The sequence below is a fragment of the Patagioenas fasciata genome, chromosome 5 (genome assembly GCF_037038585.1).
Source record: "Patagioenas fasciata isolate bPatFas1 chromosome 5, bPatFas1.hap1, whole genome shotgun sequence".
Classification (NCBI taxonomy): Eukaryota; Metazoa; Chordata; class Aves; order Columbiformes; family Columbidae; genus Patagioenas; species Patagioenas fasciata.
In genome coordinates, this window is record NC_092524.1 from 39,132,105 (window position 1) to 39,193,052 (window position 60,948).

Below are 60,948 nucleotides of genomic sequence, written 5' to 3' on the forward strand. Positions count from 1 at the left end.
GGAAATAATCCACTCATTGGGCGGCCAAACAAGGTGACTTTGAAGATATATCAGTCATTGGAGTGGTTCTGGTTTGTTTATTTTTAAATTGGCATATTATAGAACACACTGATTTAGAATCATAGAACAGTTGGGATTGGAAGGGACCTTCAAGGGTCATCTAGTCCACCCCCCCTGCAATGAGCAGGGACATCTTCAACCAGATCAGGTTGCTCAGAGCCCCATCCAGCCTGGCCTTGAATGTTTCCAGGAATGGGTCATCAACCACCTCTCTGAACAACCTGTGTCAGTGTTTACCAACCTCATTGTAAAAAAATTTCTTCCTCATGTCTAACTTGAATCTCTTCTCCTTTAGTTTAAAGCCACTACCACTTGTCCTGTCGTAACACACCCTTCTAAAAAGTCTGTCTGCATCCTTCTCATAGGTTCTTTTTAAGTACTGAAATGCTGCAATAAGGTGTCCCTGGAACCTTCTCTCTCCAGGCTGAACAACCCCAACTCTCTCAGCCTGTCCTCGCAGGAGAGGTGTTCCAGCTTTCTGATCATCTTGGTGGCCCAATAAATTCACAGCTTTCTGCGCAAGTACTCCCTGGTTAACTGCGCATATATTAACCTACATTCTATGGAATTTCATGGAGTACTACCCTCATTCCTGCCTGCTTGTAATTTGACATACGGAGTGAAGTTTGTGAAGTTGGAATGGCTTACAGACTACAGAGGACAGAATAACTCCTTGACATTTATTTTGTCCTCCAAAGCAGAACACCAAAAAACCCAAACAAATTAAAAAAAAAAAAAAAAGAAAAAATCACCACAACCAAAAGCCCATACCTTTAGAAAGATCCACCCAGACTAGAAATTACTTAATAAAATGTACGATGGTGAATGTGATGAAACATGAAAAACATGGTTAAAGCTCTGTATTATAAAACTGGTATCTTTCTACAGTCTTTTGGTCTTAGCACCCCACTGTTAGCTGTCTGAATTGAATGAAAATATGAAAGAAACAGCATGCAGTCAGATAAAAGCTCCTCCCAACATGTCCCAAAAAGAACAGGCTGATGATTTTTGGTTAGAAACTAACTATAACAGAGTTAAAGCATTCTCCCTACTCTTCACGTTTACTGTAATTTCAATACGAAAATGATGTTAAAATTTTGGTGTCCCGTTTTAATTGAAATGACAAAGATTAACCTATGGAGGTTTTTTCTTGGTTTTTGATTCTATAGGTAACAACCGTGGACAGATTCCAAGGTCAACAAAATGATTATATTCTCCTTTCACTAGTGCGTACCAAAGCTGTTGGCCACCTTAGGTATGTAAGAAGATTCTCTTGTAATGTCATTAAACTACATGTTTTCTGTATCCAAAAGATATTTATAGTACTTCATACAAAAGTGTGCAATTATTTAAATATGTAGTAGAAATGAAGTTTGCTATATATTGAATGAAGTTCAAACAGTTCCTTTTATAACTGTCTGGTACCTTCTTCACAACCACTTTATCCTTTAATAATGACTCTTACACTATAATTAGTTTATATTACTGCAGATAGGCTGAACTTGCTTTCACCCTAGTAGAATGACAGGAATGTAATGCTTGTTGAACAAATGTGGCTTAAATTTTCTCATAGATTCTTTCCTATAAGTCTGTTTTTAGCTTGTTTTGCATCAGAAGTGTTTAATTGCTACATAAATTGCATTATGATGTGTAGTTTAAAATGTTTGCACTTCAGTTTTGCGGTGAGGTGGAGGAAGCTTTGTCTAATCAACAGTAATTAGAAGAGTTATCAAACTTGTGTTTACTCATTCAGGGATATATAAGTGCTATTGCGACTTGTTCTCAATGTAAATATTTACCTGTTAAGACTAGGAAAATATTGGTACAGTGAACCCTCTTATATATAGTGGTTTTGGTAGTTATTGAAAGTGTATGGGGGAAAAAGAACTAAAAACAAAATAGTATTTTAACAGGTGATTTTATATTTCCTTTAATTCAGACTTCTGTATACTTCTAGTTATTGTAACTGTGTCATCTGTGATAGAGAACATGATTTGCTTTATTTCTTTTCTAAAGGGATGTCCGACGATTAGTTGTTGCAATGTCAAGAGCCAGGCTCGGGCTTTATATCTTTGCACGGGTATCACTGTTTCAGAACTGTTTTGAGCTAACTCCAGCTTTCAGCCAGCTCACAGCTCGACCACTTCACCTCCAGATCGTTCCCACAGAATGTTTCCCAACAACAAGACAGGTAGGAACAGCTGCTCTGAATTTTGTTACCTGTAAGGGGGAGTGTGTGTTCGGCCACTTTTTTTGAGTGGGCTGTAAGAGCTGGAACTGTCTTCTCTGCTAAATCAGTGACTCTTGGATAATTGTGTCCCTAGGGTTAACTTTTATCATTATCTGCACTTAGCTGTTTTTAACTGACTTTTCCACAAAACTTGGTTATCACTGTAATTGTGTCGTGCCTCCTTTTTCCTGATTTCTACCAGTGTAAGTGATTCCATATTTTTCTTTTGTGTTAAATAGGTAAGATTTTAGTATGTTACATACTTGTCTTGTAATGAAACAAAATAACATTATTTTTTCAAAAAAAAGCTACACGAAGCTAATAGCTTCTCATTAAAAGAGGTAAAATTACACTTGACTGAGTAATTCAAGACAACCAATTAAATTAAAAAAAAAGGGAGGCGGGGGAGGGATCCAGAATCACAAAAAAGTTTTCTTTCTGAGCTAGGTTAATATGTACAAAAACGTAATTTGTAATCCTGCACTTGATCTTTAGGGAAAGATTTGTATTAAGCATCTAAGCACAGGATACACACAGCAGGATGCTAAATGAAGAAATGGAGGAGCATATCTTCTCTGCTTCGTGGAGCTTTGAGAAGGGGTACCTATGTGAACCCAAAATTCAGTTACATATCTTTCCCTGACCTTGAGTGCTGTTGACAAGTTTGGAAGGGAGCCCTTCAGTTGAAACTTCCAAGTCCGCTGTGCATCAAAGAATGCAATGTGTGTGGTCAGTGGGTGAGAGCAAGAAGGAGCTGGAATTCAGTGGACAAGCAGGCTAAGTGCTAATTTGACTGTAAACTATTTGAGACTCGAATATGTTAAATGACTCAAGCCCAAAACATACTTTATGGAACAAGCATCAGAACCCAGCCTTTCCGTTTGAAATGTCATCATTGGGTTGCCGTATCATGATAAATCCAGTTCCCCGAAGTATAAGACCTACACTTTCTATCTTGCTAAATGATTCAGCTGTTTTTTTTTTCTTTAAAAAGCATTACTTAATTTCTTGGGGCTTTTGTTTTCTAATATAGTTAAATAATGGTTGCTTTGCTTTGTTTGCTGCATGTCTGCTTTTTTTCCCCTCCCTTAGAATGGAGAAAGACCATCTCACCAAATACATGTTATTAAGAACATGCCTCAAATGGCTAACTTTGTGTACAATATGTATATGCACATGATACAGAGCACACGCCACTATCAACAGGTAAGGACCTTCTGATTTTTGGAAGGTGTACGTTTAAAATGAAACTTTTAATAAGCAACATGAGATGCTGTTGAGGTTTGAGACTGTTGCTGTCATGTGTAAAATTCAGGAAGGTTTTATGACCGGAAGTGAGAATATTGAGGTCTTTAAAATCTTGCAGTAGCCAGAGATGGATCTTTTAGTAATTCGAGCCCCAATGTAAGGCCCCCAAACCAGCAGTAATTGGTGCTGAGTGCTAGTGCTCTGCCTGGACCCTAGAATTCATCATTAATACTAAAGAACTAGTCTGTGCAGTATTGAAGTAAACTTGTGTGTTATGTTTCAGGTAAGTGTAGCAAGTGGTATTATAGCACCACTGCATGGTGCAGTAATGTTTTGTATGTTTTGTAACAGAGGTTTTCATGGCAAGCCTGCAGTGTGTAGAAAGAACAGATCATGTCCTGGAACCATTTTAACCATGTTATCTCACTGCGTTATCCAGGCTGGTCACCAGCGGTAGCATTTTTATTCTGGAGCAATTTTCTTCATCACTAGTTCGGCACCAAGCAGAATAGCATGGGGATGAAAGCAGTTGTAGATGCTTTCTCACTTCTGTACCTTATTTTGTCAGGGTTTAACTCCTTAAGCAAAATTCAGAACCCAACAGAAACATCTTGACTTCGTATGTATTTCAGGCAGAGCTTTAAGGTAGTTTAGGTAGTATACTGAGCAGAAAGCTGCCTGTACTCAGTTTCCCTGCTGGTTTTTGCTCTTGTGAAGCATTTCCACAAGTGGAAAAAAATGATGTAAAAGGATGCTACTCACTCTGTATTAGCTGTGGGAAGAGAGTGTGAGCATAGCTTTGTATCCTTGGACAGATTAGTCCAAGGTACTTGTCTGTGAGATACAGGTTTTGTTCTTTAATGCAAGGATGTTTCTCTGTCACCTCCTCTTCCTTCCTTCTGCCATTAACTGTTTCATCTAATATGGAACAGTGTAATCAGTAGAGATCAGAACCCAAAACTTCTCCTTTAACTGAATGTCAGACTTTCAGAGAGAACGTTTTTCTCAGCAATACTTATCCAGTGAATCTTGGGATTTTTTTTTTCTTTTTCTGAGGGGCATCATTTCAACCAAATTTGACACATGTTGCCACCCAGAAAAAGTATTTGCCAAGAGGACAGGATACTTTCTCACTGTTTTGGAGGAAGTGTTCTAATTATCTGTCTACTGTAGAGAAAAGGGTATAGGGAAAGAGGAATGACACTACTAAAATCTCCTGTTTTGTTAGAAACCCATTCCTATAAGCACATGACAACACATGTTTTGGAGCCAGTTGGTCTAATATAGTAGGAGATCTCAATGATGCTGATTGTATGTGATGAAGACTCAGTGGGCTGTGCGGTTAGTAACATTCAGATGGAAGTGAATAGCCATGTGGAAACTGAGAAATGAATACATGTCCTGAAAAGCCAGTGATAGCATCTAAATTTTACCAAAAGATGGGTTTGCTTGACACCTTAATCAAATATGGCCCTGATGCTTCTGCTAATACCAGGTATTCTTTTTAGCATCCTAATCTTATCCATTAGTTACAAAACTGCTGTTTTCCTACTGTGGCAGAGAATCACATCGTCCTTGCAGGAAAAGCCAAAAAGTGAGCTGCAAATGAAAAAGTAGACATTAAATTTCTTTTACCCTATTTAGTACAACATGGTAGTTTGCCTTTTCTTTTACACTAGGCTAAACAGTAGTGGTCACAAAGCACAACATGCATCTAACTAAATCACAGAAGTCTGAATGTCTCATGCATCAAGAATATATTTTTGTAATTAAAGGATCTCTGATTTTGAAATATGCTTTTTCTGTGAATAGATGGTTTATAGAAGCCAGTAGGATAACTTCGAAGTCTATTAGAAATGCTTTTCGTATCTCTTCTGGTAATCATAATTGCTTCATAGATTTGCCTATGCTTGTCAGAAATTCGTGATATTAGTGTCATCTAATTGAAGATAAGACTTCACTATAATTAAATACTTAATTTATCATGTGAAGCAAGTTGCCTTTAAGCAAAACAAAACTAAACAGTCATCCATGGAAGGTTTATCAAGCTTTCATTTCACAATAATCCAAGGAAATACCCATCATGTCATTAAATAATGTCAGGCTGCAAGTAGTGTGAGTGTTTCTGCACAGCCTGGAGTTATGTAGCATTCATCCGTACTCTTCAGCTCACTGTATTCTTGGAATTTTTTTCCGGAGTCTGTAATATGGCTACCATTGATGCTTATAATGTTCTGCAAACTACCTTTTTGGTTGTGAGCAGAACATTTTTAATATACTAAATTACCTTTCCAGAAGCATTATGTGAAAAATAGCTGAGCATTGCTTTAACTGTTACTGGAACTTGCATTGTTCTATATTTGCAGCCATGGGTAGAACTTGTATAGATAACATTCACACAGTATTTTATAAGACGTTTCAAGGAGAAATTACTGGAATTAATTGCTAAAGACATGCCCGTTAAAGGCCTCAAAAAGCAGCTTAAACATATCTAGAGGTTTGAAATGGTAATAGTTGAGATTTCAGTAGGAATGTGCTGGTTGCTCCAAGTAGGGGTCTACCATAGCCCTATTACTTGTCTCTCTGTTTGGGATAATGGAATGTGTTTGATATCCTTGGATTGGAAGTTTTTAACACCCTCTCCAGGCAAAAAAATGTGTCTAATAAGACCGTCGTCTGAGCCAAGATCATCCCTAATTTTTTTATATAGTAGTTAAGTCCCTAGAAATTATTAGGTCTTCTAAATTTTAAGTCTTTGTTAACTTCTTATCTTTTGCAAAATCCTAAATAAAACAATTGAAGCTAAAATAGGAATAGATGCCCAAATAGATATATTCACTGTAAAAACTGAAAATACTTTCTTTTTAATCATCTAGCGTTTACTGCCCCCACCTGCAATGATTGAAGAACCAGAAACTACTCAAACTCAAGAGACTGAAATAGAAGGTGAAGTTCAAGGTATGCAGGAAGATACAGAACAAGAAGAAGAAAATAAGGCAGGGGAAGAAATTGTAAAGGAAGGAGAATTGAAAGTGGGCGAAGCAGATGAACATCGAACGATGCCAGAACACCCTGGAAGAGACAGTGATAGTGGAGACAGTGAACCTGAGAATGAGACTGAGAAGTGACCCATGTGATGTTTTATGTCTACATGCTTTGGAAAATAGGCAGGGAAGAAAGCAATTAGAAATATAATTGCTATTTTTACATTGACTTTCGAAAATGGTTGCTTGTGTAATGTGACCTGTTTCATGTATTTTTCACTGGATGCTTTGTGGACAAGCAAAATGTTTGGCAAACATTTTACTGAGTTCTTGTCAGTATCAATAATGTAATTTGTTTAGTGGCTTCAGATGATACATAATTTCTCTTTCATAAGTTGTTGAGTAAAGATGCTTTTTATACCACTTTTGAATATTTGACCTTTAATTCCAGCACAGAGTTATCCATTAAACTTCACTGAATAACTACATTCAGTATTGGTCAGACACCCTTCATAGTTCCATTTTGCAATGGAGAATTCCTTAAGCAGAGCTGTGCTCTTACACACTGAGATGATATTTTAGGCATAGGCTCAAGTTCAGTAAGATATTTAATTGTATGTCTGAGAGATGTGGATTACCATGGGACTTGGAAACGTTTTAAAGTTTTATTGAACTGGGCTATTAGCAGGTTTTCAGATTTTCACAAGGTCCAGGTACTTGTAGCAATTTCTTGTTGACTTCTGCTCCTGTTTTTAGTTGATGGTTATTTACAGAAGGAGATGCAGCTTTTCAGCAGCACTGTTTTTTAAATTAGTCTTTTCAGTAAATTTCTTTTCCTTTAAAAGAACACAGTAATTGCCTGGGACAAAGACACAGGAGGGAGAAAAATGAAACTAATTCCTTGAATGCAGGATTTGCAAAACATACAATATTGATATTAATGATATAATGTCTGAGTAGTTTTCTAGGGTAACTTCCAAGTGTGCATCTTTTATAAAGTGATCAGAGAAAGGTTTTTCCCTGGTTCTTTAAGAATACCTGCCAACTTGGCAAATTATTCATGGTTCAATGAGACTTAAGAATTTCCAAGTAGATTCTTAAACAAAGCCATAACCATAGGAACATTTTTTATTGCTGTCAAAGGGAAAATACTTGGTTTTCAAGTGTTGCAGTTGTGAAGCTGCCAAAAGGATTTCCTCACTAGTTTGACTAGAGAATAATTAACTTTAAAGCTTTTATTAATAGCATTGAAGTTCTTTTATTTTTCGTAATATTTTCGTAGTACAAGAAAAAAATGGTGTAAAATAAGCCAAGCTCCATGAAACATATCTATTGCATACTCGAGAGTCTGTGCTGAGATCTCATCTACCCCTCCCCCTGAAATCATTCTCCCCAGCCCCCCATCAGCTGGAGGGGAGCTCAGGAGTAACAAACCCTAATACTTGCTATGGGTACACAGTGTTCTCTTACATTTTTCATTTGCTGAACTTTTCTAAAACAAGAAAACTAATAATTTGAGCAAAGTGTGTGTTCTCTCATTGCTTGTTTTGATTGCAAGGGAGTATACTTATTACCAAATTGTCTGCCTTGGGAGAACAGATATCACAGTATTGAATGTTTGAGTGGTAAGTTTCATGCAGCAGCATTCACATGTTCATGTGGGTTCGAATAATACAGGGTCTTCAGGCCACAAGCAGCTAGCTCAGGGTTGTAATCTTTGTTTTCCAGCCTGTCTTCTATAAATATTTGAGTCTGACAATCATTTACGGTGCTTTAGTACTTTAGGAATTGGAAAAGGATTCTGGAGCTTTTATTCCAAACCAGCTAATTTAACTGACAGAGATTCTATCAGTAATTAGGACAGAATGCCTATTAGCAAGCACCCAAAGCTGAAAGGAGCTGTGAAGACCTTCAGGAGTTGTGCACAGTTTGGGATGAAGTCTTGCTGTCCATGTGTGACCACACCTGCCCACGTGATGCTGGGTTGTTTGTGGGCCCCAGATACGTGTGGCCACTTGTGGCTCAGTCCTCATGGAACAACAGCCAAGTGCAGAGTTGTCTGAGACTTTGGTATTGCCCGAAAATGGTGAGTGCAGTTGTAGTGAAGGTTATTTCTGGCAAAGGTGCAGAAACTTGAACTCTTTTGTTTTCAGGGACATGATAGTGTTAGGAGAATGTATTTTCAGAAGTCTGGAAAATCATGTTTTTCTTGTAGCAGTGGTGGGAAAGTCCTTGAGGCTTTGATTTGGAGTGCAAAATTAGGGGTTTGAAGCTTTTTTTCCGCAAAAGCTTTTCAGTTCTGTTTTTCATTTTTGGTGTAAAAGACAAAGTTCATTTCTCACCAATGTAGGTTTTATGTTCTACTTACATTTTCTTACAAGCAACAGTAAGTAGGAGAAATGAAGCAGTCTTAAAACTGTTATTTTGATCTACATGGTTTGTTTTCCAATGATGATATTTACTTAGGATTTAGCATCCCCTTTATTCTAGTGAACAGCATGATCCAGTTGTTAAACTAAATGTATTGAAATTTTTAAAAAGAGACATATACAAATCACTTTATTGTTCCAAAGCTGTATTATACAAAAACTCAACCAGACACCACCACGCACACTGCCCCCCCCCCCCCAATAACAAGAAAAAAACCCCACAATTACTAAGGACTTTTTGAGTGAAACCAAAGAACTATTAGTGGGTTTTCTTCATATTTATTAAGGGAATGCTTCCATGAATTGCTTAATTTTGCTCTGTTACACCAAGCCTGTAAAACAGCTTGGACACTACTTTCTGCATTTATTTAAATAGAGACTAGTTTAGAAACAGCTCCACCCTTGGACTCTAATATTGTGCTCATGTAAAATTGATACTGTAATTCAATGTACTGTTCATTTCTGTAGTGGCCAGAAAACCACAGGGAAAGAGCAATTTACTTAGGGTTCTGTCATCCATACATAGCTGAGTTAGAACTATATAAATACAGACGCCTTTCCATCTGTGACTGAAATAATGCAGTAAGTGCAGATTTAGGTCTGATCAGAAAAAACACTCTAGTGATGCTCTCCGAGCATGGCTTGCTTTTGCTTTGGTACGTATGGGACTTTGCAGTGGCTCGACAATGTGGCCAAGACTCTGGATATGTTAGGTCTAAAAAGTTCAGGACAATGCTTGCTAAGGGGAAGAGACAAGCTGGAGGTCTCAATAAATGGCTTACAATAATGAATATGTCCATAAGCTCCTAAAGATAGAACTGTTCCTTTTTCCTAGCCTGCCTTGCATTTGCTGTAACAGTGGGTACCAGATGCTGCTCTACATGTTGGATAAGATGGATTCTAGCTTCCTTCAAAAGGGAAACAAACATCTGGCCCTTTCTCGTCCCTCTTGCCATGGAACTCTGCAGTTTTCTGGGACAGAAAAGGATATGAATCTTGAAGAAAAGTATTCTTATGAGAAGTTTTCCTGACAGAATGGCTTTGCTGATGGGACAAAAGAGACCAGTTTTATTCTCCGAAATCACATAATTCTTTTTAAAAAGAAGACCTAGAGGCGATGTTGATGACATACTGGATAAACATGACATACAATTGTATTGAAACAAGAATTAGGTAACACTTGAAAACTTGTAGAACAAGCAGACAAAAGCAAACGTCCTGGCCAACAAATGAATCACAACCACAGCAGTCAAGAAGCTGTGAGTGCCATTAAGACATATGGTAGTGTCCTTTCCTTTGCCAAACATGGTCATCCTCGCAGTAGAAACAATCAATAGAAAATGAATGTTTTGGGGGCAGTTTTGGAGTCTGTTTTTATGTCCTTTAGTGCTTCCTTTGCTGAGTGGTTTCTCAAGTGCAGTTCTCTTACAGCCCTTTTCTCAGAGGATTGGTTGCTTGGCTACCTGTCGAAAAAAGCCCAATAACTATGTAATGTTTATGTGCTATAGCACTGATAAATACATTTTAAAAGAACGCTGTTTCCATTGCAAATTGCAAAAGACCTTTCTTAAAAGAATCAGCTAAGTATCCTCCGTAATCCATGTATTTTCCTAACTTTTGGGAGATTCCTGAGATAGTATTCAAAATTCCAAAATAAAATTCCCCTTTGCCAACACAGGCATCTCCAAAATTACTGCAGTGACGAGGATGCAAGAAAAGAGGGAGAAACAATACCTGCAATACTGCTCCCTCTCAGTTTGTAGATAGAAATATTTCAGCAGACTGACTAAATGCAAGTACTGTAATGAGAAAGTGATCTTTCCCCACTCTTGTGGTAGGTAACAAGGATAGATTATTTCTCTGGGCCTTGCTCTGGCATGGCTTTAGTCAGCTTAATCTAGCCCATATCAGTGATAATGTCATATGTTGCTATTTAGAAAAAACAGTATGTTTCATTTGGCTTCCATCACTCACCTTGAAAAAAGAGCAAGGACCTGGATTTTTGAATCAAGTAATAGCATCCCTTAAGTGTAGTGCAGAGAAACCTTTTGCTGTACTGTTATATCTGGAAAACAATATAAAGGTGAAGAAGAGTTATTGCAGCTACAGTTAAGAAACTTTCCAGATTTCAGGCATTATATTTCTGCTTGAGAAACAGTATCAGAGTAAACAGAGTATGTTTCTGTATGAGGCTTTTAAGAAAATGTAGACCCAAGCGAAAAGCTGAGCCAGCTGCTGTAAATTACATAGCTCATCTATAAATGTCAGTGAAAAAGCATATACAACTACACGTATTCATTCAATGAAACATTAGCATTTTATGATTCGAGAGAACAGCATAAAAGAATAAACTACAGACCCAAATAAGGGTCAGGAATATATCAATTCTGGCACCATTTGCAAGAGATAAAAAGAAGCCGCCTTTATTCCATTTATCAAGTGTGAATTCCTAAATTGTTGAAGCCCAGCATAAGGGAAGCCCTGCTATGCATCTAGAGACGCTTCAGCATCCTGCTGTGCTACTCTGACATCTCTTGTGTGTTAAGAGCGCTTATTTTTAGGTGGGACAGTCATTAGGGACATAACATATCTCAACTACTGTAAAGGAAGTAGTTCAGGGGAACAGGGAGAAGTGGATAGGGAGAAGCTCAGTACGGTGGCATGAAGATTCTGTTTCTGACCTTAATCCACACCAGTACAGACTTGCCCTATTTTTTTAGAGTGATTTTTGGCAGTAGCAGTCATGTCCTGTCGGGCAATACCATGTTTTCTAAAATAGGACAGACCACATGTTTTTGCATGCTGAGTCAGAGAGGGGAGAAAGCGCCATACCAGTAATCCTCTTGTGCTGGGGACACACACAGGAGCACTGAAGCAAGACTAACAGGAAATGAAAAAAAAAAGAAGCCAAATTACAGAAGAATTCTCTTGTTGTCTGTCACTGACCACCTCTGGAAACTTGAGCAGAATTAAACAAATAATTGCTGTGTTGCAATGTATGTAAAAATGACCTAACCTTGATTAGAACTCCTGTATATCTAAATGTTGCCTCTGTATGGCTCTAAATTAAAACCTAATAATGACCAAAGTTGAATATCCATAACTTTTGTTGTTACCAAACTGCTGTGTCTTGTTGATTTTGCCTGTTGGAAATATTCTTCAAGAAACTTCAAGTCTGCATTCCCTTTCTTATGCTTTACACATTGTTGTGCCCAAGTTTCATCTTAGTCTTATGTTTGTATCAGTTGTTCTTTATATACACATATACTTGTGTGTGTGTGTGTGTGTATGTATAACATCTAGCTATAAATAATGCCTCAATTTCATTTGTCTTTTTAAACAGCTATTCAAGAGATGAGAGTTTTGCTTATCAGAAGGGTATCCTTTGACTGATAAAAATCTTTACTGAAGCTGAAGTCTTTATTTGCAGTTGATAATAAGTTTTCCAAATCAATACTTTCCCCACAACATTAGTTTAGCTGAATGCTGCACTTCTTTTGTTTTTAAATATGTACCAAACAAAAGGAATTCAAGCACTTGGCTTTAGTAGTGCACTCTTCCCTTAAATGAATTGTGTATTGTCAGAAAGTCAAAACAAGTGATAGAAAGTAAAAGACAGTATTCAAAATTCCAGAAAAACACAACATTTCAGTGTTTATAAAATCTGATTATTTGGTCCAATTAGCACTGAAAGGAAATTTTAAAATTTGGAATTTCACACATAATGAGAACTCTAATATGTTTGGATGTTGAACCCTTCCTGCGGTACCATTTGTGTTCCAGTTTTGAAAACTGACTGACCTAGAAACAGAAATGAATGATTCACTATAACCTTCATGTAGTACAAGCTATTAAAATTGTCCTCAGCGCCCTGCTTTCCTGTCCTGGTACAAGATGTGGGAAAAGCTTTCCTTGTTCAGACTGACCATGTTTCGGGCACCTGCTAGTTTTACTCAAAGCTGAGAAATGTTTCTGAGTAATTCGTTATTTTTGTGGACTCCATTCTTTATCTTATTTGATCTTTAATAGAACTGCAAAAAGAAAAAAAAGCCACTAACATATTTTTGCATCACACTTTCACCACATGTCTAATGGATCTTGGTCTTCTGTGTGGTGCTTCTTACACTAAAATTCTACTTTGTTTCCCTGAATCGCTCCACTTTTTGAAGAGAGAACCTTCACAGTAACTTTAGGACGCTGACTTTGACTGTAACCCGTCAAGAAACTCCTACTTCTTAGAATAACTGTTCACTGTGGGAGTTCATATCTTTGGGAAGAGAATTAAAACCTTCCAATGGAACACGTAGTAAGGAGACAAACTAGTAATAAAGCAGTATCTGTGTGCAGGCAGGTTGGCCATTACCAGATATAAAGATGATTGCTGTGTGTCAGGATTTCTGTTCTGGAGGCTGGAAATTACCTGTCTGAGAATGAAGTCACTATTTGACTCACTGAGCTTGCTCTCCACACTTTCTTTCACGTTATCCCAATAATTCAAGCAAGAAAGTTTAGGTAACCAACAGCCCACTTAGAGCATTTATAAGTGATGTCTGGGCTTGGAATTTCTCAAATGCTGACTTCAGAGTAGCACCATTTGAAAAGACTTAGCAGACAACAGTGAGTCTGTGAGAGTGTTGAAGGGACCCAAAGCTAAAAGCCATGACAAGAATCTTGGAATCACAGGTTGCTGTTGGATTCACTTGTCATGGATGTCCTTACCCTTTATTTAATCTCCTTTGATCAAATAGTTTCCCAGTTGGCACCTGTCTCCACCTTAGGCTGCCTGTCTCCTTTGAAAAGGCAGGGGACTGTCTGGTGTTCATTATTCTTCTCATGCCTGCAGAAAAAATGTTCTTCCTCAGGTCAAGCAGAAAAGCCTGGGTAGAAACATTCCCCTACCCTCCACCTTCTGACATGGGTTCACTGTCTCAGTTTGCTGGTAGCAGGACCTCTTTCCCCTGACTTGGTAACTGTTAGCTGGCTGAGTTTTGCTGCTTTCTGCTGCAGCCTTTTGCAATTTGGACATGGTCGCATGGCTTACACAGTTGAGGGGAATTTGCTTACATTTTGGACTGGATATAGTATGCCTGTGAAGGATGTAACATGAAAAAAATTAATGTCCTCATGACTCAAAATTTGTATTAGGGTAATTGGCCTAAATTGTAAAACTGCCAGTAACCTAATTTGCTGCTGCCTGACTCTGAATTTAGGCCGCATACATCAAGGTCTCTCATGAGCCACACAGCTCTTTGGCAGGAGTTATGTGCAGATTTTCAGGTTACAGTTTTAGATTTTGATGTTTACATACTGTTGTAGTCACAGAAGTTGTGGTTTGTGTGTGTTTGGTGGGTTTTGGTTGGACTTTGTTGTTGTTGTTTGTTTGTTTTCCAGATCTAGCTGTAGGCTGTATAGATATCAATAGATGGGAAAAAAAGAAACCAAAACCAACAAAAACCAAACAACAAAACCACACACACACAAAAAAAAAAACCTCCACACAACAAAACAGTGAGTCTTGCAGCATCCTTTTCAAATCAGCAATCTAGGAAATAAGGAACAATTATCCAGAACAATCTTTTTGGCAAGTCTGAGAAAATACTTGAATGTATTTATAGTGCTTCCATTAAATTTTGTGCGCCACCAACATTTCAGATACCCTAGTAAAATCCGTTTGAAGCAGGGAAGTCATTCAGTAGAACAACAAAGGCTATACTTTCTTGTCTTGTTTTAGCTTGAAGCCAGATTTAGGACTTCTTGAATATATTGGCAACTGAGATGTTTGAAGACAGTTTTAAATAGCTATTTAACTAGTTTGTTTATGAAAGGCAATCAGAAATCGAGCATTAATTTGCAGTATTATTTCAGTGAGTACATATTCAGAGTGAAGATTAGCCTGTTTATTTTCTAATGGAAGAAAAACATAACCATCTGCAACTGAATTTTAAGCGCTTGCACAGCAAAGACGAGACTGAAGATATGGTACAAATGTTTTGCTAGTCCTGTGTGGTTTCTTTATTTAAATTAGTTCTTCTGTTTAATTTGACTGGGTGTTGAAAATTTCATCTGTCAAGCTGTCAGGCTTGCCAGCAGCGTTATGACTGTGAATATCATGACATCCATATATTTCAATTTTCAACCATAATATTTGTTTTGCAACTTCAGTGCTGAAAAAAAATTATGAAAAAAAACCCTACACCTTTTCATATACACTGTGAAAATACATGGACAAAAGTCAGACTTAATTTTGACATAATTCAGATCACCATGTATTTACACTGGTTATGTTTTGTTAAACTAAATGGTCAAATTATTTTGTGGCTAAGACTTTCTTTGAGATATCTAGATAACAAGAAAGTTACTTATAATATCTTACAGCATTTCATTCTGATGTGATTAAATACAGCCTAAGTGGATTTTACCAGAGTTTTCTGAAGCATAAACGTAGTTTAATTATAAAAAGCTGCCTATACAATAGCAATTGTAAACTTTCTTTAAAAAAATACCAAATGTGGTAACAGAAATACACACTGAAAATACCTTGGAAATATTAGAATATTCTTGATATTTAACAAAAAGATGGAAAAGACAAAATGAAGGGAATCAGAGGACCTGAGAAATATCTGAAGTGATAACTGATACAAACAGAAACCTTCCCATAGGGATTTTGGGACTTGTTTTCTTCCCCGTTTGGTTCTTTGTTCTTTCTATTGTACTTCTATTCCAAAATGGACTCTTTTCTACAGGGCACAGTGGGGTTTTCTGTAAGATCACTGCAAAACTTTTTTAGCCTTACTTATTTCTCTGTCCCTGACATGAAAGGAAGGGGGGGACTCATTTTTAATATCTCTAGGATATGCCAGGTCTCTCCTCCAAAAGTTCTCACTAATCAAAACATGATGTGCACGTGTATTAGTGTAATATTTTAAATGAGATTGGCTAAAGAAATGGGACTGTTTAGGCTGCCTACAGATCCAAAGTTACTGTTATTTTTTGTGATGTTGTTTACCCTTTCCTAAATTCAAATAAGTGCCAGCTACCATGTTGTTCATCTATTTTATTAGTATCTGAATTAAATAAATCTGTTTAATTCAATAATACCATGCCACCCACAATGATTGCTCATTAGGCTGAGTAATACTGCACATAGTAAATGTTTACTTTTTAATTTTAAAATAATTTCCTGAGCAGTTAGTAATTTTACCATGAAATCTCAGTTATGAATTATTAAAAAGGAAACACTGGGAAATATTCAAATGCTTTGGGTATGATCAGTTTATTTTTTGGTTTATTTAGCTGCTGGATATTTTATATGACTAGCAGAAAATGCCAGATTGTGGTTTGGATTATGTAGCATTTTCATACATATAAACATATCTGCAGTTTTCCAGACTGCTGAAAGAATGAACAAGGCAGAAATAAAATGCTCTGACAGCTCACAACACATCTCAGTCATTGGGGAGGTAACTGTTAATAGCCTTGGTGGATAATAGGCTTGATGGATCTGTTAAATAAAGCTCCTGGTCTCAAAGCTCAGCACAGAGAGTATGTGATAATGAGAAGACCAGCAGATATGTAAACTCAATTAACCTGGTACTAGTTGTGCGCAACCTGTTTCTCATTAAGCCAGAGAATGCACAATGGAAGGTCTCCTTCTTAGGTTGCCTGTTGACAACCTGAGTAGTTCTGCAGCTGTGGTCCAGTCATAGTCTGCAACTTGGGGTTTTCTTAACACATTGCATGCCAAACGTATTATATTCCAAACATTAAAATTGTGTTCTTCATCTATAGCCATATTTTCTCAAGCGTTGAAGGAACGTTGCAACTTATCTCTGTAAAGCTCTGTTAAAACTTTGCATCTTAGTCATTTTTCTCTAGAAAATTGCTCATTAAAGCAAATCTGATATTTTCCTTCCCTCCTTAGAAAGTTTCCCAGGAGGCATATGTGACTTGATAATTGTTACATTAGACGTTTGTTAAACATAGGAAACAGATTTTTCTTCACTGAAAATGTCATCCTCCCCCTAAAATGAGATTTACAAACAGAAGAGAGTTTTATCCATATAGCTCGAGACACACTTGCAGTCAAATTTAACCCTTCTTTCCCATGTCTTTGGGTTTCAGATGGCAGACTGCAACTGCGAGGAATATTTTGACTCATTGTGCTGGTGTTTCTTGACTGGCCCATAGGTGTAGCCTTGTATGCTCTCTATGGATTCCTTTCTCCTCTCACTGCTTTAATAGGACTAGATGAATTAAGCGAAGTGTTGCTGTGTGGGGAGGCAGCATGCTCAGAATGCGTGCAACGGCAAGCACTGTGTTAAGCGGCGAAGACAGCCCTGCTTTGGAAAAGCATTCAGCTGTATGCTGCTGGATTTCACAGTTTGTTAATTTTTCAGTTCCAAACAAACTTTTCTTACTTTTTAATGGTGTACATTTCTCTTGAGTGTCTAAGAAACCTTAACAATCCATAGGTTTGTCTTCTAAAATATCTGATAAGCGTTGTAGCTATTGCTTTGAAAATGAGTAATGAGACCATTTACTTGGAGCAGGTAGCTATGTACACTTCTCTCAGGTTTTGAGTGCAGTGTCAAAATCTAATGAAAAAGTTTAAGATACTACTTAAAAGGTGGAATGCACCTACTTGAGAAAAGTGGATACTGAATTGGAAATTTACTTCTGTGACTATTTTAATTTACAACGTACTTTATTCAGCATTAAGAAAAGCAATATTCTGATCTGATGTCTTTACAGTGTGTATTTTTTCCTCTGTAATAGACATTAGAAATCCTGTGCCTTACCGTCTCATTTTGTGCTAATTTCCTGTGAAGAACAGCTTTCAATGGAACAGCTTTGCTTATGTGGGTTCACTATACTGATTTCAAGTATATTGAATTAATAAACAATTTCTTTAAACACCCTCTTTGAAATGTCTCCTACTTTGTCCTTTGTTTGACATATTTTATATTTTTGTGGTCCATTGAACACTAAGCTTTGTACAACCATTTATGTGTCATACTTTGGATTTCTAAACATTTTAGTAAGTAACATGACTTGGTCTCTGGAGATTGGACTTGGTATTTTAATAGACCTCATCTATCTTGCCAAAACTGTAACCATTTCATCAGAAATTTTTCATGTAAAAGTCTCCCACAGGATGGATATTTTAGAAAGTTTAACCCAAAATTACTTTGCCATTTTTGAAAGCAAAGCTGGGGAAAAGTATATATATATATTATGAAAAAAAAAAAAGTACAGCCATTTTGTTGAGAGGTTCTAATCACCCCAGTATTTACACATTTGAAATTTGACACAGGGAAGTGTAGAGGTGATGGATAACTTTTTTTGCTGGTTTCAGGAAAAACTGACGAAATTCAACTGCTTCATAAACTCTTAGAAAAGCCATGTGTATGTGTTGAGCAGCTGAAATCTCTGAAGAATGTATCTTCTCTGACTGTATTCAGCTGTGCTCATCTGTTGCATGAGACTGGGCTATGTCCACACCATTCCTGTGGAACGGGTGAGCATGCAATATTTGCCCATTCATACACAGGGAACCCGATGTTTCTCCTTGTGTCCTTCGGCTGGGTGGGGTCAGACATCAGAACGCAGAAGAAGGAGTTTTGCCTTTATTTGCAGTAGTCTTTCCTGACTTAACTGTAGAAGGTAAAACAAAGTTAACTGTAAATGTTCGGGTTCAGAGACGGGGCAATTAGAGCTGGCCACTATTTTAAGCAGAGACATAGATTTCTGGAAGAGGACTGAAAGTAGGAGACTAGAGAAGCCAGACAAGATTATGTTGAGGAGCTGGACTTGAACACGAGTAGGTAAGGACAAGGTTGTGGAGGTGAAGAGATGCTGGAAGAGTTGGAGGATAATAACACACCCTGGAATTGTACTTTTCTCCAACACAGTTGTAGAAACCTGTGACTCCTGTGACAGTGATATCAGTGAATGTAAAGGCACAAGCCTTGTTGGGGAGAGTGGCATTATGATGTCATATGATGTCAATTCTGAATTCCAGCTTTCTTTTTTTAACCTACTCAAAACCTTTGTGCAAAGGCAGTTCAGTGAAAGTATGTCATGCTTGCAAAGTAAAGCACCAAAAGTCGGGGATGGTCCTCTTAAAGCTACTAATTAAATAGAAATTAAATTACTGTACATGTCTTCTTCAGCAGGGGTCTTGGCATCATTCTGGCTACTAGAGACATGTGCTCTGGATGTGATGCTTTGGATGTTAATATCATGAAATCTATTTCAGATCTTCTCATATGTGGATATTAATGTATGGTCTTGTTTTGCAGGACCCTTGGGAAACTCTGTGGTAAAGAAGGGTACAGCAAAGTCCCTGAGGAAATCAGCCAGTGCATCTTGGCTAGCCTACAGCTTGGAGAACAAGCTCCAAGGACAGTTTACAGAATTTATATGCAACAGTTTCTTGATTAAGTACTGAAAGGGAAGAACAGGTACAGAAGCAGCCCCAAAACACCTCACATTTTCTTTTTTGAGTAAGCACCTCATCATTAAGCTACAGCAAGAGATTCAGTCTTGTGTATATCTAGCCATAATTGTTCTTGCAATAGCTCCTGCCTAGAATGGGCTGTAACATGGTTCTGGGAAGTGTGGATATGTATTTCTACCACAGTAAGAACACAAGAGGATCACATAGGCTGCTTACCTGTAAGCTACTATAATTAAAAAGCCATTATAAAATAAAGTTGCCCATAATAACAGGTTGCCCAGAGAGGTGATAGATGCCCCACCCCTCAAAACATTCAAGGCCAGGTTGGATGGGGCTCTGAGCAACCTGATCTAGTTGAAGATGTCCCTGCTCATTGCAGGGGGGTTGGACTAGATGAGCTTTGAAAGTCCCTTCCAACCCAAACTATTCTATGATTCTATAACTGAAATATATTTTGTTTCTTTCAATGAGAGTAGCAAGGGGCTTGAGCCCGTAGAAGGTCATTTCAGAATGTGAATCTAGACTGGTAAGAAAGAGCATCTAAGCTTCGGAGACAAATGGTATTTCAGAAAGACCCTTGTCCTGATTTAGGCTCAACCATCAAGCATCATCTTATGCTGAATTAGGTGATGATACATAGGAGAAGATTAATATTTTAGAGGATAGGATCAGAGAAAATACCATGCTGACTGAGGTGATTTTCTGGGAGTTTTTGCTGATTCTGTTCCCTGAAACCTTTAACTTCCCTTGTGTATTAACACTGAACTCAGGAGCTGTGAATTCTAGGGCAGAGCAGGCAGATAAAACTTAGGCATTAAACATTCATCTAACATGCATGTTAATATATAAGGTTGAAATATGAAATTTAGATTGACCATGGTATGTGTTCTGAATATGGAAAGTGAGAGAAATGAAGGCACCCGAACTCAGGCCATTCAAACTCCTGAATATTCATAAGCAATAACCTCCTGTTTAGCTTTATTGAACTTTTACTTGTAGATGTATCTACCCAACATTCACCTTTGTAACATTCTTTCCCCTGACTCCAGTTTCTATGGTCCTATGTAGAACCAGGATCTTGTCTTCCTTTAGTTTTCCTCTTAGAGTACACCTATCCCACATGACTTTTCCCCAAGTTAAATAATGAACGTGCTTGTGACATCATATTAGTTACTTTAGCAGCAGTGACATTTTGATACCCACCTGCATTTTCATAGCAGTTCCAGATGCAGGAGGCAAACCAAGAATTCAAGTAAAGCTGTTGTGATTTTCAGCCCACTAGTTTTTCTATGCTCATTTGAATTTCAAGATTGTCTTCTTTCTTTTCATTTGAATACTGCAGAGATATTTTTCCTAAAGGCAAAGCCTTCAGAATTTCCTTTCCTTGTTGTTAATAATGTAACTCAGAATCTCACTCCTCTGTGGCTAAAGGTGGGTGCAACTTTGCTGAAACCAGAACTTTCTATGGCTTTCAAGCAGATCAGATCAGCTAGGAGAATCTGGCTGAGTAAAGCAGTTTCTTCATCATGACAACTATTTGATCTTGCTATAGTCATCTATAAAACTGCATGCCCTAAACTAGCAGCTGGAATAGGGTGATAAGTGGAAAATTTGAGGAGTACTGGACTGATGCTTAAAACACTGGAGTGGTACTTCTAAGATCAATTTTTCTTTTTCAGAACAATCAACAACTTCTTGTTTATCATTATGTTGGTTAATCTGTACCTCATTGCCTTATGTATAAAAACTTCACAGGAATTCTGAGAGTTTAAAATTCACTAATAAATATGAGCAACCTAGTTATACCAAACTTGGAAGGCCTGTGTTTTGAGCTAGAAATCTACTGACTTTAGGATAGCAGTAGGTTGTTAGCTAGCACAAGACTGTAATTACAGTGCATATTCCAGCTTTTTCTCTTAATGTCTCAAGCTTTAAAAGTTTACTTAGTGTATATGCTTCTAGCCCAACTGATCCAATTGTCAGAATATGCTTAGACATGATATTTTCAGCATTCATCCTATTATTTATTTAAACTTCAATTTATTTTATGGTTGTGTAGAATTTCACTTGCTTCCTGGTGCTGTAAAAATCAATCAACAAAATCATATTTCAGTGAATTAATTCAATACAAATAACCCTAGGGAAATCACTGTACGTTCCTGCTGGGATTTGAACTCCCGCAGTATCCTTTGAAGACATCAACATAAATTAACAGGTTTGTAAGGTATACAATCATTAAGAATTCATGACCACAGTAAATTTGCTAGTTATAGTTCTACAAAATAAATATTTCTCTGTTGTTGGGTATTTAGGCCAACTATAAATAGTTGTTATATCCTCCTGAATTTGATAGGAAAGCAATACACACAGACAACACTTTCTGGGCTTACTCCAAAGCCTATAAAGTCAACTAGAGTTTATTAAGAATTTTGGTGAATTTTGTATCAATTCCTTAAATTTTCTTCTCAGAACTTTGTATCAAACATGTAATAATCTTTCTGAATTTCTTTGGTTAATTCCCATTTTTCTTGCACTTAGGTACTTAGAACACACTGCAATATTTTAGGTGCAATAGTTTAATTTCTTACAGTGGCCATTTAGATAATGTTAACTTGATTTGTCATAGGGTCTTCACTGGGAAGCAGCTTGACCATCAATGGCAGAAAAAGCAAACAGTGTATATGAGCCTTACACTAGATAAAGTATTTCTTTTCAATTTCCAAAAGCTTTGATACAATTTACATTTCACAGAGATTGTGTATTCAAGGTCTTTGTATATTTTGAAAGCACCATGGATTTTAATTTTTGCTTTCAAAAATTATATGTAGCATGCTAAAGGTAAGGAAGGCTGGAGATGCTGCAGTACCTAATTCTTAGTTGCCTGTCACTCAGACAGGAATCTAGGAATTGATGTAGGTGTGTAGATTCCACCTAAAATATGTCTGAGGTGATTTAGGCAGTAGAAGATGCCAGAAAAAGCTGAAGTAATGGTAAGACATTTCGAGCTAATATACTTGAAGCACTAAATCCTGGGATGTAGCTGAAACACTCTTTCATTCTGGAGTTAGTGTGCTTGAACTGGAGAAGATAGCAGATAGATACCCTGCTCACTTGGAAGCTGGAACCCAAAATCTGTGTGGAAATTGTCAGCATCTTTTCTTCCTGAGAATCTGGACAGGACTTGTTCTTTATTGTTTATTTTTTTGGCTTCTTTTTCAAGTGCCACCTGGGCATGGAAAATGAGGTGGAGGTAGAGAGAAAACTACTCCTTCACCCTTATATTACAGATTAGAGGTCAGAGTACTCTTCTCAGATGTGAGATACAAATTTAATGCTCTCTTCAGCTGTTAGGTTAGTATCCTAAGCACCATAATGCCTTTGAAACTCAACAGATAAAATTCTGCCTTGTTCTGTTCCATGTGGGCTTCTGGGCATGAAAAGCAAAGGGAGAGAAAATAAGAGATGAAACACGCCTCTGCAATCTACTAGCTATACTTGGCTGAAGGTGTCCTGGGTAGTTCCTTTTTTTTTTTTTTTAACCCAATTTCTATGTAAAGCCTCTGTGAATGGTGGTGAGCAGAGCAGAGGCAAGTCATATGTTGGCCAGAAAAGCTGAGACGTAATATAGCTGGCAAAGAGCAACAAGGAATGGGTGGTGCAGCCAGCAACATCAGTAGCAAAGCTTTTGGTATGGTCTCTCAACATCCATGGGGGATCCCATGGAAGGCAATATGTCAGCCAGGCCAAGGCAGGGCAGAGGTCCCACCAGCCAGGTCCCAGTCCCACAGTGCCCAAGTAGGCAAGCAGGGCAGGCCTAGAGATGGTGGCCAGGTCTGAGCAAGAGTCCAGATCACAAGGCAACATCATGGTGATAAGGCAGGTCTGAGGCCAAGCCATGAAGTCAATCTACAGGGCAGGGTTCAGATTCGCTGGTGGCCAGCAGGTCCATAGTGACAAGGCTGGGCTGAGACATCAAGGTTCACATGGGAATCAGGAACAGGGCTGGTGAGGGGAAGCAGTCTCAGATGTGGAAAGCTAGAGATCTGCCCTCCTGCAATGTCACCGGGGCAGGGGGTGATGGCCTTGGGGGGCTGACATGGGGCCCTGGGCCATGGGCAGGGTGGGGGGGAGGAGCCCCAGCGGAGGCCAGGCAGGGACAGTCAGGGATGTGTGTGCCCTCAGAGCCATGGCAGATCGTGTCCAAATGTCATGTGGTTAAAACAACTTAAATGAACATACTTTTTTCCCCTTTAATCTGTCTGCCTGAATAGAGTCTGAATCCTTAGAAACCTTGGCCCTCACTATCTCTATTGGAGGGTAATTGCAATGTCAGCCCATTTCTGTGCCCCTATTCTCTGCAGAGTATGGCCGATTCGAGACTTTGCAACCTCATTCTGCAAGTAAATTTTCTTTTTTTTTTTTCCCTGATTTTTACTGAGTTCCTTGTCTTAGGGAATTTCTTTTTCTCTTTTTGAAGGACAGTGTGCTATATTTGAATTTTTCAGCTTGTCAAGTTTGTCAAATATCTATCCAATACCTTGGTCTATCCAAGACATTTTTTACTGGGAAACAATTGCTTATCATGAGAGTCATTCCTCTGAGAGCAACCTAGTAGTTTTGATACTGTTTTGCAAAATAGAAAAACATCTAGTTTTGTTTTTGTTTTGGTTTGGTTTTTTTTTGTGATGACTGCCTTTGGTTGTGTTTAGTGTGTTATTTTAGAAGATATTTTTATTGGAAAATAATTGCTTTATGAACCATCAAATTGACCTTTTTTTCTTTTTGCAAACATCTACTATGCTTAAGGCAACAGATTAAAACTGTATTTTCAGCAACATTTTCCCCAGTTGACTTAAATGATGAATTTTTGCCAATGAGATTTTACTGACGCCATCTGGTACTTCCTCTGATCTTGAATCACTGCAGTTTTAGGTAGGTTACCTGTTCCTTAAACATGCATTTAACCTTTCGATTGTAACCCTCCAGGAGACCCCATACCTATTTTCTTCACTGCAAAGTCTAGATTTTTCAAATGGTGCTTTATCTCTCTCTGCTCAATTCCAACTGGAGATAAGGAGAAATGAATAGCAAAAAGTGGATAAAATTTGCATTTTCAACATTATATGTAGTCAGAATATATTAACTTACACTTGTAGTATGTTTTCTGTATTACATAAAGTCTCTTTATAAGGTAGCTTTGTGGAACCTTCTGCAATGTTCTAGCTAACTGTTTAATTCTCAGGGGATTCTAATGCTCAGGAAGATTCCAGAGAAAAATTATTTTTAGTATAAAATTTAAGCTTCGATTAATAAACTGCTATATTTAAGGTAATTTTTCAATTTTTTTGAAAAAGTTAAGATAAAAATATTTTTCTACTTAATTTGACTAGGAGGTAAAAATCTCAAAAATACTCAGAAACAAAATTTGGAAATAAAATGTTTTGTTCATAATTCAGATAGTGCTCTTCTGCAGAATAAATCTGTAGATTTGTGGATTATTTTAACCTGTAAGAAAATTAAATGAGCTGACTGGAGAGCATTCTTTGAAAAATGGAGTACAAAGCTTATTGGGTAAAAAGTATTTTGAAGAATCTCTAGTTTTTAGGAAAAGAAACAACTTTGCCAGAAAGTTCCAAGCCAGTTTCAGCATCCTACAGTTCCGCTTTCAGATTCACCTACTGCAATGTTTTCACTGTGGATCATGGTCCAGCTACATCCTTTGTTAGTAACTGAGGTACTTCTATTTAAATCATCTTACCATTCTGCAAAATTGTAGGTTGGAATCATCACATGCAGCTCATCAACTATCTTTGTGTTCCTAACAGCAGCAGTAGAACCTTTTGGTCTTGCGAAGGATATATCTATCAATCGTGGCAAAGCAAACTGCTTCTGCATACACCACAGATTCAGAGAGCCTGATGTACTCATATTTGAAAAAACTAGTCTTCAGAAGTAGGATTCAATTCTTACATAAATTCCTAATTTCGAGTATGACTTCAGTCAAGTCACTTCATACTGCTGAACCTTAGCTTCTCATCTGTAAGGCAATACTTCCTTCTCTCCATCTATACCGATTAAGAAATGTAGGTCCTCCTGCTTTAACACACAGTACAAAAGAATGCCTGTAGAGATGTTAACAGAAAAACCAGCAGTTGATGGTTTCCATTATTAAAAGTTAATTCCTTAGCTAGAATGCAATTAGTATAGACGGTTGCATTGTTGTTTTTCTTATAATTATGAGACATCTGTCCCTGATTCTGAAAAACAAAAGGCAGCTGAGAAAAAATCTGGAAACTCACACAGTGCTTTGCAGCAGCTGGTAGATTCAGCTTCTTTTTGTTTCAGATTATTGAACCCTACTTATTGCAAAGGACTTCAAATCTGCTCACTCAGAGTAATGTGTTGGGTTATAAATAAGAAGACCAACCTATGTGATAAGCCAGTAAAGATAAGAAACATATTATATTTAATATTCCTACAACTGTATGATAGCTGGGGAAGAAAATGGATAGGTTTCTTGTTTCTCTGGGAAAATTTTCCTTGGAAATTAAATCCTCTCTTATCTTCATTATCTTCCCATTTTGTGTGTAGGTCACTGTGCATACTGGAGAATATGGAGCTGGAGAACTTACATTTATGTGGTGAGGTAAACCAAGATGGAAAAGAGAGGAAGGTAAGGATAGTGGGAAAGTGATAAAAACATAAATAAAAGGGAACTTGCTGAAGAGTGGGACATAAGAAGCAATGAAAAAGGGGAAAGTTTCATGCCTAGTACGAAACATTCTGAACTGCTCTTAGAAACACTTTGACATGAATTACCGTGAGTGGTTGTGACTCAGAGACCTTGCAGGAGGACTTACAGTAGAGAACTAGACTAAACTGAAAGGTTACAGCCATATGCTAAAAACACCACCAAGGGCAGTAGATTTGCATCTGCTTATGGCACTGGTCTGGTAGCAGTTGTGATGCTAAATTTGTAGATCAAAACATGGCCTATGAAGTCCTGATCACTTTCTATAGAACATGACAGGTGCAGAATCTATGGCAGAGAAGTGAGCTTGAAGGAGACTGAAGGTGGAGTGAGACATAAATCAAGGTGAGGAAGTGCCTTTGGCTGCAAGTTTCTGAGTCTGTATCTTGCCTTCTCTCTCACTCCTCCTTTGTCATTTTTAAATATATAGGTATCAATCTACATAATTTATATACTAATGAAACATCTGTTAACGTTCCATGTAATTTCATTATGCTTTCTGGGTGACCATTCTGCAATTCTGAGCTTTTTACAGTCACATATAAGGCGGAAATATAATTCAAATTAAAATAATCACAAATGTAATTTAACTGGGCAGAATTTAGCCTTAAGCATTGGTGGGATTTGGAAATATTCTTAATATAAGATATTGTCAAACCATCTTTGATACATCTAGCATTTACCCATTGCCTTTGGAATTGTGATTTATTGATATGGTACTAACAGCCAGAGGACTCATCGAGTATGAAATGATGATTGTGTGATACTGAACAAACATACACACAGTTGAAATGAGATTTAGAAATACTGTTAGAAATGTTATTGGAAATACTGCTCATCAGCTCTCTAATGTTGGGCAGGTATCTCCCACAGACACTGCACAGGACTGGCAACTGTGATACATGCTGACAACAGCTGTGTTGTTCAGGACATATTTCTGCGCTCTTGAACGACTCCACGTCCATCAGTGCATAAGACAGCATGAGGAGCCTGAATTCCACCAGTTTCCATGGGCTGCATTTCATTTCCGAGTAGCCTGCAGCCTTCACAGTGTGAAATGCTGAAGTCCTACCCTCTCATGCCTGTCATGCTCTGGGTTGCGAGAGAAGCATAGCACTTCTGGAAGCAAGACATTTCTCCTATGCGGTCACAGTGCTTTTGGGATCTCCCGGCACTCTCTAAGCCCTCTTTCTGTTGCAAAGCAGATTTAACCAGTGTGAGAGTCTTGGCCTTTCTTTGTGATGTGGCAAATAAAGATTCTGAAGAGTCAGAGATTCAGAAACAAATTCCTTTCACTGCTCCTCACCTCCACTTACGTTGCCCATGCTGATTCTCCCAGCTTCATAACAAGATGTTTAGCTGCTTCTCTAACTCTCCTCATTATTCTGTCATTTCAGTGCACACTTAAGATGTTTTAGGTTAATTATAGATGTGCAGCAGTACATGAGTGAGTGAGAGAAAGAGACGCAGAGAGATGATAACAGCCTGCAACTATGCAAAGGCTTTCAACACTGAGAAGACAGAGAATGTATTCAGTATGAAACATCGGTTACTACTAGGGTGGATGAGACACAACTGAGAAAGGGAAATACCCCATGAATTATCTGGAGAAGTTTCCCTGGCAGTGTGGTTATTAAATTGGGAGACACTCCTCTAGCAGAACAGATGAAAGACTTCTCAGTTGGGAAGTTGAAAATCTGACTGGAAAGGTCTAACAGACCTTTTCATAGGGAACAACTTCAGGCTGATGGTGACTGCAGAATTTCAGGCTTCTCTTTGTATGTCTACATACACACAGAGACAGATTCGTAGCTACACAGATGCAGATAACCACATATGACTCCTTTGTGACAGTGACTGGTTCATGACAGTGATATTAATTATATTTTGTATGTTTGGCATTCTCATATCAACAGGACTTGTGCCTATCAATAAGACTTCGCTGTGATGATTCTTACATTTATAAAGCACATATAGCTCCAAACAACTGTCACGGGACAAAAGAAAACCTGTCAGAGTGGCATTCGCTTCTTATTATTGAAAAAGTAAAATTTCTTCCAAAGATTACACTGGCCTGTGGCTTAAGAGAGGTAACATTTGGCTCTGTGCTAGGACAGATTTTATATGTCATCATCCATTGGATTTAGAAATAGCAGATTTTAAGTGAGAAGTCATTTGCTCTAAGACCTGCTAGGTCAGGGTATATGGAGCATGCAATTGATTGGTGTATTAGGAAAAGTTTATTGTTTTTATTGGAACATGTTCAGATAATAAAAGAATAATCTGAAAGACAAAAAAAATACAGAGAGGGCTTGATCCTCCGCATTTTCAATTTCTGAATGCAATGTTAACTCCTGTAAATAATGTGAAGTCTGTTGCAATAAGTGTTCTATGCTTTAAATATTTTGAAGAATTGAGACTTTATTTTTAAGCTCTTCTTTTTTCTTTTTTTTTTTTTTTCCTATTCAAAAGCTGAATAGCAATGTGAGGATTTCTGGGCATCATAAGATCACACTGTGATTTTTTTAGTTCACATTTTTACCATGCAGAGGTAAGAACTCATTTTCTGATTCTAGCTGTAGTCACAACAGTGTCTTGTTAGTTGAATAATACATCCAGTTTTGCCCATGTGCATGTATCACATATATATATATATATATGTGTATATATAATTTTGCTACCCCATTAATTTTGTGTAGACATTGAGGCTTCATGCTCGTGTCTGTTCAGGCTGTACATGCAGATCATGACCTCTGCAGATCTTTTCTGCTCCCCCAATACTCCACACTGTCAGTGTTTCCTTTGTCTCTGGTGTCACTCCTGACAGTGAAGTAATGAGAAATGTACACAGCGTGTGGCGACCCTCATCAGTCAGAGGCTAGAGTATTTTTCCTCTAGATGACATTGCGTAACACACTTCAGTAGGTTTTTCCTTCTTTATTTGCTTGATTGGTTTACTTGAGGCTGTAATATAACTTTATTGCAGAAAGTGGAATGATTTTGGCCAAAGGAATAACTTTAGCTGGGTACTTTTTGAATGGCTACAAGGAAGCAGATGAGATTTTAGTTTTATATTCATCATGTTGTGCCCTTTTCATCTGACCTTGCAAAACATGGAGGGAGCGGGGGGCGGGGGGGGGCGGGCAGGCAGGGTGGGACTGATGCGCTCTCAAGTGCATCAGAATCCTAGATGTGAGTCCTGCTGGATTAGATACTTAAAATTTGAGGAAAGGGTAGAGAAAGCTGCTATGTAGTTATAACGGAAACAAGAAAATACAGACTGTTTTGTGCAGATTTTGCAGTGAGACCTGGCTCTGTCTCAGTTTCAGCAGAGTCTGTCTCTCTAGCCAAAGGGAATGCAGGATGTGACAGTCTGATTGGGGAGGAATTCAATGCAGTTATCAGCAGCGGGCTTCTATGTAAATACTGTAACACCTCAGAATGGAGGAACAGCTGAGATAACACTGTAAACTAATCTCTAGTGCCAGAGAAGCTAGTCAATCCCTCATGTTATATGGTTTCTGTAGAAAAGAAGTGCTGGGAAAAATAAAAAAAAGAAAATGATAGATTTAAATTACATGTGGCAAAACTAACCACAGAATAAAATATGCTGATTTTTTAAAAATTGAAAGCAGCATATGATAAAGTGTTTTTCTTTGAAATGATACTCTGTTCCTAGGGTGTATATGCCTATACATCCCAGTAGAAATACAAATATACATATATTTTTATATAAATAAGCATTAGTAGTACCAAAATACTTTCTCTCTGTTACCCATGTATAATTGATTTAGAGAAAGATATACTCACTTGAGGTCCTTATTCCACCGGTATTGATTTTGGTTGATTTTTCATCACTACCAGGAAAACTAAGAACCAAGGTTTGTCCAGAGCAGAGGCAATGAAGTAGAGTCTTTCCATGCTTTGAACTTTTGAGGTCACTGTATTTCACAGTCCTACATGTTCCTTTCTTAGGTAGATAAGAAAAAAAACAAAAACAAAAACACAAACAAAAAAAACACAAAAATGCCCAGCCAAAGCAAAACGTGTATATATATGTATACACATACATACATGCATGTGTAATATATACACGCATATTTATTTATATATACACATATGTGAAATATACATGTACGCACCTTTATACACAAATAGTCTCTCACCTGAAACAGATTGTCTCTCCTCAAGGCATTTAAAAACAAGCAGGAGCTACCAATGGCCAAGAAGTTTGTTGCTACATCTGCTTCAAAGTTGTGCTCAGAATTGGGCACAACCCCAAGATAAACTGGGGTTAGGGTGGAGCTAACCACCTCATTAATTGTGCCAGAAATGAGCAAACTGATTCCACTGTCTCCAATTTCAGAAGAAATTAAAGTCTAAGAGTCTCTAACGCCCCCTTTGGATACAGTTCAGAGAAGAGTAGTCAGCGACTTCCAGCTCTTGTACCCTTTGTCAGAGCCAAACCACTATGCAAAGATAGCTCCTGCACCAACACCCCTCAAAGTCCCCCAACTGCAGCTTGGGCTGCATTCACAAGCTCTTTCCTTCCACTTCATTTAAGATGTGTATAACCATGTGATGGCTGTCAGCCCTTGTATGGCATCTAATAAACGGCACCTGTGTTGAAGCAGTTGATCCAGTTTACTGTGTTCCCTCTTGACCTTTACACCCCACCCTTCCCGGCTGTCTCAAATCTCAATTCTTTTTTCCCCATTGTGTCTCACACAGGCAGACGTTGAGCAGTTTATGAGCTGAGCTCCCAAAGGCCACAGTACTCTGCGTTATAATGCAGTTCCTCTGGGACACACGCTGACAATCTCTGCTTCACATGCCAGGCCAAACCCACTCAAGGGATGCCTCTCCAGTCTTTCTATTTTTAACTAAAAAAAAAAAAAAAAAAATCTGACAATACATGCATTTTCTACATTTCAATGCTGGAACACATTATCAATGTGGATATTTCAACAACTGAGCAGGAAAACCACTGCCACATTACATCAATACCATAGCTGGTTTTTGTCCAAACTATTCTCATCTCTCATCCTCCACCCTATACATATCACTATTCATTACTGATCAAGTGTGCATTAAAAGAGCAAAAATGAGAGTTTAAGTATATGCATATTAATGTAAACTAGTAGATCCCATTTAGTGCTATAGATGTCAGCCAAAAGCAGAGAGAAGCACGATTTTTGCTGCATGTGCTCATTTAGAAGAAATTGAGTGTGTGCTGCTCCTTCCTAAGGCAACACAGGCAGCAGGTGCTGCCTCCAAGCAGTAGAAAAGCCTCAGTTGTTGGCACCAAAGAAACCTCACGGGTCGTCGAAAAAACAGGAGTTCGACTGGCTCGTTTTCAGTGGAAAAACGAAAAGCCGGGGTAGAAAACAGCCGTGCAGCTCCCCCCGCACCGTCCGCCAAGCCCCAGCGTCTCCAGATTTTGGGTCCACCTGGGCCAGCACTCGGCGGGTGTCGACACCTCGGGGCGGCGGCGGCCGTAGCCGAGCCGAGCCGAGCCCCTGGGAAGCGGCCGGGGAGGCCACCTTGCCAGGCGGCTCCCTGGGAGCGCTGGCCCCCGAGGGGCTGCGCGGGGCTCCGTATTTGGCCATGCGGCGGGCCGGGGGCGCGCTGCCCCGCGCCTGCCTTACATGGGCCGGGCAGCCGGGCCGCGGCGGGGCTGGCCGGGCTCCATTCATGGCTGCGCGGCCGCTCAATGGCGCAGAGCCGACCAAATAAGGAGAAGGTGGCTGCCCCGTCCCGCGGCGGCCCCGGCCGACGCTGCCCCTCCGGGGGGTATAAATTGGGGCGTCTCCGCCGAGACGGCACCCAGGCTCTCCTCCGCAGCCCCCCCGCCGCCGGTGCTGGTCTGGTGAGTAGTGCGGCGGCGCCCGCAGCCCCGCGGGGCGGCTCCGGCCGGACAGGGAGGGATGGGACGGGACGGGATGGATGGGAGGTACCGACGGGCGGCGGGTACCTGTCCTGAAGGTACAGCCGCCGCTCCGCCTGTGCACGTCCCAGCTTGGCGTAATTTCGGCCGGGGACACCGTTCCCGTCCCGCGCCGCCCCCCACGCAGCACCAGACACCGCGGCCCGACGGGGCGCGCCGCCCCGCCGCCTGTGAAGTGCTCTGGGCAGGGCCGAACTCTGCGATTTCAAAAGCTTACTCTCCTGTTTCGGAGAGCGACCTGAGGGTATCGCTAATGATGCCCTAATGAGCGCTTTGCAAGCCGGGGCGCCTTTTGAAGCGCGGAGAAGAAAGCGGCTGACGGATCCCAGTTAAAGCCCTGCCCGCGCTCGTGGCTGAGCCATCGAACATCCTCCCGGGACCAGTCAAATTTCCCGCTCCCGCCGATCGCCGTCTGTGTGCCGCCGCCGGCCGTGCCCTCCGGGATGGCGGGCGTGAAGGGCCATCCACGGGGCTCGGCAGGGACCGGCGGCAGCACCGCGCTGTCCGCAGGGGTCTAGACGCGCCGCCGCGTTGTTTTTCAGGTCCGTGCCTGCCTCCGAAGATGTGTGACGACGAGGAGACCACCGCGCTGGTGTGCGACAACGGCTCGGGGCTGGTCAAGGCGGGCTTTGCCGGAGATGATGCCCCCAGGGCTGTTTTCCCATCCATTGTGGGCCGCCCAAGGCACCAGGTAAACATAGGGAGCAGGACCGAGCCTTCTCCTTCCTCCAGGAGTCACCTCCACTCACCCCTTCCTTCCTTAGCTCTTCTGCCTTGTCCCAAATGCCCTGCTTTTCCGTTTGCCCACTTCTTGTGGTGGTACTAAAGATGCCTTTCCAGTTCTCTCCAGTGCTTCCCTCAACAACTCCTCTTTAGTTGTCCTTATCTCCTTTCTATTACTGTCTCCCTTTCCCCCAGCTATTTCTAATTCATCAGTTTTCAACTTCACTCTCTCTCTGTTCTCTCTCTTAATGAGCTTCCAACAAAGCTGCCGCCCGCTCCATCCACTAGGCCAGACATGCAGCTGGTGGTAGTTCAGAGCACCTCCATTGGCTGAATTTCTGTACAATACAGTTTGTTGAAAGCCCTTCCCACCCATCCTGTCCAATGGTTCATATACCAAACACCTTCTTTCAGTTTCCTTTACTACTTCTGTCCATCTCTGATCTTACCTTTCTAAGCCTCCTTTGCTTTGTTCCTGTGTCATTCTCCTCTTTTGTCACAATTAAATCAGCACACAGAAAGTACTGTACTTTTTCTCCCACAATTGCCTTCGTAAAAAGTTTGTAAGGCTTTCCCTCTCCCCCCCAAACTAAATTGTTCAAAATTCCTGTATTGTTATTGTGAATATATTACTGCTGAGACTTGGTAGCAATAGTCATTTTGGCAGTATCTTCCTTCACTAGAAGGCTTATTTCCATCCATATCTTCTTGTTTATAAACTTTCTTTGAATGTCTCTCTGTTTCTTTTCCTGCTCGTGATATTGTGGAGTTTACTTTCAGTCAAACTTTTGGACCAGAAAGAAGTAATTGAAAACAAAAGATGTATTAAAGAAAAAAGGGGTTTATGTGAAAACTTCAAGTTCTGTTGACTTACTATTTCAATAATGCTAATTTCTTTTCCAAAACAACCTTTCTGTGGTGTGACCTTGCTTGAAAATAACATAGTTGTCTGTGGTGTGATTGTTTGGGCTCTGTGATATTGTTTTCCTCAAATAATGTTTTTCTATGTTTTCTTCTCTTAGGGTGTTATGGTTGGTATGGGTCAAAAAGATTCCTATGTGGGTGATGAAGCTCAGAGCAAAAGAGGTATCCTTACTTTGAAATATCCCATTGAACATGGCATCATCACCAACTGGGATGATATGGAAAAGATCTGGCACCACACTTTCTACAATGAGCTCCGTGTGGCCCCTGAGGAACACCCTACCTTGCTCACAGAAGCTCCTTTGAACCCTAAAGCTAATCGTGAAAAGATGACCCAGATAATGTTTGAGACCTTCAATGTACCTGCTATGTATGTGGCGATCCAGGCTGTCCTGTCGCTGTATGCCTCTGGTCGTACAACAGGTAAAACAAAAAATTAAAAGTAGTTGTCGGGAACCCTCCTTCCTTCTCACTCCAAATAGGAAAAACAAACAAGCAAACAAAAACATAACTCATTCAAATCTGCAGAAAACTAGGTATTTTTAATTTATGATGATCACTGATAAGACTAGCAGAAAAGCCGGTACAAAATAGGCTGTGGAAAGGACAGTGTAGACCTGTCTGCCTTGCTTTCAGAAAGGCACTGTGGAACTGATTCTTCTGCCGCCTTGTCATGGCGAGAATGAGGAGACATTCCTGTGAAGATACTACAGTTACACAATATTACACCAGTTTAAGGATTTAAACGGGGCCCAAAAGATACCCATTATTGGATCAGGATAATCACTATTGGAAATATACTTTATGTTCAGTGTAGTAGCAGTGGAAGTCTGTTTGTATGGATTAGTTTAAAATATGTATGGGAAAGTTCAAGCCAAACAGGGATGTCCAGGCAAGCAAAGACAGAAGGAATGGGCAAGATTTTTGTGGCTGAAATAGAATGCTGCTTCTTTATACTGCCTGAGAAATCCTATCTTTTGTTCTATTTGTTGCTGCTTACCCTACCAAGGGGCTCAAAGCATTTACTAGGTGATTCAAGCTGCTCTCTGACATTTCTTTCCCAGGTATTGTTCTTGACTCTGGAGATGGTGTCACCCACAATGTACCTATTTATGAAGGTTATGCTTTGCCTCATGCTATCATGCGTCTGGATCTGGCTGGCAGGGATCTGACTGACTACCTCATGAAGATCCTCACAGAGCGTGGCTATTCCTTTGTGACAACAGGTCAGTCCTTCAGTTTTGCCCTCCTGTGAAAATCCTCATATCTCTCTTGGCCCATCTTCTTCCTCTACTGTTTTGTTTATCCAAACCTTGATTTGAGTCCCATGTACTTGCAGCTGAACGTGAGATTGTTCGTGATATCAAAGAGAAATTGTGCTACGTTGCACTGGACTTTGAGAATGAAATGGCCACTGCTGCCTCTTCTTCCTCTCTGGAAAAGAGCTATGAATTGCCTGATGGTCAAGTGATCACGATTGGTAACGAACGTTTCCGCTGCCCTGAAACCTTATTCCAGCCCTCCTTTATTGGTAAGTGCTCCCAGGAAATTCTCCTTTCAGTAGGAGGCATGAAAGAATCAGAAAATCTAGAATGTGTCCCACTCCTCTTCTTGCTTATCTAAATTTGACACAAAATCAAACATGAATAATGAGTTAGATCATCTGGTCCCTGTAAGCTGTGCTTAGTGCAAGCTCAGCTTGTAATTAGCTGGGTCTTGTTGCAAGTTTTATACCAGATTTTAGGGTCACAATTTTTCATGATAAAATGAAGTTAGAATATCATCAGCTCATCATGGAAAGAACAGTTTCCGGTGCTGTGTTTGTAAAGCTTACACTTAAAACAGTACCTGACTGCAAGAAGAAGTAAGCTGCCTCAGAGAAGGAAAAAAAATGAACGAAGGTGTGCATATATTTATATGTACTGTAACTGAACATTGCTGTTGTCAAGATGGTAATCTTCGCTGTTTGTGACAGCAGCTGACAGATACAGCAAATGCTTTTGCCCTAAGTCCTGAGCAATAAATGCAGTTGTTCATCAGCTGACATCTTACTGTGGATCTAGTGTCAGCCCTTTCAGGAAGCACCTGTTAAAATTAATGAATTGGAATGCAACCTACAAACACTTGCTTCTGGTTTCCTTTTCTTTACCACCAAGTAGTAATATCTTGGTCCGTATCTTGGTTATGTCTTGCCCTAATGTTTATAAATGGTATAGACTATATCTTGAGTAGGCTGAAAAATAAATGAAGCTACTGTTGTCTTTAGTTCTGCTTCAGCTGCTTTCATTGTCTTTATTGCTGTCTTTTCTATACTCAGCTAATGCTTTTTGTGAGGCTCTGACATAACCTGATGCACATAGTTTCTATTCTATTCTATTCTATTCTATTCTATTCTATTCTATTCTATTCTATTCTATTCTATTCTATTCTATTCTATTCTATTCTATTCTATTCTATTCTATTCTATTCTTATTCATTTCTTCCATTGCCGTATACCAAATGAGTTTGTCTTATGCATCTACCTCTTCTCTTACTGTATATTTTGAGTACCTTTCCTTTTGTATGCATTATGATTCTTACCCTTTCTAACATTTTTTTGTTTTCTTAGCTACTTCTGTAATTCCGCTTTTGAATGTTTTCCTATAACATTTAATAATCAGTAAGCAATTTTGCAACAAAAATATCATAGTAGTTCATATTGATGATGAGAAATGCTGAGAGTTCTCATCATTAAGACCTCTTGTATAATTTACTGATCTACTTGTCTTCTTTCTTCTATAGGTATGGAATCTGCTGGTATCCATGAAACTACCTACAACAGTATCATGAAGTGTGATATTGATATTCGTAAGGACCTGTATGCTAACAACGTCCTCTCAGGTGGAACGACAATGTACCCTGGCATTGCTGATCGCATGCAGAAGGAAATCACTGCACTTGCTCCTAGCACTATGAAGATCAAGGTGAGGAATTTGACTGTGTACTATAAAATGTGGGTAAGAATGGGGAAAATGTCCACATCATTAAACTGGGATATAGGAACAACTCAAGAGTGAGATCAAGAGCTGATGGACCAAGGGGAAGAAATTCCATTTAAACAGCACAATTATATTGATTGCAAGCAAGTCTTAGAAAAGAGGAAAACGGGGTTATACTTTTTCTTAGAGAATATTACATGTATTGTACCAGCTGCTGAAGATCAATACTGTTATTATAGAAAAGTTCCTTATTTACTTAAGGAAATATCTATTGCTTTGTTACATTGGTGATGTGGGTTGGTTGTTCAGAAATGTAACTGTTAAATGAGAGTTCTGTTGTTTTTCTTTATTGTAGATCATTGCCCCACCTGAGCGCAAGTACTCTGTCTGGATTGGTGGTTCCATTCTAGCATCTCTGTCCACCTTCCAGCAAATGTGGATCAGTAAACAGGAGTATGATGAAGCTGGCCCATCCATTGTCCACCGCAAGTGCTTCTAAGCGCTTTTCCCTAAATTTACTACCCATTCAGGATGATGAAAATATGCTTCTTGGAGTCTTCTGGCAACCCTTCCTGAACTCTTCAGTCATTGTACAGTTTGTTTACACACCCGTGCAATTTATTTGTGCTTCTAATATTTATTGCTTTATAAATAAACAAGATCTGGGACTTGCAACCTACAAATGATTGTCTTTTTTAATTATAAGTATTCTTGCTTAAGAAAATGAGACTGAACACCCTGGGGTTTGGAAACTCCCATCAAACCTATCAATGCCTTCATTGCATGCATGTCCTTCTAACTGATCTAGGGATTAGGTCATGGTTTTCTATTAGTAAGAATTTATAGTTTTTGTTTTGAAACTTGAAACAAAAGAAGCATCATATTCCAAGGCTTACAAAGAAATAGCCTTGAGGGTAGACCCAATAGTGGAAGGAAACCTCTCGTAGTCACTCGATGGGTTTAGAAGCATTTATTCTATTGCATTTATTATAACGCAAGTATTTTAATATTAATTTAATGAAAGAAAAGTTTCACTAAAGAATTAGGTTAATACATTTAGAATGTGATTTATAACTAATTAGCTCAATCTTGTCTTCTGGGGGCTATAAAAATTTATGACAAAATGTTAATTCAACCTGACAATTCGCTCATCTTCCCTCATCTCTTCAAAGCCACAGATAAAGAAGTGAATCCTTTATTGTACTAATGCATAAGAATCAAACTTTTGCTGTATAAACATAAAATTGCTATCATCATTATTATTTTCACATCATCATTCATATGTCGTAGGCAATTTTTAATGCTTAATGTTTGCTGTTCTTTGTTGTTATTTGACCCAGATACTACATTCATAAATTTCCTACTTTCCATCAGCTTTTGTATTTCTCACCATGACTTTTTTATAACTGTGCTTTTTTGTGCTTTTTTTTTTTTTTTTAAGTAGTATCTGAAAGGTGAAATACCGAATGATCTGAGAGATTTTCGTTAAAATAGTGGAGTGAGTCAGTTTCATAGTTTGCACTATATACAGATGAGTTTGTGTGAACTTTATTTAGGAAATCAAAGCATTTGTAATGCTGTTCATGTGGTTATTTAGGTATGTGCTCAGCTGAGAGCCATTACAGCTGTTTGAAGAGATGAGATTTCATGCTAATCTTATACTCAAATGCTAATTTTTTAAAAAGCAAATAATAACAGGCAGTTTACACATTTGCAGGGAAACCTTTGCTGTTTCTCCTACCTCTTATTTTCTGGAAAGGCATTAAAACTAGCCATTAGATGTGATCTGCAGTTAAGCAGAACTGATTTTACTCTTTAAATACATGAACACATTTAATATCTATTTTCAAACCACTTATCATTCAAAGACATTTTGCTGAAGTACTTTTGTAATTGTCTACTATCGGCTTACAATTGAAATTTTCAAATAGTTCTAGATATTTTTGCTTTTGGGTAGAGAAAATGGATAGAGTTGTTAAATATAAATAAAATTTAAACATAAATATGAAAATTTAAACCTTTTTTACAATTTAAACATAAATTTAAACATTTTAAACAAGCATAAAAATTAAGTTTTAACATTTAATATTAAAATCTAAACATACGTATGGAATACTTGTCCTCCCACTGCACATAGTATTACTGAAATGCTGCTACAAATAGTCCTTTTCACACTACAATATAAATTAACTAATCTGTGAATATGTGAAGGCAGAGTCAACATCTTCCACTGTTCTCAAGAAGGTTTCCAGAGTAAGGAACCGCTCGGAAGTTCACACCATGGAGAAAGCTGGTTATGTTTTGAAAACATGGGAACATTTCCAGATTTCTGACCAACACAAATTTTATCGTTCAAACTTAAATGACATGTGCCGGTGACATTTGCATGTTGTTGTTCAGAACCACTCACTTTTCTTGCTTGGTCTTGCTTGCTAATTTGAAAGATTTGACTGGTCAGAAAGGTCATCTCAGGTATTAGTACGAATGAATAGGGTGATACTGGACATAAATTTCAACTAATTGGAGCTTAAAATGTTAAGCAAGTATGCAAAGGGAATGCTAAGTCAGAGCCAGTGGATGCCTTACTGACTGGCTCTGGCTGGTCAGCCAAGAGCGGTGGGTGTTCAGCTGGTACCACGTTCATGGCTGTGATCAGTTCACTCTTGAGCATGTGGGCCTGAGGAGGGACCTGAAGGAAGCCGCTGGTTGCATGACATTCTTTCCACAGACATTTTTGGGTTTGCAGTTCCCAGTTTCTAGAAATGAATCTGAGCAGCAAGGATAGTGCAAGAGGCTTGGGTACACGTAGGGAAATGACTAAAACACAGCAGTACTTTAACCTTATTCAGTCCTTATAGCATGTTTCCAATTGTATTCGGTTTTAATACAGTAATTCCATATTTTGCCATGTGCAGTGAAAACTTTAATAATACAATGGGATGGGAAGTATGCTAGCTATTTATGGAAGCAAAACATGGAAAGGTCAAGTTCTTTTAAATATGGATAATGCAACTGATGAATTTGATTGAAATGAGTTTGAATGTTAAGTCACATAAGCTAAGATTCAAGATTCTAGTAAGACATGCCACTGCTTAAGGTTATCTTCTGTTTACATTTTACAATAAGCCTTAGTAACAGTAGTATACATTTTTATGCAAATGAAGATGGGGAATGGGATGCAGAGGTTAACTGGAGAGCACCTATATGGTAACCAGTAAAATTATTGCAGGTACTTGCTTGAAAGAGGCAAATTAAAAACCAGGTGTACCCAAAGCCTGCTGTGATCATCTCCAGGGGTTGAACATATTATACAATCTTCAGCTCTGAAACACCTCAGCTAATGAAGACATTGGCATGAATTTTGAGACTGAAGGATTGTGGCTAACCTTCATTTTTCGTGTTGAAATTGTCTTTGGATGGAAGAGGGAAACAATGTTCAGCCAAACTTATAGATTCAACACAAACATTTTGAAGAGTGGTGTGGATACACGGCAAAATGTCTATTTGCCACATTGAAGTGTGTCCTATTATTTGACTTTGCAGCTCCTTGTTGCTTTACATGTAAAATGATGTGGAAGCCATTCTGTGGAAGTCAATCTGAATTGATTTTTAACCTAGGTAAAGAGGCTTTATTCAATAATAAGAGCTAAAATGTGCTAAGAAATACTAATATACAACACTACGAGATGGGACAAAATGTTATGGCCTGTTCAAGCAGTCAGAACAACACAGGACAGTACTTCTGCTTTTGACTGAAGGATATTGGAATTTTGCCACAGTTGTCTGACCTGATCTCACAGAAAACTTTCCTTGTCAATCAAGAAGTTTGTTGGCACTTAAGGAGTATAGAGGCACAGGATTATGACCAGAACAGAAAGCTTGTAACATCTCTATGAAGTATGTGTGAAGAATCTGAAAATCTTGTGATTCTGCTCAAAACGATGGAGTTTTTGACAAGAAATAAGGAGACATTTCAAGAGTCACTTGTTAGTGCTTCAAGGCTCTTTCAAAAAAATGGTAGGACAGTAATCTTAAATTTTATAGAGTTGTCTACTTTGCACTAATCTTCTCTAAAAATGCTGTTTTAGCTAAAGCTTTAAAAAAGTCACCCTGAGGCAAAGTGCTAATATGAAAAAATTAGCCTGAATAATTGAATCCCGTAGAGTGATAATTTTTTAAATGTAGAATAAGGGGGTTTTATACTTAATAACATTAGTTGACTAATGTGTGTGACAGTCAGATTAATCTACAATAATAACACAACAATAAAAAAAAAAAAAGGAGAAAAACCTCTTCTCTGCTGATTGGATAGACTGAATACGAGGCCCAGGCAGAGATTGTTGCTTTCGTCCAGTGACAGCTGCACCCAGTTCCACCCTGAAGCACCCTGTGACAGAAGCTCTGTCATTATCAAGACACAAGAAAGAGAAAAAAAAAAAATCATTTATGAAATTGAGTGATTAGTAAATCTCATTACACTCAACAAAGGAGTAATTCAGGCAGTTAATGTACTACCAATTACTTTTGCATTTTCTCCTGAGAATGACTGATTGCTGAAACTTGCAAACTCAGCATGTAGAAATGTTAATTATTGGGAAAATTTTATTATGCTGCTATCTAATTAAAGGATGGATTTAATTTGTGATTAAGCTGTCCTGTGTGAATAGTGTTGGATGAATAGTTTGCAGATATTAGCAGAAGTTCATATACCTGGTGGCAATCTTATTTTTCATCACAAATAAATAATTCACAAATCACAGTATCTCTGGGGACTACCAAATATAGAGCAGTATGGTCTCTTAGAGGAGATTAATTGTAACTTAGAAATACTTTTAGTCATTTTCTGTCAAGTGATATATATATGCAGGGGGGAAACAGGATGTAGAATAGTATAAAGCTTTATTCACATAGGTTTAAGTAACAAATACATGATACAGTAAGTCCGGGAACATACCAAATAAAATCCAGGTAGCAAGGCAATACGAAAGAGTTTAAAGATTAGTTCTGAGTCTCTAAGCCCCTCAGGTTTAGATCACCAGAAAGAGTATTGTCAATGATCATGAGGACTACACAAGCTGTCATTCCAAAGGGTCCCAAATGCCTCATGAGGTACATTGTGACTTCTAGACATGCTTTTGCAAAAAGGTGATGCTCAAAGGGAAATTGTGGAGCTCCTGGGTGCTAAGAGGAACTGCAACACCAGCTTTTCTAGAGAGGGTGGAAATAGGTGGCTGTGGCAGCACAGCAACTGCTGCCACATATTCCTCCTTCCTCTCCCCAGCTCTCTGTAGCTGGCTGTGTTTGCCTTAGCTGAGATGAAAGAAAGAGAGGAAGGAGGGAAGGAGGGAGGGAAGGAGGGAGGGAAGGAGGGAGGGAGGGAGGGAGGGAAGGAAGGAAGGAAGGAAGGAAGGAAGGAAGGAAGGAAGGAAGGAAGGAAGGAAGGAAGGAAGGAAGGAAGGAAGGAAGGAAGGAAGGAAGGAAAGATCTAGTTCCTTTTGCTCCAGGGAGGCAGGGGTCTAGGAAGCACATATTGCTGGGCCAGTTGGGGTGGGGAGATCTTCCACAGCATCCACAAGCGCAGAGATTTTACAGTAGCTTCTATAAAAGGAAAAAGATAAGTTTAGGGAATTCAAGCCATATCCTCATATTTATGTAACAGATGAGTTCTGGCGCTGAATTTCATGTTAGTCCTTCTTTATTTATTGCTTTGATTATACAAACAATTTTCAGGACACAGGCTTCTGTCTTCAAAAGCTGTCTCTATTTACATAAAAAACCCCAAAACCACAAAACCAAACCAAACCAAAACCAACCAAACAAAAAACCCAAACCAAAACCAAATATAAACAGGATAAGAAACACAAATCCTAAGCAAGAAAATTGTCTACCTTGGATCTCTTTTAAACTAAATATTATTGGTTACTAAAAATGTTTTGAAGTTAACTACTTATATGTGTGTGTGTTCACAATGCTCTGATTCTCTGATGAGCCAGAGGGGAGAAGAATTCTTGCAGATGTAGAAAGCACAGCAGATTTTAAAGACAAACCACTGAACAAATCATAAGAAAAATGCACCTTACCATTTAATTCTTTAGCATGAACTGAATTTCGGACCTAAACTGGGAGATCCTTCCTTGTCAAGAAGCACCACCTATAAGAAAACACTGTTTTCCACTGGTTAAATCAAGGCCATTCTGTGGTTATAACATTACTTTGAGTAAAAAATTAAAGGCCATTGTCTCCTCCTCGGCTTCTGTTACAGGCTAAACAGAAAACACCTTTCTTGTGCTAAACTTGTGACTTCATTATCTAATGTATTAGTTTGACAACTGGAGTAACTGATTATCTAAATTAATATCATTAACCAATTGAGTTACTAGTACAGCATCAGTTGTGAATTCAATTCTATTACCTTACTGTCTTGCTCATAATTAAAACACTGAACTCATAGCAGACAGCCTGTTTGCATATGTAGAAATGTGAGCTGTGACAAATACAATCTGTAGGTTTATTCTTACAAATGTTTAATGATGTCTTTGATCCATATTTTAAAATCCATACATGTATTTGCAAGAATGAATATATAGTAGGTATTTAAGGTATATTATGGCTTACTAAATGTCAGAGTCCATCATGAGAGACTTCAAAATGCCTAGATATGCTTTTAAATTGTAATGTATTGTATTGTAAAAAACAAGACCTTTAATATGTAATGGACAGGTTTACAAAAATGGTCTTAGGCCTTACTAGTCTTACTGGTGTGGAAATAGTTTTAGACTTATTTTTAATTGAATTGGAGCTTTTCTGTGCAGCCCAGCTCTCTATGGCAACCAGACAAACTGTAGTAATGCAGTAGCTTTTGATCTTTTGCCCATACATTTTGGCAGCTAAATCTAATGGACTTTGAAAGAGACTTGCATGGAACTGTATCTTCACCATACATAGGAAAATGAGTGATTGTGTTGTTGCCATTGATAGTCACTCTTGCATTTGGTTCTGGGTTCTCCAAAGTGTTTACTGTAATAACATATATAAATATTTATAGATATATTTATACATATGTGTGTATGCAGATACATACACATACAAACATTCCCCCTAGGTCTTCTCAAGAACTTTGCAATGGAAGAGGGTCCCTGACTTGGTAACAAGTTTCAGAGAACATGTATGTATGACATAGCAGATGAGTCTCCCCTCTAGAAAATCAGCATAGTTGAAATTGGGAGGGCAAATATTTCCTGTCAGAAACATCACAGAGATATTTGCCTGAGACAAAACTGTGGGTATATTGTAACCTGGTTCCTAAGACAGATTTTAATTCCTGGGTTAGTTTTCTGCTGAAGGCAAAACCTCAGAACTTTGGAATTCTTAGAAAAGATGAGAACTGAAGTGTTCTTAATGATGATGTCAAATACTCTTTCCTTCTTACAACCTACAGTGAAAATGCCACACAGGTATGTTCTTTGGATGTATCTTGAATACATCACACACTACTGAAAGTGTAGAAAGTGCCAGAAGTCATGTAGAGAGTAAGTCTGCAATGTCTGGTGTCACATTCTGTATTGCAGTGGCTGCAGCGATAGTTGTGTGGATTTTTCTTTTCTCATCAAACAAAACATCAGTTGTTGTCATGAATTGGGTGGACAGATTTGTTTCTCTCCTTTCATTTCACCTGAGAATATGAATTCTACCTGTTCTACTGTCACTTAACAGAAATAGGAAACTACCTTATGACCTTATATTTCTAAATTAACAGCATACGAAATTATCAGGAATAGTACCCTGCAGGATCTTTCTTCTGCTAAAAGGCATACAAAGGGTTCCTTTGCTTATTCTTTTCATATATATTATAGAAATCTAATATAACGCTATTTAAAATGCTAAAAACCAATTTCTTTTGTAAATAATAATACAGAGATGGTGATTGTGCAATCTCCAAATAGGGTCATGTGGTGACAGAGAGACAGTGGGTGCTATTAAAAGCTTGACATTTATCACTCACAGTGGTTAAATTTATCATGGTATTTGTGGCATTTGCCAATCTAAGTATAGAGAATGCCACAAATACTACTGAACAGATAAATACTGCTGTCCAAAACCCAACCATCTTCTGGTGGTGCTTTGTTAAACCTACAGCACCCTATGTTCTGGAAATGCATTGCAGGTGCTACCAGCTAGGAAATTCTCAGTATGGAAAAGGAAAAAAATTTGTTACACTTTTCTTGCCTATTTAGACCAAAAGGTCTTTTGTATAGGAAATATTCCTGCATGTCTGTTTGTAGATTCCAGAGCAATGGAGTACCTATGAGAGTTTGAGTGTTCTAAAGCTAATAAAAATAATAGTGTTCGCAAGGACAAAATGGAGTTGGTTCAGTACATGAAGGTTAGGAAGTGTTCTGCTAGAAAATATGCCATGTATCTTGTGACAAACAACCCATTGTGCAAGTCTGGTTGGATAAAATGGGGTTTCAAGCAGAAAGTCGTTATCTAGGACATAATTTAAGAACTCTAGAGCTCTGCTTAAATCCTGAAGGATAGAATGGATATAATCAATCACATTGTGCACATACTCTAAAATACACAAAAATCACTATTTTCTTTGCAATAACTGCAGAAAAAGCATTAAGTTAACAAAGTGCATAACCAAACTATTTTTTCTTCACCTAGTAAAACAACTTTAACTGGGATAGAGGAGATAAAGGCTTTACCAGTTTCTTACAGTGTTGGGCTTTCGAAGTCTAGGCATCCAAATTCCATTTGTACCTTGGAAAATATTGTTTCTAGACTTCTCCAGGTTCACAGGGTGAACATGAAATGGATAGCTGCTCTCAAGTCTTACCTGCAGGTACAGTTCTCCCCTTGCTTGGACTGAAGAAGGTGCTGTGGTGCTAAAGCAACAATTATCATAGCTATTAAGTTGTGTACATGGTATTTTGCTACAGTTTGAGAAAGTGTAGCGAAAAGCTGAAATAATGTGGGCACAATTGTGACCGAGTTCTTAATCTTTGGTGATGATGTACACTTGATTCCTTAATGAGATTCTATCCTTGTGGACAGGCCTAAGCCCAGAGTTAGATAATTTCCCTGCCATGGAGCTGTTGAGACTGACTATTTGATTATCTCTTAAGATTTTTAATGTATCTGGTTACAGCAGATGGCACTGAAGAGTATATGATGAAAATCCTGGGCTATTGACAAAACCTGTGTATTGTCAGTCCTGTTGTCAGTCCTTGACATGAACTCTTCACATTCATCTGGCATTCTCCCCCAAATTCACTGCTCTTTCCACAAACACAATATGCCTGGTGAAAACAACAGAGGGAAGTATGTTAGGGAAAGAGGGTATTGTATCCAACTTCAGTAATTTCTCTAATAATTTAAAATTTACCTAAATCATAGGTAGGTTGATCTCCTTAAAAATCTCTTGAAGAATGGAATGTATTTTGCTTCAATGGGTATTATTTTGGAAGACTAGAACTTCAGATATAACTTAGATGTAGAACAAAAATGCTGCAACATATTCCTAGGTCCATAAAACAAATTGTAAGGGCAAAACTCTCAGTTCAGATAGATCGGAACACCGCTCTTGTTTTGAAGCCAATGATCTTAGTAGGACTGTTTAAAGTAGGTGGGGGTATGGCTATTTTCCTCAACAATTTTTCTTTTTCTTTTTCTTTTTTTTTTCATGCTGTCAATTTCCAGTGTGTGCTCCTAATCAACCATTGAATATAGTGCCTGAAAAGAGTCAAGTGGAGACACTCTTTGTCTTTGTGAAAAGGCCCTTAGTGTGGATTTTTTAAATTGTCTGTCTTGGCCTGGATTCTAGTGCAATCGGCTGCAGGCACTGAAAGTTAACTTAAATGCTGGTGTGTACAACTTTTGAATTGTTTATTACACCCGCCAAATATAAATATCAAACATAAGAAGCAGTTTTGTGTTCTCTTAAGTAAGAATGCAATACTACACAGTCACAGAAGTCACTTTGAATCATGTACTGCTCTAACTGCCTTTTCTATGTGTATTGTGATTTGATTTTCCTATTCACACATTCACTTAATTAAAAATAAATGTATTTCAACAAGCTATTCATAACCATTATAGCAGTGCACTTGATTTGTTCCAGAGGCAGCTGTGATAGGCCATACCGTCTCTGCAGGACAATCACCACTGCCTTGTGACACAAGTATTTTGGCACTTCCTAGTTCTGGAAGGACTGTTTTTCCCTACTGCCACAGAAAAGAAAAATTAAATAGCTTTTACTTAATTCTTTTGACATATTCACTTGATACATTTCTCTGACCAACCCTCCCAGTGAAAATAAAGGATAGCTCTTATTTATCATGTCAAAAAGTGTCTTACTTTATGCTATACTTTTTTTTTCCTTTTCCGAAAGTCCTAAAAACTGAAGAAAATCACATTACTGGAAAGGCCTTATCACAAGAGGGCAGACCTCAAAAAAGGGGAAACAATCCCTGTTCTCTGCTTGAGGATGTTTCTGTCACCATGGCACAGGTAGGAGCTTGACACCCAGTTTAGCTTGTTGGCCCCATTGCCTTTCACCATGAAGCATGCTGTATTAAGCATATTTTCCATTCAGCAGGAAATCTGCCTGCATTGTGTGTATGAATCATCCACCTGTCTAGTTGGTGTTCTTTGGATTAATTGATCTATCTGTGAGCTCATGTTTTCTTTCATGCCTTGTTTGTCCTCATGGCGGTCTTATTTGGATTTCACACATTCATTTTTACGGTACATAGTGCCTTCAAGCCTGAAGAACAGTTTGCACTGACATTTCAGGTAGCATGACGCTGGACTTTGATAGCTAGTTGATGTAATTAAACTAAATATGCTTCACAAATACTTGTTAAAGCCCTGTGAACACTTGGCTGGTTGTTTTGTGTTTGTTGTTTGTTTTTTTTTCTTTTATTTTTAAAATGTGATTTTATTTGTGTTTTTGTTTATTTGGTTGTTTTCTTTGTCACACTGCACTAGCTTTCCTGTCAACCTTTTCCCTTTATAATACAATTACTGCCCCAAGGCAGATCCTTTGCTCTGAGGACATATGTGAAATAATGAAATGTATCAAACAACACTAATGAAAGAAATCAAAGCAACAATTTATCCATGTCTTTTTGACATACTACTTATTGACATATTTTTTAAAAAGGGCAAGTCTATAAGTGCTTATCAGCAAAAATTCGAAGTCACTTACCTGGTTTTTGTCCACTGAAACTGTAGGATAAATATACCTCTATGGTGAAATCATGGCTGGAAATCTGATTTCTGTTCCTCAACATCAGAAGAGGTCTGGTTTTGAGGAAACCCTCAACAGCTGCATCTCAGCGTAAGGCATTGAAACTCCTGTCTGAAAATTATCTGAATGCAATATTTATCTATTTTAACCATGTGAAAATCTTTATTAAATCTAAAGCTTAGGAGCCATGGTCCTTCTGTTTTTTTGATTCACTGTAACCTGTCCTTTCTTTCAAGGCAGATTGAAGCCTCTGGGGTTAGACAAATCCTACATAGACTCATTCTTAGAAGTTTTCACTAGAAAGTCTCTGTTTCCTTGTGGCTCTGCCCTGAAGAAGGAGAAATACAGTGTATCTGGATGGGGAAAGGGAGGCTCATTGTCCTGTGTCAGGAGATATGACCTCTTTATTGGTTTGAATGCAGCCTAAGTGAGTCTGCCCTGAGGAATTTGTGTGCAAAATGGAGATATTCTGGAGGAGGTGACTGAAGAAAAATGAAATTCTGAATTTATTTAATTGTGTTCCCAGCAAGTACAGACACATACAAATGTAAGACATGCTTTAAAACCTGAAAAAAACAGAAAATGTAGACAAAAGCTGATGTGGTATTTTAAATAAATCTTAGTAATTCAGCCAAAATAATAAAGTACACATTAAATATTTACCCATTTTCACTTAAGTGTAAACATATGGCACTATTCTCACGCTGCTGTAGACTTTGAAGTTCAATTGATGAACATGTTAAATGGCAGATTCTATGGTTCAGGGTCTGCTTCAGGTGTTCATCCTGGCAGGAGGTGGGTGATGGAGCCTTCTGGTTTCCCTTTGATCCTCCGGGAGATGTATTGCTGGGCAAGCACTAGCGGGAAAGATACCCAGGGACGACTCAAACGGTTGCTTGGCGCCAATATTAGTGCGAACCTGTCTGCCCACATCAGGTCCCCACGCCTCCTGGGACTGGTGTATAGACCATGTGGATAGAGTATGGGAAAGTATGCCTTTCTGCAGTTTCCCACTCAGTTGGATAGACACAGCTTTACATGAAAGAAATCATAGAGCAAGGTACTGTGAAAATTATTTTTTCTTTTTTTTTTTTTTCTATAAATCAATGATTTGGTTATGTTTCTCACAGAAAAACAGTCTCCACTTTCTTACAGGAAAGTGTGAAAGAGGTTGCAAACAGCTGCAAAGCAGAATTTCTAAATTTAAAATGCAAAGTAAATATCTGATTAAAATGAGGACAGATTTGCATAGGATGTAAATCAATGCAGTCCTTGAGCAACTCTGACCTATGTGAGAGATTACGTGGGTTTCACTGTTATCTAGAAAAGTAAACTGTAACTTCCAGTACCATAGCAACATTACACATAATGCTGATTTGTCTTTTTCTTAAAAGCACAGAAATAAATCATGCAGTTGTAGGTGTTATACAATGTTTTATGAATTATTGAATTGATCTTTTTCTCTTGCTCTGTCACGAAGTCTTTCCTGTGGCATAGTCAAAAATACACAATCTCTAGTAGATTCTGGCAAATATGGTTTTGAATTGGATATTTCAGAACATGAAATATTTTTGTAAAATCTGTAGGCAACCACTTCGATTTTCTGTGGGATAGAAGAAATTGAGTACTGTAATCACAACTTAATAAAAGTCAGGACTTGTGATTCACAGAAAATTTTGATATTCCAAGTTTGATTTTGCTCAATTTTGTGACGGGAACATTACAAAAATGTAACGAAATGCACATCCTGGAAAACTTTTTGTTTAGGAAGTATTAACAGATAGTGTTCTGAAAACAAAGCACGCTCCACAGCATTGAGTGGATGCTGCTTATTAATAGTAGTTGTGGAACTCACAAAAATGCCAGTTTAAATCTACACCTTTGAAACACCAGATGTGTATGATTGTACTGAATCTGGGAAACTATTCTGGATCTATGAATCAGTATTTTCTGGTGAAAATCTGTAGATCTATAGACTAGACTTAAGACTCTAGACTGAAAAATCAACACTTTTGAATGTCTATAAAACTTCTAATTCACTTGAACTTTTTTTTTTTTTTTTTTTTTTTTTTTTTAATATTCCATGAACTCTGCAAAACATGTCAGATTCTTCTTTCAAACCCATGACTGTATATTCTTGATCCGGGCAGATTAATGTCACAGAAAATTCAACTCAATAGCTTAACCTAGGGTGTTACCTGGCACAAAGTCTAAAATCATGTGGAATCTAAATGATTCTCCCTGTACAGGTCATTTAAATGACCTCAATAATCTTATAGAAGAGGTTTCCTAGAGAATATGAGTTCCTATGGAATTCTCTATTAAATATTATTTTATATTTCTTTTTGCAGTCTGTCATGCAAAGACACTAATTATAAAACACATGCATAAGTCTGCACACACACGTATGCGTGTGTACACATTTATACCTTATATGTCTGTAATTGATTTAATATCAAATATATTTCAGACATTTTTATTGCAGTTGTAGAATATTTTAATGACAGAAGAATAAAAAAATCCCCTCCATTTCTTACTAAGCTCCCGCCTTTCACTCCTGCTCACTGGCATAGTTTACTTTCAAATCAATCATTTGACTGCCCTAGTTATTTCAAGGGATTGTTTCAGCCTGGCCTCTGAAGGGATGCTTTAATGTAATGTCAATTCCCTTCTGAGGCTGGTGAGACGGGGAGGGAGAGCAGGAGAGTGAGAGACACCAGGAATACTGAAGACATATGGTGGTGTAACAATCGAAACAAAGGAAAGCAACTGTGCCGTAAATCACGTCACTGAACTGAATGCAGCCAGGAGTATAGGGATTCAGCATGTGGATGAAGATACATGTAGACAAGGCAAAGCAAAGCAGTAGGTCTGAAAAAATATGCTTGATGTAATGCATTCATACTGAAATAAGCATGACTTTTTTTCCCCTGCTGTGGAATACAAGAAACATTAAAATGTTGCTTAGAGTTCCAATATAGAAGACTCATTTCTAATTATTTAATCTTATTTTTTGCTGTTCTGCGTATTCTGAAGCACTCATTAACTTTCTCATAATCTGTATTCTACCATCAGAGATTTAAAACTGTTCTGGTGTAAATAAGATCCTAAGGGTTTTTAAATTCTGGGTCCACTAAAGTAAATAGGAATTCCCATTAGTAGCATGAAAATTGACTACCATAGGATGGAGATATTACAATCTAAATGGAAAATAAATGTATTTTTACTCCTTGAAAACTTATTTAATAATTAAAAATTATAATTATTTAATTATAAAAAATTATAAATTTACTTAAGCTACTTCCAATTACAATTCATAAGTCCTTTTGATTTCTAAGGAAAAGAGGAAAATAAGGTTTGCCAAACTGAGTCTTGCCTATATTCTGTATTGGTTCTAACACAGTAGCTGCATAATTGACTGGTATTTTAGCATAATGCACTAATCTGTTATATAGAGCTGCATATATTTGGGAATTTGTATGTTTGAAAGAATAGATTCTAGGAAAAAAAATCAGTTTTTCACCAGTGAAAGATCATTTTCATTCACATATTGAATTTATTATTATGTGTTTCTTTGCATCTTTACAATGTGTACTAAATCTGATTATATGAAACCCTTCATACGCTTCCTTTTCCAAGGCATTTTTGAATGGCTCTTTAGTGAGTATGGAACCTTAAAGTAGACTATAATGGGAATCCACATGAAATTTACTCACACATTTATGCTTAAACCATCATAGCCATGAAGCTGCATTAATGGATGCTTTAGTAGAATGTGAGTGCTCTTTTGAGACTCGTGAAAGAGAGAAGAGAAAATCAGGAGACTGGCAGCAGATGGTCTGGCTCCTGGAATATTTTAGTTCTTTTGTACTTCTTTTCAGAGCCTGTCAATTCAGAATGATTTGATTCCATGAAGTTTTCCTTCTAGCTGGAGCCTGTCTGCAAACATATTGGACTTTACTCTCGGGAGTTTGCAAAAAGTGCAGACTCTGCAGTATTGGGAGCTGTGTATATGCCAGAAGTATATGAAATTGTGATTTTGATTTGACCTGTTAGTTTTTTTCATGAGAAGGTCTTCGTGGACAGCTGACAAGACCCCCATGAAGCTTGAGTGATTTTATCTGTTGGGGAATCAGATATGCTGCAACTAGAAAAGTATGATACTTCGCATTTGTTTTTTAGTTAAAGCAGTTACATTTAGGTATTTTAAATTCTCTTAGTTCAAAACATTGTGGAATATTTACTTAATGTCTGCCCTCCTCATTAATATTTCTTATATAACCCCCTTGGTATGTATAGTTATAAAATTCAGCAAGACATATGAGCCCTCACTTTAAAAGCTCAAGAATATTAATTGCTTTATTCGTTCTTTACTGACAAGTTTCATTGATCTTCTGAAAAATATTCAATTTATAGCATTCTTTAGTAGTAGATATGGACCCCTGATGCATAATAGAGTTTATGTGTTATGGAGAGCCTTGAATTCTGTGCACCTGACACCTTGCTGTTCTCAAGCATTAAATGTATAAATGCAGGCTATATTGCATCTTCATGACAACGAACACTCTTGCTTGCCCTGTTATTGACAGCTTTGACACAAACACTGCTGACCAGGTGTGAAGAGTGTGCTACCTATTTCTTGACAGCAAAATTACAGTGTTCTTGAAACATCCCTTTCTCTTGTGAAGAACTGAGGTTATTAGTACAACCTGATCTCATAGCTTTTGAGAAGTCTTTATTTTTCAAACTGTAGGAAAAATGCACCTTCTGTGGTGTGAAACACTAGAGTTGTCTTTTGAAGCAGTTTTATTTAAGAAAAAAACAGAGAGGTATTTCTCATTAAGATGCAGATAACAGCTGACTGCAGCTAGGATTGTACTCATACAGTTGGGGAAGAACATACACACAAATACTCATTTTAATGAGAGAGAAAGTGGAGGTGGAAGCAGATGACCTAGATGATTTTATGAATAAAAGATATAATCTGATGCAATCATTTCATTAATACACACATGGCACCAAATGAAAACAGAGCTTAACAGATGGCTATGAGAGGTCTTAAAAAGACATTTTCAGTTTAGTAGCTAATGATTTACATTTCATGGACTACACCAAATCCTATCAGAAAGGAAGCACTTATCATATCAGTCTTTCAAAGAAAGTTCTGCTGCTTTATGAAAGTAATGCTGAAAAATCTCTTTTGAGACACTAACTAGAAAATGCAGTCACAAAGCAGATATGGGGCAACATGTTTCACAAAAAACTTTTAAAAGAAAACCCCATTGTTGCCTTTATCTTACAGTCTTTAATTAGAAACTCTTTCTTTGCTCCCAGTTTGCTACAATTGGCAGAAACAGTGTTTTGCAATATAATAATGAAATACAGTCATTTGTCATGCAGTTTTGGAATCTAAATATGACATTTATTTCTTTGCTGCAATTACGGATCCACTGTGAACAACTGAGAAAAAATGTCATCGAGGAAGGTTGTTGGTATAGTACTAAAAATATATAGCTTGATTTTAAGGTAATTTATTTGGAATAACTATAGGATGAATATATAACTTGGAAAGGAGGTCGTACTTGGGGAAGGCTTGTGTAAAATCTATACTCTGTTTTTACATTAGGAAACCTCAGTATAGAAAACAATGAGGCAGGGAAATACTGTTGTTGAGGATACTGTCTGACAGCAGGCATGGCACTAGCTGTGTGTCTTCTTCATCCTGCCCCAGTCATACCGTCCACCTGCAGGGGGTCTGATGGGCAAGCCAAATGTGTCAGCTCTGCTCCTGGTGTGATCCGCTCCGTACCTGAGGAATCTGCAACCTGGTCTCTGGACCCTTTACAAAACCAGATCAGGGCAAAAGGGTTGGATTTCTTAGAGAGAATCTGGCCTACAGCTTCTTAGAGACAGATTAACCTTGGTTTGGCATCAAACTGAGGACACATACAGTCTCATTGTTCAAACCTAATCCAAGATCAACTCAGTCTGTATTATTTTATCACAAATGATCATTGCATCTTTGAACATGTGCAGACTTTGAAGTTTCCTTTTTGCAAAGCTTGTTTGAGCTCCTATTAGGAACAGCAGACTTTATATTGAATTCTGTCTGTAGAGGAATACTCATTCCCTTCATACGCAAAGTAAAACAAACAAAAATAAACCCTCCCACCCAAGGAGCTGATTTTGTTTCCTTTGTATGTAACTAACAAAAAAAAAATTGAACTGGACAGGTTTGGCCCTGCTGCAATCTGGTATTTCTGCTTCATTAGGAAATGGTTCCTTGTAAGCTGGGAGACATAAAGCTTTGATAATCCTGAATGTTTGTGAATGAAATATTGGCATGGTTTTCTAATGTGAATTCCATACACTGCAATATACATCCACAGCATGCTTGGCAGCTTGCTGCTCTGCAAATCCCAGCTTTACCATAGGCTGAAGCATTCAAGGGAATGGTGTAAAACCTAAGATGAACCTTTAGAAGCTGAAAATCTTCTTATGTCTACAACTCTCTCTTACAATCATGACTATACATAGTCTGAGCACTTCGTGATTTAGAAAATTTGTCAGATAAATCCATGGGTTGCTGTTACACGTGTAATGGGTGACGAAAATTCAAATAATTACATTCTTCATACACTTTTCACTGTTGCACTAAACAGTCAGAGAACATCACATTGATTCTTATTACTTCTATTTTGACAATAACTCAGGGCTCAAATTAAGGATAACAATTCATAGTTCTAGAAATTGTATATGTATGTTTGAGATACATCAAACTCCTTTGAGTTTTCTAGTAATTTAAAACAAATGTTAGCATCATGAAAGAGGCTCTCATTGCTGAAATTATTTTTTTCCCAAACTCACTAAGGTCTGAAGCTCAGTTAACTTCTTCAACATTAAGGCTAAGTACCCTACTTGTGAATGTGGTTGCGGGGAGGTGTATAAAATTACAGTTAAAAAAGGAGATGTCAGCTATTTCAGAATGAGGTGCAACTCCTGTAAGAGCAATTTCATAACAGTGCATACATGTTGGCAGCATTCATTTATGGTATTTCCTGTCCATGTCTCCACAGTTGGGCTGTCAGTAACAAGTAGAAATCATCACAGAGAGCAAACACTGTCTAGCTGTTCATTAATAAGTCAGTGTTTTATATGATCAGAATTTATTTTCCTTTCATTTACTGGTCCTAAGAGCTCAGATAAGTGGGTTTTCTATCCCAGTGCTAGAGAACAGCTTTCCTTTGTGGAAATTCTTATTTTGTTTATGGACCAAAATCTCTTCTCCTCTTTTCAGTAATTTAAATCATGGGCTTTCTCTCTCTGTTTGGTTTGCTAAATAGGATTATCATCATTATCTTCTTAGTGTATCCCCTGCCCTCTCTTCTTCTACACACGCATTACTGCTTCCTTTATTGCTTTGATTTCTCCCATTTTCAGATCTGTCCCCAAACAGATACTTTGGGGTTCATATGAGACACTGAACTGCCAGGGTAGGTGGATAGATACTACAGTCCTCTTAAAAGAAACTACCTCTTTTTTGTAGTTACAGTGTTGCTGCATCAGCAAGTTTTACAAACTGCATGCAAAAAAACCCACAAAAAAACAGGAATTGTGAGAACCAGTTTTCCAGAATAATGCAGTCAGATTTCAAGGAAAAAAAAAGTGATTATTCAGTTGTCCCAGTACTTCCTAACAGTGTGGGAAGGAAATAATTCAGATTATTGAATGCTTCTTCACAAACTCATGATTAAGAGACAGGAAAAATCTGCAGATTTCTCTGCAGAGGTATTAATTGATCTTATCTTATTTGATACTTCAATAACTCGAAGACTTGGGGATCCAATCAGTCAACTGGCCCAATATCATGTGAATCAGAGACCATCTGCACACTCCAAATGAAAAGACAACAAACCTTAGGGTGTCTAAAACACACAGATGTCCTCTGCACAGATGAAGCATGGACCTATCTATTCAGAAAACACTTAACATCATTAATACAACATAAATTGGTTCATGAGAGCTACTAAGAAAACAAAGGACTACACTGTTTACAATGGCCTCAGCAGTCCTGCTTTTGAAAGAGACTGATTTTACTGAGTTTGGCAGTAGGAGCGTTATGATCAGACTGACTAGAATTTTTCTTATGTTGCTTTTTAATGAGATTAGTTGAGCAAAAAGAACAGCAAGTATGAAGCTTTATTTAATTTTTTATGGAAATATACAGAATATATTTTATGTTTCTCCACCAGAGAACAGTCAAGTCCAGTTGGTGCCAGTGTTTTGTGTGGAATTGTTTGGTGGTGGCTCAGGTACAGTCTCTAAGGGTATCTGTAAAATAAAAAAAAATATTTTAAACACATTATAGTAGTTTATGGGAATAAATATGTGGGCTGATTATAATGCAGGAATTTATTAAAGATATTTTATTCTCATGCTGTTTAGAGACACTTTGTGTGAATGTCTGCTGTTTTTCATAGCATAAATCCAGTCTCAGTCTCAGAATTCTCTGCGAATTCCCTATAAATACGTTTAATTTCTCCTTAGTGTTTCTTATATCTGGAATCAGGCGAGAAGGAAGATGCAGTTTTAAATGCAGTATCTTCCAAGGGTAAGCAGTTCTAACAGGTAAGGTCATTGCTGTATGACACCTCTCTTTTGTGAGCGGCAGAAAACACAGCCGACAGGGAGGGAAGCAGAGCCTCGCAATCCCCGGGAATCCCGCCGGCAGCCAGGCGTTCGTGGCTGCAGGGGCCACGGTGTCAAAGTCACGCCGTAGAGCAGCTATTCAAACCAGCAGCCGAGGGGCAGCGCCCGTTCTCTGGCGGGGCGGTTCTCCCGGGGCGGGCCGGAACGGGCCGGTCCCGCCGGCGAAGCGCCGGGCTGTGCCGGAGGGCGGGGGCTAACTGAGGCAGCGGGTGCCCGGCCGGGGTGCGCCGGTGAGGAGGCGCTCGGTTGCACAACTAACCTCGTGCCGGCTGGGGCAGCTCTTCCTCCGCCCCCCGCCTCTTCCTCCTTCTCCTCATTTATTTATTTCATTTATTTATTTCATTTATTTATTTATATTCACCGGAATAATAAAAATGAGAAAATCCGAGCCCTGCTTTTGGCTGCTCTCCACCAACCTGTCAGTGACGCAAGCGGAGACTACTTAAAGGCAGATTAGAGGCAGCAAGACATTAAAAGCCAACCTTCCTCCCTCCACGCCGCGGGTCTGCCGCATCGCGCCGCGCCACGAGCTGAGCGGACCGGGCTGGTGGCGGCCGCCGCGGGGCCCCGAGCCGAGCCGAGTCCAGCCGAACCTAGCCCTGCCGAGCTGAGCTCTGAGTCCTCCGACAGGGCTGCCACCTCCAGCCGCCTTCCCCTCACTGGACTGCGGGCGTTAGAGAGGGGTTGCTCTTTCGTTTGGTTTTCCTCCCTCTAAAAAAAAAAAGGGGGGGGGGGGGGCGGAGATAGGAAAAGGAAGGACGAAGTGAAAATCCCCTCCGCTTGCCAAAGTCTTTGTCTCCGGATGAACAGCGATGGGGGAATGGACTATTCTAGAGAGGCTACTGGAAGCTGCCGTGCAGCAGCATTCTACTATGATAGGGAGGTAAGGACTTCGGGGGAGCTGCGGGGGGTACGGGGGTATCCCCTTCTGTCCGAGCGGGCGGGCGGGAGGGTCGGCGGCACACGCCGGGTCTCGGCCGCGTGGGGCACACTCCCCGCGGGGCCCGTGCAGTGGGTGCTTTGAGTTCGTTTGTGTGATGCGCGGGGACACTGCAAACGCCGCCGTCCTTGTCCCCGATCAGCCGTGGGGTAGCGGGCGGCCATCGGGGACACCGCCATCAGGGTCCCGCGGCCGGAGCAACCCCGTGCCGCTCCCTCCCGTGCTTTCGTGGACCCTAACGGTCCGTGTGATTGCTTTTCCTCCAAAGGGAGGTCGGGGCGGGGGGCAGCGCTGACGGCCGCCTGAGATTTTTGACTGCGGCGGATTCGCACGGCCGCACACGGTCGCGCCGAGGCGATGCCGCGCAGGCTGCGCATCTCCTGCGCGGGAGGGGGCTGCCGCCGCGGGCCGCCGGTGCCGGACCGCCGCTGACGGGAGCCGGGCCGGGGAAGCCGCAGCCCGGGGCCCTGGTCAGCACTGGACAGCTCCCGGCGGCGCGGCGGCGGCGCGCACTGACGGGCTTCTCTGTTCCAGGATTCTGCTGACCGTGGTGGTGATCTTCAGGATACTCATTGTGGCCATTGTAGGGGAGACGGTGTACGATGACGAGCAAACTATGTTTGTCTGTAACACGCTGCAGCCAGGCTGCAACCAGGCTTGTTACGACCAGGCATTCCCCATTTCTCATATAAGGTACTGGGTGTTCCAGATCATCATGGTGTGCACTCCCAGTCTCTGCTTCATAACGTACTCTGTTCACCAGTCTGCTAAGCAGAGGGAACGGAGGTACTCCACTGTCTTCCTCACCTTGGAGAGGGACCAGGATTCAATGAAGCGTGAGGACAGTAAGAAAATCAAGAACACGATTGTCAATGGGGTGCTGCAGAACACTGAGAACTCCACCAAAGAGGCAGAACCAGACTGCTTAGAAGTGAAGGAAATCCCCAATCCTGCTATCAGAACTACAAAATCAAAGATGAGGAGGCAAGAAGGCATTTCTCGATTTTATATCATCCAAGTGGTCTTTCGAAATGCCCTAGAGATTGGATTCTTAGTGGGACAGTATTTTCTGTATGGATTCAATGTCCCTTCCATGTACGAATGTGACAGATATCCTTGCATTAAAGAAGTAGAGTGCTATGTCTCTAGACCCACTGAGAAGACTGTGTTCTTGGTATTCATGTTTGCTGTCAGTGGGATTTGTGTGGTGCTCAATTTGGCAGAACTGAACCACTTGGGCTGGAGAAAGATCAAAATGGCAGTGAGAGGAGTACAGGCAAAAAGGAAATCCATATATGAAATCAGAAATAAGGACCTGCCAAGAATGAGCATGCCTAACTTTGGCAGGACTCAGTCAAGTGACTCAGCTTATGTGTGAGTCTGTGACAGAACTGAAACACTGTGCCAGGTGGAACAGACCCAGAGACCATTAGAGAAAGGTACATTGCTTAGGCAAGCATTTTAACAAACCACCAAGAAAGCCATTAAGGTATTGGATCCGCAGTTACCGAACTAGCTGCAAAATGCAGTGCTATGTAAAAGACTGAAAAACCAGCTATAAAACTATGCTTGATCTAGCCTTACAGCACAGCTACTATTATTCCTACTTTTCTTTATAATGATTGGGTGTTATCTGTTGGTGGAGCAGCTTTTTGGTCATCATTAGGATAAGTTTACAGTTTGGACTGTCTAATTGTTGTAAATGTGTAGAATGTTCATATTAAAATCTGCAAGGATACTCTATATGGGGTGGGGAAAACAGTTGCAATGTGCAGGTGTAAGCATGTTTTAAAAGAAGGGTAATTGCACTGTAAGCAACCTGACCACAGTTCAATCAGGATATATGCGTTCACCTATCTCACAGATGTCTTATGTTATTTTGCTTGTCCAAATCATAGAGTTCATTCCTGGTGTGTATTACTAGGTATTTTCTATCATAGCTTGTGCATCAATTAGTTATGCTAAACAATAAATGCTGAATATAATTTTACCATTTTTTTATTTACCTATCCTCACACATGCACCAGAGACCTTAATCATCTTACATTAGTTGTGATCTGCAAAATATATCAGTACATTACAGTTCATTCCCTAATATGTGCATGGATAAGGTGGAGCTGGTTCATGCCAGCCAAGCTATGTATTTACCTATAATTACCTATGATGACACACACACCAAAGGAACAGAGTTAATTGCTTTTAACTGTGAATATATCATCTTCTCTCTGCTCTTATTTATATAAGTGCCATACTTGAAACATCTAACTCTGTACTTAGTCAAAAGGTCGTCTTGGGATACCAGCTGGAATAAAGTGATTTTATACTCTCCTTTGTTTATTTTATGCTGTTTAGTCATTGCAATGGTGTAAAAAGCAGCTAAAATCTTTATTGATGAATAAAGTACTTGCCTTTTTTTTTTCTTTTCTTTTTTTTTTTTTTTGTAAGCCAGAAAGATTTATTCTTCTTTATTATTGTATACAGTTGTAGAAATGTACAGGGTCAAAATAATTGACTTACGACAATTATTCTTCAGGGTTTAAAGTGTCTTGTTGATATTCTAAACTCTAAGTGACAAAACCTGGGAAATCAGGACTATTTGTTATGCCTGTTTTCCTCCTTAAGCAAGCTTTCTCTGTCTTTAAAGCCTGATCCAAAGCCCACTGACACCAACAGCCTTCTTTCTGCTGACATATAGGGCAACACAGTTGTCCACCAAGGTCACTCTGGGAATAGTCAGAGTACATTAACCTATAAATGAAACAAATGCAGCTTTTAATCAGGGAATCCAAATAGTAACCTCAGTTTTTCTGCATTACAGCTGGTTCAAGAAATACACTCTTTATGTTCCGTCAACTTACTGGTAAGCCACTGGTGCAGTCACAAATAAATCTCTGTTAACAGCAACCATTTTAACATGGGAGGCTAAGTTTTTCCTAAGGACCTTATGCAATTCCCACTGATTTCAACAGAAAATTTCCCATTGTCAACAGTAGGAGTTGGATCAGGACTGAAAATATATAGAAGTGCATTCCTAACCACATAGTGTCTGCCCTTTAAAGAAAAGGGCCAAAATGGTGCTGGAAAATTCAAGGATGCTTTATAACATAAGAAAGAGACAGGCTCAGAGTCACAGACGGCCTTTAGATTGTATTTTATTTAAAGCCTAAAAATGAATTTTATTGCATTTTGGCTTGGAGATAATGCATATAAACCTTTTCTTTTTGGCTTACAGTGAATACTTTAATGTTTCATTCTTGTGGTTTGCCAGCATTGCCACTTAAAAAAAAAATCGATTAATTCTTAGATAGTATA

At 38.9% G+C, this 60,948-nt stretch overlaps 3 protein-coding genes and 1 long non-coding RNA gene across 6 annotated transcripts in view; 3 read left to right on the forward strand and 1 right to left on the reverse strand.

The window, feature by feature from the left end:
- The window catches only part of AQR (aquarius intron-binding spliceosomal factor), a 54,322-nt gene extending 47,377 nt beyond the window's left edge, over nt 1-6,945 (forward strand). Inside the window, exons 31-35 of one of the 2 annotated variants that reach the window (XM_065838221.2) lie at nt 1-33; nt 1,230-1,315; nt 2,077-2,251; nt 3,383-3,496; nt 6,415-6,945. The exon at nt 1-33 is cut by the window's left edge and continues 138 nt beyond it. In XM_065838221.2, coding sequence (XP_065694293.1) covers nt 1-33; nt 1,230-1,315; nt 2,077-2,251; nt 3,383-3,496; nt 6,415-6,666 — 660 coding nt within the window. In that variant the 3' untranslated portion in view covers nt 6,667-6,945. Of the gene's footprint in view, nt 34-1,229; nt 1,316-2,076; nt 2,252-2,785; nt 3,064-3,382; nt 3,497-6,414 lie in introns of those variants that run through there. The other variant, XM_071809365.1, reaches the window with a different exon arrangement.
- Nucleotides 6,946-10,794: 3,849 nt separating this feature from the next.
- Nucleotides 10,795-30,950, reverse strand: LOC136101788 (uncharacterized). Of its 2 annotated transcripts, none has more exons than XR_011739370.1 (3): nt 30,328-30,943; nt 29,972-30,131; nt 10,795-11,016 (listed from the first exon to the last, which is right to left on the reverse strand). It is a non-coding gene; the product is annotated as an uncharacterized lncRNA (long non-coding RNA). The 2 variants fall into 2 exon arrangements; XR_010651384.2 differs by lacking the exon at nt 10,795-11,016 and adding an exon at nt 14,916-18,605 and having other exon boundaries at nt 30,328-30,950.
- A 958-nt stretch (nt 30,951-31,908) lies between these two features.
- Nucleotides 31,909-37,416, forward strand: ACTC1 (actin alpha cardiac muscle 1). Its single transcript, XM_065837998.2, has 7 exons — nt 31,909-32,030; nt 32,651-32,799; nt 33,854-34,178; nt 34,820-34,981; nt 35,095-35,286; nt 36,537-36,718; nt 37,089-37,416. Exons 2-7 carry the CDS (start codon nt 32,671-32,673, stop codon nt 37,230-37,232), a joined length of 1,134 nt encoding a protein of 377 aa, XP_065694070.1. The 5' UTR covers nt 31,909-32,030; nt 32,651-32,670; the 3' UTR covers nt 37,233-37,416.
- A 19,860-nt stretch (nt 37,417-57,276) lies between these two features.
- Nucleotides 57,277-59,962, forward strand: GJD2 (gap junction protein delta 2). Its single transcript, XM_065839327.2, has 2 exons — nt 57,277-57,579; nt 58,171-59,962. Exons 1-2 carry the CDS (start codon nt 57,509-57,511, stop codon nt 59,012-59,014), a joined length of 915 nt encoding a protein of 304 aa, XP_065695399.1. The 5' UTR covers nt 57,277-57,508; the 3' UTR covers nt 59,015-59,962.
- Nucleotides 59,963-60,948: the final 986 nt, after the last annotated feature.

Bases quoted from the DNA above. Each gene is read 5' to 3' on its own strand.
- ACTC1 (XM_065837998.2), top strand. From the start codon at position 32,671: ATGTGTGACGACGAGGAGACCACCGCGCTGGTGTGCGACAACGGCTCG. The intron at 34,179-34,819 runs GTAAAACAAAAA...TTTCTTTCCCAG, and splicing joins TGCCTCTGGTCGTACAACAG to GTATTGTTCTTGACTCTGGA. The intron at 35,287-36,536 runs GTAAGTGCTCCC...TTTCTTCTATAG, and splicing joins ATTCCAGCCCTCCTTTATTG to GTATGGAATCTGCTGGTATC.
- GJD2 (XM_065839327.2), top strand. From the start codon at position 57,509: ATGGGGGAATGGACTATTCTAGAGAGGCTACTGGAAGCTGCCGTGCAG. The intron at 57,580-58,170 runs GTAAGGACTTCG...TCTCTGTTCCAG, and splicing joins CATTCTACTATGATAGGGAG to GATTCTGCTGACCGTGGTGG.